Genomic DNA, 72,089 nt, shown 5'->3' on the forward strand with positions numbered 1-72,089 from the left:
AATCTTCAAACATTGAATTATTTAGACTGTAAAATTGAATGAAATATAGATTTTTTTGAAAAACTTTCCTTTACGAAAACCTTTTGTAAACGGATCAAGCCTACAATAAGTGTTTATAGGTTAACGTTTGGAGCAGAGTAGGGGAACTATTTAAAATATTTGATTTTGTGTAAGCATTAATATTTATACCCTACACAACTATGTTGTCAGTGTATTATAGCTTTGTGCAGCCCCACGTGTTTGTAGCGCCGCAAAATATTGATCCTAGACCCACCTTTAAGTATGCCTAGCTGAGTCGATCTAGACATGTGTGTCCGTCCGTCTGTCCATTATAGTTTGTAAACACGATACAGGCCACAGTTATCACGAAATTTTGCATGTAGGATGGGTTCTGGCCAATGAAGACCCGTATTGTTTATGGTAAATATCGGTTAATATTTAGGAGATGAAATGGACCAAATACTTAACTTTTGTCGGTTTTTCTGGTTGCTCCAGAGGCCGCAATTATGGCATACTTATTTTGATAAAGATAGGTCAATATTTAGCGGGTCAAATGGACCCTGAATTTTGTGTGAAAAATTACAAAATGTGTATTCTATGTCGTGTATATTTACTCCTGAAGGACATAGACCCGATAAGTTGATAGTATATCCAAGAGGAGTGGTTGGCCTTTAAATTCATACCAATTATGTCGTCGTATGTACTCGGATGTGGGAATTACACTTTAATATTTACAGGTGCTTACGTATTCATATATTATTTAGTAACCTATTACAAAACTGGAGGGCGGAAATATAGCGCTGATCGCTTTGAAATGTTCCATGAGGTTCCAGTTATGGTCAAGGACAACGTGTAAAATGTTAGGTGATGATCAGATAATAATTGTTCGGATGAAAACTTAATTATTTGTATTTTTCGTGTCGAAAGCCGAACATTTCAACATAACCCACGGCGAAGGGAATCTCAGAATACAGAACCACAGAAAGTTAGATTTACATGGATGTTGTGTAGGGTATCATATGGTCGGCCCCGTTCGACTTTACTGCTCCGCTCACAGGTTTTATTCTATGATTTTCACTTACCTGGAATCAATTCCTGAAATGAAGTCGCCAAAGGTTCTCCAAAAATGTCAGCTACTGCCTTTATTTTATTACACTTTTAAAAATAAATTCTAAGTATTCACCACTCTTTTTCACGTTTGCTGGTCAATCAGTATTCTAGAAAATTTTGCTTTGGTCAAAAAAAATAATTTATATGCGAGTTATTTGTTTTGATTCCATCAAAATTCCAAAGAAAATGTCAAACTGAAATGGAAAAAAAGATGAACAAACCGTAAGGATTTATTAAAGAATTTCGAAAATGGCAACATGAATTTAATAAAGCATTTTCTGTGTCAACGATGGGGTTTTATAAAAGAACGTGTGTGTGTGTGCAAAAAACTGAATTTATAACATGAATGCAAAAAAAACATTGTAAATAATTTAATAGAACATAAGCCGCCTTATAAAGAAAAAAAAAACAACACAACAACAAACATAACACAATTTGTAGTTGTTATTTTTTTTTATTTATGTTAATTCTTACACCGATGATTACCATTCACTTCGATTCCTTTGAACGAATGCGCAAACTATGCGTGAACAACACACGCCTGCGCATTCAATGAAAAAACGAAAACAAATCGCAATGCTTTTTTTCTTGTATGAAAGTGCGAGCGAACATTTAACGATCAATGTACAACAAAGTGCGTTTATTAGCAAAAAATAAAATACGAACGACAACAACAACAATTGTGTTCACAATAAGAGTAGCACAGCAATGTCAAGACATCAACAATCCAAAACATCCAGCTATCCATCCATCCACCGGCTACAACGTCCCATCTTCGTCGTCATCGTCGTCTTCTTCTTCTGCTTCTATAGCAAAACGATTGCTGCTGTTATAAACAAAATTGCAAATGATTGGAATACTAATTGACAGAACGCTTTTACAGCAGTCGAAGCAGAAGAAGAAAAAAAAACGATACGCCAACTAGCATATTGACTAGTACGACCGACGTGTTAGGGTTTTGGCGAGGGAGTGAAATGTTTCTGATGTTAATCGTCATTATCGTCGTTGTGTCTGTCCATATTTTTGTTGTTGTATTGTATTGTAAACTTGTAATCCTCGCATATTTTTATTGCTACTTATTATAGACTGATATCTACACAAAATTTACATATGTATGTATGTATTTATTTACATACGTATGTATGTAGGCATGTATATTTGTGGTATTTAAAGCATGTGCAGAATGACCAGTAGCAAACAAATACAAATAGTTGAGTGAAATGAAGAATAACAGAAATTATTGTTCAAACAATGAAGAATTTTTTCCCAGTCGTTTTTCGATTTGTTTGCAGTCTAGACTCAATAACTAGACGCGGCGTTAAGTTCGACCGGGCCGAACTTTTTATACCATCTACTATATTGTGGGCATTCAAAACAACTAAAATCGATTGGATTCGGATTATTTCATGGTAAATTACTGTCAAGAGCAAATGAAATACCAAACTACAGGCACCAAAGTTGGAAAATTAGACTAGGATTTTGAGCATACCGAAATGTAGAAATATAGACTTATATATCTTCTTTGAAGAAATTTTTTACCCACCAATGTCCCTGAGAATCAAATTACAGTCACTTCGTAATGCTACAATATAGTCACTTCATTTTGGAAATGCTCATTGGTCTGGATACCATTAAATGAGGAACATCATGGACCATCTAAAGATAATGCGGGTGAAATTCTCAAAATACCGAACATTAATCGTTATTTAGAGTATATACCAAAACATCGACCGATATTATTTTTGGTAGGACACATTGACACTCACAGATAACATAAAATATAAAATTCGGTTAAAAAACATATCAAAAATCCCCAACGTGCCGTATAACGGAGGTTCCGTTATATGGGAACTGCCCCGAAACATGAACCCATACCTTTACTGTACGGTAGTGAATAAAAATCTAAAATAAACAATTAACATCAAGCAGTATCGATATCTGATCCATGGTTGGAACTTTTGGTCTTGATATTATCAGGGCATATTTAAGTAAGGTCCTATTTATTTGAAATTAAATTATTACTTTAATATATGGTGTACATCATATTTTGACTTAATATAGGTTTCTATACCCGTCAAAAAATTTAGAAATCCTTTAACTATTAGTTCTAATGGTAGTATATTCGACGATGAAGCTGGGCTCTAACATGTGCTTAACTAGTCCCGAGCCCTTTGGTTTTCGGATCTAGTCTGCCATTTTGGTTTTGACCCCTTAGGAAGCATTCTGCTGGCTTTGATTTATACGCAAATCTCGGATAATGTTTTGGCTTTCTATATAGTTGCAATGAAAATCGGTGCTGACCATATAATGACAATTTGTACCTGCACTTCGGTGTGGGAACGTTACATTGATTGGTGTTTAAATCACCGTGGTGTAAGACCGGAAAGTAAGTACCCGATTACTCGAAACCTCCTGCTTACAATGACTTTTAAAATTTTAATTTTTCTCCATGATTAGAGCAGTAGGTTTATGAAATAAATAATTATCACATATATATGATTGTTTCGGGGACGCTGATTACGATTTTGCAAGAAAAACATAAACATTCAATAGGGTGGATCGAAAATGGCGGTCAATTTTTTTTTTTTTAAGTTGAATAATTGAAATTATTTCGCTTTATACAGCTATGGTCTCTGGTTACTAATATGAAATTAGATTTTGAAAACCAAATACAATAAATCCGAAATGACGGATCCTACTGATGTGAAAAACGCAGCGTACAGGACAACACTGAATACTGTAGCAATACGTAATGCGATGGAGAATTAACAGGAGAAAAGGAGAGAGGAGAAACGTCTTTTCAGAAAAAAGAAGAAAGAACAACAAAAACATGAGCGTGAGTAAATCGAGATGTCCAGGAGTCAGAGTCCGGAAATTTTACCAACAAGTAAAACACCAAACCGAAGTCATTTGGTTCTTGCACATCCTCCTGTATAGATTAAGATGGAAACCTGGTGACAGATACAGACAGCGTTTTGAGAATCTAGAAGGAGTATTTTGCAAAGCTACCACCTAGCCAAGATGATGTCAGAATAGCAATTAATCGGCTGAAGAACAATAACGCAGCAGGTACCGATGGATTACCAGCAAAACTATTTAAGTACGCACCAGCTGATTAGTACAATTTGGTTAGAGGAATGCATGTCCAATGATTGGGACCTCATCATCCTATGCCCCGTGCACAAAAAAGGAGACAAGACGATATGTGCCAGCTATAGAGGAATATCTCCTCCCCATCGCATGTAAAGTGTTATCCAGCGTGCTGTGTGAACGACTAAAGCCAATGGTCAATTACTTTATTGGACTATACTAATACGGCTTCAGGCCTGTCAAATCCACCATTGGCCAGATATTCACTCTGCGCCAGATCATGGAAACGACCCACGAAATCAAAATCGACAGCCCTGTCCGTTCAGAAGCCATGTCTGCGTCCGGCATCCCTCAAAATGAATACGGCTATGCAGGATAACTTTATGTGGCAAAAGGTCAGAAGTTAAAGTCCGAAAGGACCTTTCGGAGCCCTTCAATACCTAACGAGGATTCAGAAAAGGTGACAGTTTGTGGTGTGACCTGTTTAACATCCTGCTGGAAAAGGTCCTACAGAAATGTCACTCTGTACACCAAACAGCATATGTTACTCGTCTACGCCGACGACATCGACATAATTGGTCGAACATTGTGAGCGGTAGCAGCCACCATTGAACTTTGAATTGAAACTAGGACTGGCAGTAAATGGCAAAAAGACTAAGCTAATGGTATGGACTTACATAGGAAAACTTTTGCACATATGTTGTTCACTCCACGAGAACATGCAGTTACAATGATGACACGGACCTCTAAAAAACATTTTCTGTAAAAATTCCGATGCACTGTAAAACGTACCGAATTTTCTCTTTGTTCACTTTCATTTTTAACACCCTGTAACTCACAACTGAATGCAACAAAGAAAAAACCAGTAAGGAAATCGAAAGGTATATGGTGCACCAAGCACCATTTACCTTAAATCGGACGAAACTATATATGGGAGTTATATCTAAATCGGAACCGATTTACTCGAAACTTGGCACACATCATTCTGGATCTAATTCAGTACTCTATGTCAAATTTCGTGCAAATCGAAAGATATATTGTGACTTTGGTGCATCATTTGCCTTAAATCGGACGAAAATATATATGGGAGCTATATCTAAATCTGAACCGATTTTTCCCATTTTCAATAGGGTTCGTTCTTGGGCCAAACAAATGAGCTGTGCCAAATTTCATCCAAATCAGATCATAAATGCGATCTGTACTTTGTTAACAAAAATACATGGACGGACGGACGGACAGACGGACATGTATAAATCGACTCAGAAAGTGATTCTATACATACTCTCAAAAGGAACTATGGGTCTATCTCGATTCCTTTTGCCTGTTACAAACATATGCACAAAGACATAATACCCTGTACCACACTGTGGTGCCACACTGTGACTGCGAAATGTCACCCTTCTAACGAGCATAAATCTGAAATTGTTTGATCAATACTTTACGAGAAATCTATCAGTATAGTCATCTGCCGAAAAAATAATGGATTTCTTTTTCCCCAACCTATTATAATTTCTAACTGCACATCCACAGTGATGTAAGATATCACACAGTCGGCTCCGATTGACTTTGTTATTATTTTTATATTTTTATTTCTCCTTTATCTATAAATACATTTTATACACTCTCTATTTCTAAAAATGTTTATTTTAAAATCTAAATTCGAACTTTTCCCATAAAAAATCATCACATGAATAATGGCACACCCTTTTTTCATCCCCACTGCAACACAAATATTGTATATCTGGTCGTAACATTTTTGTTTTTATTAAATATCCATAATTCTTTGGCCACAAAAGCCATCATATTTATGTGCGCTTTTGACTTTAGCGTTTATGGCTGACTGACTTGGTTGATGTTAATCGACAGCTGACGTAGAATGTCATCTCTGTCAAAATCAGTTTTCAAAACAAAATGGGGAAGAAAGGAAGATATTTATATGAGTGTGTGTATTTTTGTCAGTGTGCACTTTTGACCGTTACAACAAGTTGCTTGAATGGGCATTGGGGGTGGGAGACTTTGGCTATTGCCCCCAATAAAATAGAAACGAGAACAACAGCAACAAGAAGTATAAATGGAAACCACAAAAATTTTCCACATGAAAAGCAAGAACGCGCGGATGAGCAACGCTGACACTTGCAGCAGTGCAGTGCATCAAAGGATTTGGAATGTAAACAATGTTTCGTCTAAACAATAACCACAACACCAACGTCAAATGAATGGCTAGCTGACTGGCTGAAGCCTCAACTCACCTCTGCTGTACAGGAACAGGCCGAATACCATGTTTGGTAGGTAGAATTTATGGCGCCTCCTCTCCTTGATTATTTTTATTTGGAAAAATAACAACATTCAGGCTTTTCACACATTCGCACACACACATACACAGTCACAATATTTCTCTTAGGGATCTTTCAAATCTTTTCTTTTTTGATCGTATTCTGATTACTTTTCACATAAATCTTGCAAAAAATTCCAATAATTTATCTTCTTTTCGATTCGACTAGATTTTCCCTTATTTTTCGCGGCGTCCCGTTTTCCTTAGCCGATAACTAAAACAACAACAACAACCACAAGACACGGGCACGCTTTAGAAAAAATAAATAATGAACAAGAACAACACACAAACGTTGTGTTGTATTAGCGCACGATCCCGTCCAACGTAAACGCGTTGATCAACAACTGTCTTCACGTACACACAAAATTCGAAATGTAAAATGAATTCAGCCCAAAACAGAGCGGCGGCGGCTTCGGCGACGACGCCAGCCACCAAACATCAGCAGCAACAACACAGTGGCAGTAGCAACAAAAACATTCGCATACCAGCACACTCGCGATCAGCAAATACCACCCACCCGTCACCGCCTCATTTACGAGCTGAAAATCCCCCAAAAAAGGTCGATACGAACCGAAACGGCAAAGAGACAAGACGCGAAAACATCCACCGCGCACCCGAGTGATGAGAAGAAACGAAAGCGTCAAATACTCAAAAGAGTGCCTCCGTACAACATACATTTCTCAAACGAATACACACAACAGCATGAACAACAGCAACAACAAGAAGGAAAAAAATCGCGAGCAAATTCATTACAAAAACAGCACACACAGAAAAAATGCTGCTGTTACTGCTCAATAGCTAAATTGAAATTCCTTTCAAATATTTGTGTATTTTATCAATACGAGGGTGGATGGGAATTTTAAGTAATGGCTAGCTTGAACAAATAAAACGGCGTTACGTTTGCTCGATCGGGATAAACTTGGTACGACCCTTCAACATACAATAAATCAACATATATTTTTCCCCAGAATTCCCTATTACAGCCACTTCGAATGAAGTTTGCATCCTGGACCATCATATACCTTAAAGGAAGTGGGACAAATTTGGTGTTGACCCTTCACATATTTCTAATACTAAATTAAAGCTATTTCGGTTGGAAATGCGTCTAAATCCTTTAAGGAACCGAAAATAGTGCGGTAATCGTATATATTTATTTTACTAAAACGTGGACAATTATTGAAAATTGTCTGGGAAAATTTGTATGCAGCCATTTTGTTTGGAAATTGCTGGTACGAACCGTTAACACACCAAAAATTGGACAGCTATGTCAAAACTTGGACTTCTATTGAACTTTTACTGCGAATATATTGTTTAACCTCCAAAATCCCGGTGTGCCAATTACAGAACCTCGATTTGAAAATCCAATACACAAATAACAATCTATATATGAAGCGGTAAAATCCTTCCTCCAGTTGTGAAATACATTATCGAGGGAATTCGAAGAAAAACTGAGAATACTGCTGCTGATGCCCAAAATGTTGACGAAAACCCATGTTGGTCCTGTTAAAACAAGAACTCACTGGAGACGAACATGAACAACATCGTACTGATTGGGGTTATTACTTTTAGTCACTAAGATATTGTGATTTAAAACCTTGTCCGATCCAACCACCAAATTTCAACACCCTACCAACAGGCGTGAGGAGAATTCCAGATATTGGGACAAATTATGTTTATTGATCTCGCTCACGAATATCTGAGAATATTCCTGCTGTATCCCAACGTATTAAAGAAAATTCAAGTATTTCCATTCTTCTTCGTACTTTTGAATTGTATAATCAGCAAACGAAACGGCACCGGAACACTTGAAAAGCAAAGTTTTTGTTTTTCGTACTTTCTCTGGAGTCACGTGAAATATCAAGTCTCAATATCAATTCACAGCCCAGCATCAATTCAAGACCTCAAAGATAGAAATCGAGAACATAGGACAGCCACTATACGATTTGATTACTCATACCATCCTTTTTATACCCTCAACCTTAGTGCTAATGAGGTTATATACTTTGATGCGGCAAAACTATGCCTCATAAAAATATTGGTTTCTTTGGACCAAATCCGTTTGAGGCAATTTGAAGTCGATTTACAACGTCTGTCTGACCGTCTGGTGCACACAATAACTCTTGAAGGGAGTACAAAATTGCATCCAAACAAATCTTAATTTTTCTTCCAAACATAGTTCAAGTTCGATAGGAAGCCAAGATTACTCATACCATCCTTTTTATACCCTCAACCTTAGTGCTAATGAGGGTATATACACTTTGATGCGGCAAAACTATGCCTCATAAAAATATTGGTTTCTTTGGACCAAATCCATCCCTTCTTGTACCTCCCCCACAAAATTGTGCAAAAAAGTTATTTTATAATATTATGCGAACGGTGTATTAGATTTGAACCAAACTTTGTACAACCTATTATCATTAACAAGCCTAGATCAAGTGCGAAGATGGCACCTATTGATTCACTCCTTCTGGCGCCTCCCTTACAATCGGTGAACATTTTCAATATATATAAAGCCAATATCAGGCAAATGGAATGTTCAATTTCAAGCAAAACTTTGCAGAACCTATTAACTTTACCAAGCCTAGATCACGCCCGAAGATGGGACTCATTGGCCCACTCCTTCTGGCACTTCTCTCACAAATTGTCAAAATTTCAAAAATGTATTAATCCAATATAAGGCGAAAAGAATGACCAATTTGAACCGAACTTTGTTCAACTTGTTATCAAACCATAGGCTGAGGGTATATACCGGTCGGCAATACCGACTGACTATTATATGTTATTGTGAAATTTGATCATTTGACTTAAAAAATATCTATATATTTTTTTATTCCCCTCGACATCATTACAATTAACCACATTATTTGACCGCTCTTCGGAGCTCAATGAGGAAATCTTCTCTGCACATCTTTCAGGAGCCATATTCACATAGTTCAGATTTTAGGGGAGAGTCTCGCTCTATTTTACTACATCACCTGTAAGTCGTATTCGCATAGCTTAATTTCAGTTAGACAGTCATCACGCGCGAATGTAGTGTCCGAATTTTGCACATAGTAATAGTTTTAGCATATCAGAATTACATTTGTACTATATAACATATATTCAACAACAATAATAAATATCTTAAATTACAATATTTAATATTCAAATATTTTTTACCAAAATTATTAATCCCAACTCGTAATTGAACATATGATTATGAACTTACTCTCACATAGATGTTTCCTCTACTTTTTGTAGGCCGTTTTGTTGTTGATGTTTCTGAAAGATTTCAAAACAAAACAACAACGGAGAATATTCTCTTTAAACTTCTGAATTCTGCCACAACATCATCTGCCTGAAATGAAATATAAAAGCAATTGTTTATTTTACTTGTTTCTTCTTTTTTTGTTGAGAGGATCATAAATTATTTTAGTGGGTGGTATGAATGCAGATCTCTACCAAACATTAGTAGGTGATTTTTTTTCAATTTTCTACTTTTGCGAGAGTGGAAACAGTGATTTGCTTTTATATGTATCTATGATAGGGAATAGTAGAGGCAATAGGTATGTTCGACTCATAGTGGGGCAAAAATAGTTATATATATTTCTTGATTGAACAAATGAAAGACTTCCAAATACTCTTGGGAAAGAGAGTCGAAATCGGTTCAGTGGCTGCTGAGGAATTATTTTTTCAATACATTCTAACAGCAAAAATATTAATTTGGACATTTCTTAAATATAATTTATGTTTATTCCGTTTGGAAGACTTTGTCCTTTGAGGAATTTGAGAATATTTATGAATTGGATTATAGAATAAAGGGCAGAGCCAAGGCCTATATAAGGTCGGACAGTAAGTACAACTGAGTATTACGTTTGCTGTCAAATCATATTTTGAAACCTATCCATACATACAAAATTATGTCAATAAATTAAAATTGAATTAAATATCTTCTTTGTGAAGCACATTTGGATTATTTTAAGATTTTAAAAACATTTCCAAGTAAATTTTCTTACAAAATATAAATTGTGTTGTGTTTTTTATTTAAAATATAAAAAAGCGAAACAATGAGTTTTCGTCTCGACAAAAAATTTACGTTAAATTTAATGGAAGCAGTTTTTTTCACTACGAATGCGCTCACTGGCAGACCTTATATAGGCCTTGGCCAAAACTTTTGGATACAGTCAATATAAACGGTGTCGTCAGCAGCATAGTGTTGTTTGATCTACAATATTAAAGATATATTTCAATCCCCAACTACTTTTTATACGTTTATTGAATAATTTCTTAAATCCTAAAAGTATGCAACAATTTTATTTCAATTAAAAGAGTATTAAGATATGCGACCTAAAGAAAATTCGTAATGTTTATACAGCAGAAATTAAAGAAAACTAAATTATTCCTTTCAGCGTTCCTTATAAAGAAATGCAATCGATTCAGAATAAAATTAACAATTCATAAAATTTCGGTTGTTATTCATAATATTTAATTTTAATTTCGAAAATGTTTAGAAGCTTTAGTTTAGGTTACCAGAAAAAATATTATATTAATATAACATATATTTATGATAGGGTATAATTAATAATTTGTAGTAAAACACATTAAAAATTCCAATAATGTTCCCACTGTCATATCTACTAAACGTAGAGCCAACCATGAAATGATGTCGAATTGCTCTTCCATCATGGACAACTTCTTCTACATAATATAATAGTGCGTTTACATTTAACCGGATTACATTAACCCAGCGGGTTTCAATTGTCATTTTCTTTGTCAAATAAATCCTTATAAAGCAGGTTAACCGAGTAAAAAGTTCTAATGTATATGCCGTTTAATCCTTGTTCTCCTAAATTAGAAGGTTATACTTGTGAATATTTGATTTCACATAACACTTTATTTTTGACCATATTGTCACTATTCCGTTTAATTGAGGGGAATATGGTCCCAATCTGCTGGTGATTTTAGAAATATTCGTGAAATGATTTTCATATAATAAGTACTACATACCTAATTTTTACAGGAATATTTTTCACTAAATTCGATTCATGTTCAATTTATTTCATTCGAATTTGAATAAAATGATATGAATTAAAAATTAATTATTACTTATTATTATTTAAATTATTATTACTTATTATCATTTAAATGAATTATTATAAAGAATTTCATATGAAAAGTTTAATATTACAAATTAAATGCTGTGAACTACACCTAAAATGTTATAAATTCGAATAGCAATTGAAAAGTTTTGAATTACATTTTTTTAAGAACTATAGGACTTTATTTAAACTGCTTCGGAATGTCCGATGGCCAAATATGCACCGTCTTGTTGTATGATTTGTTGCCATTTTAAAGGTAACTTAATAATGCCTCTCTCATAGAAGTCCTGCTCCCAATTTGGAAAAAATATAGTAGTCGATTTTCATTGTGTATGGCCTAGCGTTGTCCTGGTGGAACACGACACCTCTCCTGTTGTCCAATTCTGGCCGTTTCTGCTCAATTGTAAATGGTTTAAAACAGTTTTATGGTCCATATTACTAACAACATACCGGTCAGCTTCAATCAGGTGCATCTTTACATCAAAAATTCCTGAACAGAATCTACGAAACAAAAATTGCACATTTTTAGCCGTATGGCTTGCATTTTCGCCTTTCCACCGAGCATAAATCTGAAATCGTTTGATCAATACTTTACGAGAAATCATCAGTACAGCTATCTGCCGAAAAAATAATGGATTTTGTGGCGCGATGGGATTGACGATTAAAATAAAGCGGAGTCCGTAAAACTAAGCGTACCTTAAGTTACGAATTTTTCCGATAGAAATGCATTTGTTGCAATTGTTTTTATTTATTTGAAGTAATAGAACATAGGGTAAGTGTACCAATAGTCGGCACTTTAAAAATTTTCGTTGTTCAAAACAAAACGTTGTTGTTCAAAACAAAACAACAACGGAGAATATTCTCTTTAAACTTCTGAATTCTGCCACAACATCATCTGCCTGAAATTGTTTATTTTACTTGTTTCTTCTTTTTTTGTTGAGAGGATCATAAATTATTTTAGTGGGTGGTATGAATGCAGATCTCTACCAAACATTAGTAGGTGATTTTTTTTCAATTTTCTACTTTTGCGAGAGTGGAAACAGTGATTTGCTTTTATATGTATCTATGATAGGGAATAGTAGAGGCAATAGGTATGTTCGACCGCATAGTGGGGCAAAAATAGTTATATATATATTTCTTGATTGAACTAATGAAAGACTTCCAAATACTCTTGGGAAAGAGAGTCGAAATCGGTTCAGTGGCTGCTGAGGAATTATTTTTTCAATACATTTTAACAGCAAAAATATTAATTTGGACATTTCTTAAATATAATTTATGTTTATTCCGTTTGGAAGACTTTGTCCTTTGAGGAATTTGAGAATATTTATGAATTTAATTATAGAATAAAGGACAGAACCAAGGCCTATATAAGGTCGGACAGTAAGTACAACTGAGTATTACGTTTGCTGTCAAATCATATTTTGAAACCTATCCATACATACAAAATTATGTTAGACGTCAAAACGAAAATATTAACATTTTGTCAATAAATTAAAATTGAATTAAATATCTTCTTTGTGAAGCACATTTGGATTATTTTAAGATTTTAAAAACATTTCCAAGTAAATTTTCTTACAAAATATAAATTGTGTTGTGTTTTTTAATAATTTAAATTCTAAATTATTCTCCTCTATGTTATTTACAATTACGAAGAAGATCCTTGTAAAAATATATTATTTTAACATAATTACAAGTCTTTTTGAAATTGGCATGCCCATTTTTTTTTTTAAGAAACATGAATTATAGCTAGTGTTGACAAACCTCATTGACAAAATGCCAAACTTCGACTGAATAAATGTACTTAGATCGATTAAATATTATACAGAGATGGGTTGTAGTGTTATTGAAGATTATAAAAGGTACATTTTCATAATTACTTATATTTTTTTTTTGTTATTTGTTATATAAAACAGTTGCCGACTATTGGTACATGTTGGAATTAGATGCGTTTACCATATTTCCCAAACATTCTCAAAATATAGTCAGATTTTTTAATAATAATTTAAAATAAAAAATGTCAATCAAAATCTTTTTTGTAAACGATATACCACTTCTACTGAACATAGGGTTAACCAATATCAACCCTGACTAAAATTTATAAGTACAAGTGGCAACATAAACAGTTTTTGAATTTACCTAATACGGCAACATCGTCACATTTGTTTATAAAATTAAAAATTTGTTTGGTTATTTCTAATTTTTATTGAAAAACTACAAAAAATCTCAAGATATTTTTTAATATCTACTAATTTATTAAAAATCGTGTTTGTGATTCGAACAAAATTCCAAAATAAATTTAAATAAAACACTGCATTACCCGCAATTTCGTGCCGTTCACATTCCACTTTGTGTGGCTATCCAATAAGATTAGTAGACCATACGTTCGGTTGTTTGTAAACGCCAATACAAAATGTTCGTCGTGCCGTCAGTTGTCGTAAGAAACCTACGCAGTTTGCTGCATTTTCTAACAAAAAATTCAAAATATTCCCATTTCGGGTAGTGAAATGTTATAAAATTGTAAGTTTTATCGTTGCTGGACGCCAAAACAGCCCAGTAAATTTTTACAATAAAAATAACCTCAAAATTCCGAATGTCAATAACCAAAAAATCGAAAACAAAATTTGCCTAGCGAAAATTGTGCTGTGAACCAAAAATTTGTGAAAATAAAAACGTGCTTTTCATAGCGAATGGAGAGCACATGTGATGTAATCGTGCTGTGGGATTTTTGTTGACCCGTTTTGGTGCCGTCTGGGAGTTTGGGCCAGGCGATTGTTTACATAGGCGGTCATTGAAATGTAAATAAATAAATGGTCATAACCTCATTTGGCCATAACCTTAAAGCAAACATTTTTAATGGAAGATGGAGTAAAAATTGCATTTTCTTCATAACTTGGAATTTTTCATGAATATGTGGTTGGTAATGATGTGTACGTGTGTGTGTGATGGTGTTAGTGCTCGGTGATGTCGGCTTTTTATATGTGGGGTTCGTTTGTGTGTGCTTATATGAGAACTGTGTTATCTACCCCCAAAAACATATGATGTCGATAACAGTGTGTATGTGTTTAACTATGAACAAATATATCTTCTAATAGTGTGGAACATAAATAATAACTGCGGAGTTGCCATATCGCCATGAAAAGAAAGTTATGCGACATCTTTACCACCATACACAACATGTGTTTGTGATTTTCCTACATATATACAGCAGCCTTCCACTTCCAAGGGACATTTTTCCCATGTTTTTTTGATTTTTCTAATTTGAGTTTGGGGTATGTTCAGTCAGTGGCAACGACGGTTAGCTGCGCGCCTGCTGTCAGTCACAAGAAGTAAACAAAGCACGGCAAACAATCTCTGCCTATTGCAACAACGTGTTTCGCTAGAGATTCATATTTGCAGGAGGTCGTTCTCCCTTCGTGTGTGTGTGTTGTTGTTATTGTTGTTTTGCTAATAAATTTCAAATTTCTGCTATAAATTTCAGTTTTTTGAGCTTGGAAGAAAGTTGTTAAAGTTAAACTATGGATAGTCAATATGGTGGCATACAATGGATACAACATAGTTCCGTGCATCAGCAGAAACATTCATCGATACACGTTGGTAGTATCCGTGGAGGTGGCGTCACAGGTGATATGAAAACTGCCGGCCAGTTAATTATTGATCCACAGCCACCTTGTGATGAGGAACTTATGGCCAGCACTGCTGGTAATACCACCTCATCCGAATATATGGCCACCGAAGATGATGATGCAACAGATAATATTGATCAAATTGCTGCCGAAAATTTAATTTTTATGGCAAGAGATGGTCAAATGGTTGCCGAAATAATACCCACAAATGGTACAGATAAAAATGGTGCCGTCGTAGTAACGGCCAGTGATGGTGAACAAATAGATTGTGATGCCATAATGCAGCAGGCGGCGTTAATACAACAACACGAGGATTCTGGCGGTGGTGGAGGAGGTGGTGCGGATATTTACTATACCGACAGATCTCCACAAATGGTTACCGAAGAAGTTATAACAGATGATTGGGTACAGCATCAGGGTGAAGAAAGGTAAGGATAATGCTTATTTTTTGGTAATTATGTGAGAGAATTAATTAAAATTTGCACAATGACATATTCATAGATTGGGTGAGGTCAGCATACAAGCTGTTTGCTTTTAAGATATTGTCAATTAACAGAACAGGGCGTACTCCGACTTAGATTATATTAGATCAATGTGGGGAATTAAGACTCTATTATGGACCGAAGGAAAAATCGACTATGCAAACATATTTGTTTTTTCAACAAATGAAAAATTACTATGAAATACCCCAACAATTATATAAATGCTACAAAGAAGTTCAGTTAATGACAATATACTTTATACTTTGGACTGACACGAGGAGAATTTGAGGATAAATATAAATAAAATGTAATATTGGAACAAGTCTAGGATCGTTTTGAAATTTTTATCACATGTAGTCCTTCAGGCTCTGAGCACAACGGTATACTCTTTTTTCGGATATCGGTATCTCCAAAGTTCCGTTGGATCCATTGTATCTTGGGTCTCATGATTTTTTAAAATTCAGGACAGGGAATTTAAGACTTTCTCCTATGGACAGATGACAACTCCGGCTTCGCGACCGAATCTCCTTTTATTTTGATTTGTGTGTGTGTAATCAGGACTTCAAACGCTTTAAAATCATATTGCCTTGATAAATTTTAAAATCAGAACTTTGGTGGCACATATCTCCGGAAATACCGATTCCCGCAAGAAAAGAAGTGTACCGTTGTAATCAGGACCCCAAGGAATACATGTGGAAATACAAAATTTCATAACTCCTCTAAGTAGCCTCTTTAAACCCTATCAAGTATTTTTGCAATGTGTTCCGAATGAGTCTGGATACAATGCCGGTATACTTTGCAGATTGGCTATATCTGCCTATGTTTGGGCATATATCGCCCACCTTTGATTTATTACTTTTGAACGCCGGGTTACTAAAGTCTCTTTGAAGTTTCAACTGTTGTCTGCTATCTGTCTATTTATTCGACTACTGCCGACTTAGGGAAGTTTCGTTTCCTTTTCGTGGTGAAAATTTCGTATATGTCCGTCGGGATGCTTTCCTGACTGAAACTGAGCATTCCTCATTAAGTTCGAGGAATGCTTCGCTCTGTATGTTGATTCATTGAAGTTATTCCCAGCTGCAATTGAAGTCCTTTGCGTTAAGAAGAGTCTGAACCCATATTTTTGTTAAATAGATTTGTTCTTTTGACGTTTGAGACTGAAGGTGCCAAGGCAACCACACCTGTCATTAGAACATTTTGTATGTATTTTTGGTCCTTTTTACTAAATCGATATTGATTAGTGGAAAATACAATATTAGGCGATTGGTATCCCCGATTTGATACAAAACATTGCACATCGTAGTATTTCATTCACACGAAATTCAAAATCAATCCACTCCTGCTGGTACCTTCCCACATAAAGGTGACAATTGTGCTGAAAATGTATTTTATAAAATCTAACGGACGAAATAGGACCCGTTGGACCACTCCTCCTTTGTACCTCTTTCACAAAATAGTCAAGATTTGGCTGAAAATTTTGTATTTGCACTACCTACTTATAATATTGAAATATATGACTTATCGTTATAAATGGACAACATTGAATATGAAGCGATTCGATCATCCAATTTCATTAAATCTTTGGAAGACGTAATATTTTTACCGTGTCCGATTTGTTCCAAACTATGCAAATTGTACTGGTATTACCAAACCTAGATCAAGTCCGAAGATGGGAACCATCGTTCCCACTCTGTTTGGTACTTCCCAATTAAAATTATAAAACCTGTGTGTAATTTCTTATATCTCCGTAGACCATAGACTGAGGGTAACAACACCAAGTAACATTTCGTCTGCAACACCTCCAAACGGAGACTACATTAAGTTTTTTGTTCTTGGGGAGAGTAGAATTAACCATTTAGCATTTCGGTCAGTGTTTCGAAATCACGATAGAGATCACAATGTTTAAGTTTTAGAATTTTCATATAAAAAGTTCGACTCGTTCTCACTTAACGACGTGTTTTGGTTCAATCTCAAATAGTGATAGAAAATCTATAGCTTGTGTTCGTCGACTGACAAATATAAAGCGTAGTAAACGAATCATAAATCTGAAATCTTTATATTTTTGTAAAAAATATATGTCCTTATTATCGTCTGGAAGCGCTTATATTAAATTAATAATGGAAAATGATGATTGAGTTGAAACAAGCGTTCTATGCTTGAAGATCATGTACTCAACACCATAATGTTACGACTTGTATACATGGTCTTGATATTCATCTGATTCCACTATTAAACTGACAAAAATTAAAAAAAAAATATTTATTAAAAATCAGATTATACAAATTGTTTCCTATTGTATTTTTTCAGGGTTGAAATATCAGCCGAACAGATCATCTCCAATTCACAAGTATTAATGGATATTGAAGTTCCCCTGCCCACGGTACAAGATGAATATACTGCTCAGCGACCATATCCTTGTGATTTTTGTAGTCGACGATTTCGCAAGAAGGCCAGCCTTATGAATCACATGGTGGCACATCAAAATGATCGGCCACATTTGTGTAAATTATGTGGTTCACGATTTTTGCGGAGGCAGGATCTAATAAATCACCTGAAGGCGCATGCCGATGAAGCTGCAGCTGAGCCGCAAATGGATGATAGTGATTGTAAGTAATCTAAATAAATTTAATTTTGATAGATATATTCTTATTTATATTTTTTGTTCAATTTCCAGTTATAAATTTTGTTACCGATACCACCTCATCATCACAGCGCACCTCCAATGATCATTATTATGAACAAGATTGGAGTGTGCCTGAAGATTCTGTTACAATACCAATTAAATCTAGTCGTAAACAACATCAATATCAACAACACCAACAACAACAAACTACCTCCAATCAAATAAATTCTACACATGAACAACACTCATTGTTGGATAATAATACATTATCATCATCGTCGTCAACAATAATTACAACTGTAACAGCATCATCCACATCATCGACAACTGCACCGCCTAGAGGTCGTATTAGTCGTCTCAAACCAAAGGAAGATACCTATATTGTAGATGTACCTCATAATAGTAGTTCGATAAATTTAGCAACAACATATAGCATTGTTCAATGTGATGAGTTACCAAATTCAAATACAACAGCAATAGAATTTACTCAGGATACATCAACACAACCCGCCTTACAAAATGTACAACAACACCAACAAGAAATTCAGGATCAGAAACCCATACTACATTTTCCAATTATTGATGATAATAAACCATTCGTTTGCCAACAATGTGGTTTGGCATTCTCCCGAGAAAAGGCCATGTTGGCACATACGAAGGTATGAACATTTTAGAATATATATCGTTTAAAGAGTAGTGGGATATGATAATTGAGCTGAATCTAGTGTTCAATACTAGAGGAATGTGTGCTCAATATGAAAATGTTACGACTGTTACACATTCTTGAAACTAATTTGATCCACAATAAATCAAACAAGTTACAATATTTTTCATTATTTGTTTAATTTAATTTATATTTTATTTTTTTTTTTTTCATTTTTTAGAGTCATCGCAATGATTCACCCTTCGAGTGCCCTCAATGCAATGAATTATTTTGGGATCAAGCCAGTTTATCGGATCATCAAAAAACTCATCAATTTGAGGAAAGCAATTCTGAATATGATCCAAATGAGGGAGAAGATGAAACACAAAGTGAATCCGAGTCCGAACAACAATTATATGGTGAATTTTATTGCAGTGAATGTGGAATGTCGTTTCATCGTCAGGACTTATTGCGCAGACATGCTAAGAGTCATTCGAAACACAATAGCCAATCGAATGAAAATGGTGCTGATATTGGCGTTGGTGGTGGTGCCTCTGGTGATGGCAATAAAGATCAACATTGTTGCAACACATGCGGTGAAACATTTGCCGAAGCTTTGGATTTGTTGGCACATGCTGAAATTCATGCTCGTTACCCGCCTTTCAAGTAAGTTTTTAAAATATAATCTCAGTAAGATAGGAAGTTGCTGGTATACGATATACTTTCATTTTGCAACAATTTGCCTTGACTTCGGGATTACCTAATGATCTTGATCGGACTTGTTTTCCCATTGAATCTCTAATATACTTTTTTTGACTAAAGAATATGAAAAATAGGAGGAAATGAAAAATTTTAGTTTCTATTTATATTCTGACGAGTCATCCACCAACTATTATAACTAGGTCAGTGTTCGTATTGATAGACGATTCAGAATGTTATTTCCATCTCACCACAATCACTGGAAGATGTGTTTACACTAAGTGGTATCCATACTTTATAAAGTTACTGGAGAACCTAATAGCCACCTGACATGACATAGCACCTAAGTCTGAAAAAGTTTTAGTCGAACTGGGGTATTAACATGCAAGATTTTAATAGAAGATCACCTAGGTCCTAAGGAAATTTTTAATTTAGGACGCCTCAACATGACATCACAGGGACACCATAATTTCCTTCCGCTGCTTAGCATAATAAATCTGCAACTAATACTAATTGAGGCAACTGTTTGGCTCAAAGCACTTTGGGTTTTTCAGACAGCTCATTTTTTTGGTCCATTTATTTTTTAAATTATATTTAATCACGTTTTTTATTTCTTTCCAGATGTGTATTATGTGGTGAATCATTTTTTGAAGAGCCCACAATTAAAAAACACTTACAATCTCAGCATGCCAATGAAATGACGGAAAATTCATGTATTTTATGCGGCAAAGAATGTCGTGATCGTAAAGCACTAATCAAGCATGCCTGGGATCATTCACGCGAAAAATGCCATTCATGTTCAAAGTGTGGTAAAAATTTCCATAATAAAGCACGTCTAAAACGTCACATGGCATCGCATCGTGATAAATCGGTACAATGTGATGTCTGTCATGAAGAATTTCCTGATGGACGTACCTTGTCGAATCATCGTCATTCGCATAGTACAACATCGGCTGGGAAATTATTCCCCTGTCATGAATGTGGCAAGACATTTGGGTCACGAAGTTCACAGCAAATTCATGTACGCATACATACGGGTGAAAGGCCATACGGTTGTCGTTTCTGTTGGAAGGCATTTGCCGATGGTGGTACTTTGAGGAAACATGAACGGATACATACGGGTGAGAAGCCTTATGCTTGTTCCGTATGTCCAAGGGCCTTTAATCAGCGAGTGGTTTTGAGGGAGCACATACGTTCACATCATTCGGGTTTGGACACTAAGCGAGGAACCTATTACTGTACAGTGTGTGGAGCTGATTTGTCATCGTCGGGCGATTTGATACAACATCTAATACAGCACAGTGACATGAATACGGCAATGCAAAGGCAACCTGTGGTATGTACCTTTATAAATTTGTGGCATTAGAAAACAATTTGATTTCAACAATATTATCTTTTTTAGACTGGTCCACGTAAATACAAACGCCGCCGTAAATTGAAACCCCATGAACTTGCCCGCCTAAAACGAGAATCCAAACAGAATGGTGATAATTGCAGTGATATTGACCTATCGGATTTCGATATGGATAATGTTGATGATTTATTGGCAATGACTGAGACGAATACATCTACCGAAAATACCACCAGCAATCATGAAGCCCCAACCATAACAAAATCTAAACGTCAAAAGAATAACAACTCCTCTGATCTATTGGATTCTTCTACAAACAGTCGAAATGCTTCAAGCAAAACATCATCTGGCTCTAAAAAGAAATCTCACATTGTACTCGATGCGGATGATTTTGATTTAGATGTGTCAATGGTCGATGGTAGTGACAGTACAAAGAAACCCAGATTCAATTCAACAAGCAGCGATAAGATTTGGTCAACAAAAGCATCCAACGAAGAGACTTATAAATCATTACTCTCTAATTTGGAAACAACATTACAAAGTATCGATACACTGGTGGTGGGACCATCAACAAATAATGCTGTAGACATTAGCAACGCCCCTACAACGACAGCGTCGACAAAACGAAAATCAAAACAAAATGAATCGACTGCCCAGAGAACACAACAAGTTCAAATAGTTCGTAATGATAAGGTGGTTAATGCGTCAATGATCGGCAGCAACACCTCCTCCAATCAAACTAGCTCAAGCACCACGACTAAAGGTCGTAAGAATAAAACCGATAAATCTACGGCTGGAAAGCAAAGCAAGGGTCCCCAAATGATCCGCACTGAAAAGAGTACCGTTTCTTCCGTTGAGGGTGGCAAAAAGAAATCAAAATCAGTTGTGAGTCGTACCCAAACTACCAGTGTTGATATATTACCCAAATCTGTTGGTATAGTGGATGACTATGATATTATTTCACCAGCTTTGCATCCACCTAAACAAATTAGCTGCAGTCCATTGCACATTAAACAGGAACATGACAATCCTCCTCTAATGAGGATTCAAAATGTAATGTCCTCCTCATCATCATCTTCAAATATTAACCATCGAAATCAAATGTCTTCGTCGTCTTCGAATACCCGCCACAACAATGACCTATATGATGCCCATCTATTACTTGAAGCTTCGGGATTACGTAATGACCTCGATGAGATTTTGAGATCACCGCTGAAATCGGAAAAACTGGGTGGATCTCGTCAACGTTTTCCCAGTGAATCGTCAACACAATTCTTGACCGAACAATCCGAAGAAGAACAACATTTAATAAAAATTGAACCTACCTCACCCGATCTAAGGGAAATTGTTAATGGAGTTAGTTCCGTCAACACTTCCGAAGCAGTTAGTTCAGCTGGCATGGAATTGGTCGATGCTTCTTCTCATAATGTGCGCAGAATTTCTAAAACATCACGATCTCAACGGAACATCAATTCAAATAGAAAATATTTTGAATTTGCCAATGACCAATTAAGTGACATGAAATCTAGCGGTAATTCACTCAAACGTTCATCTAACAACCATTTGAGTGGTGTTTCGCAATCCTCCATGAAATCCTCAAAGTCTGCCCGTACAGAACCTGCCAAACCAACAAAATCTTCGTTACCGAGTTCCACAGCGTTTTTGGATTACAGCATGGTGGATAGTTTTAACACGGTCACAAGTTCCTCGCCACACGACAGTCATCATCATCACCATGTCAACTCGTTTTCTTCCATATCGGCAGTGGTATCTGCTGCTGATGCCAATGCTGCAGCCGCTTCGGCAGCAGCTGCCCAACAAAATCCTTCACCTGCCCGTAAACCTCAACGATATTTTGAGTGTGAAATGTGTTCGGCTGTATTCTCGGATCGGGCCCAACTGCTCGATCATGTACCCATACATATTTAAGAAAAATTCAATCATATGCTGCTGCTACCACTACGACGACTACTATTACTTATGAATACCACAGTGCCAATAGTTGTTAAAATCAAATCGTTAGGGTGTTTATTTTTCGTATTCGAAAAACCTTTTTTATGCAAATGAGTTACAGTGTTTCAAGAATTCGTTAAATCCACCACAATCATAACAGAGAAAGAAAATGTCTTCTTTCGTTTGTATATTTCTTTTTAGCTATTTTAAATTTTTATTCTGTTTAGTACTTTTTACTTACCAGTTTTTGTGTGTATGGTACCTTTTGACTAAGGTATTAAATCATCTTGTGTTTGGCAATGGTTGCCAATCCAAATGAAAAGGACAAAAGTGGAACTGAAAAAGGAAAGACAAAGTTTGTTTTTTAGTTTCTGTACAAAATACTATATACTAATTTAATTGCATAGAATTAATGAGTATAAATTAGAAGTTTTGTTGCTTGCAAACATAAAAAAAGAACAAATCTGTTAAACAGTTATGTTAGTTTGTTTTCTCTTTTTATTTTTTTTCTTTTCAAAAAAATTTAAATAATGGAAATAAAACAAACGCTATTTTTTAAAACAATTGTTGTAATTTTATTAAAAACAAAATATGTGGTGAGTGAAATTAATTGTAAAAAAGTTAGGGTTGGGTATTATTAGCTTAATTTGGTAATGTGTTTGTTATAATGGCCTTCTGGAGCAAATGGAAGTTGTCACGTATTACTCCAGGGGGGTTACTCTGTATTGCGATGCGTAAGAAAAATTGTATCGCATCGCGTAATTGGTACTCTCTAATTCGTTTTCGTATCTCCTTTCGCATCTACTTTACGCAAATGTGGCATCACCGCAATCTGTAATACGAAAACGCATGTCAAACTCGTTCGTTAAACGCAAATATCTTGCGTTAACAAAATAGCAAACGCAAATGAAGCGAAACATGTAAATAAGAACGACGCGCCAAAAAATTGTAGAGAAAACTGGATGATGACCTTAATTCAGATGGACCTCCTGTAAGAGATGTCGCTGGTTGGGAAAAAGTAATGTTTTATATTTTATATATAAAATGTGAAACTATGTGTGCATATTTACAGGTTGGTGTTGATAACCACCTTGTCCAAGCAATTTCAACGTCCACTTTTATTGGATTTGGAATTGCTGTAGATCTATATGGAACGACGAGGTCATTTTTAATAGCGTTTATTAAAAACATAAACGCATCTTTATTGAGACGAACATTTTGTATAAATTTATAAAAATTAAATTTTTGAAAACGTTTGACACATTATTCGTACTTCTATTTTCTCTTAAAATTCTTTTTTTTAGTTGGTTCGTCATTTTTGTTTAAAAAAACACTCGTACCACATAAAAATATGTTTTTAAATGTTTAATGTTAAAAAAAAAACACTCGTACCACATAAAAATATGTTTTTATTTACAATTTTTTGACGTTTCCTTTTGTCATTTTTCGTTATTGTTTACTTTGTGGTGCCAGTGTTGCCCTATTTTGGATTTATTTTGCGAATGCGTTTGCGTGAGCGATACAGAGTACCAAATTGCACTCTTAACGCATTTAGCTTTCGCATCGCACTGGCTTTCGCAACGCAATACAGAGTAACCCCCCAGACCACCATACTTGCTGAATTTTTTCTCTGTGTGGTTTTGTTTATCAACCTTTGTAGCTTATCTGGATGCGTATTGGGTACATGGTGACCCTTCCTGGACCCTTCATATGAAGTGATCTGATCAACCCATGAACTGCGTTCATCGTGTTGAAAATTATTTTTACTATTTGATCATCATGTTTCATCTGTCCTTTTAGTTTCTAGTGGAAATTTATGCATCCAAAATTGTGAGGTATCAATTTTGTTTGTAGAGTCCTTACCCGTATCATTTCAATAATTCAGAATCTAGCTCATACAGCCAAGAGCGGTCCCACAATTCATCTATTATCCACTAAATTGAAGTTCGACCGTAAAACATTTCAATTGACTAGTGGGTGATACTTTGATGTTGCCCTTGCCATCTTCCTCAAAGTGAGAAGTGGTATTGCTCCTGGGGGTTTAGAAGACGCCCCTACGTATTTTCTGCCAGATGTGACATGTATGAACTAATTTAACTAATGTTTAAAGGGAATTTTTCTAAGCAATCAGCATTTGGGGAACATTTATGTTTCTTGAAGGGTGAAAGACGTTTTGAAGAAATTTTCAATATAAGTCCATGTCAAAACACCGGCCTCCTTTTAGTTACGTTTATAGTTATAGGGCCATTTTCTAATAGATATGTTGAGGATCTGGAAGGAGAATTTTGAAAAGCTTCTGGCATCAAATAGTAACGGTGAAGAAGATATCCCAGAACCAATAAGAGATGACGGTATAGATTTTATACCACCTAAACAAGCATGGACGCATGCAGGGGGGCGGCCCGGGGGGTTGACCGCTCCCCCCCCCTCCAGAACTGAAATATTTTCGCAGTAAATTTATGTTTGCAACAGCGAATTTTGTAATATCGTGAACGACTAAAGCCAATTTTCAATGACATTATTGGACCATATCAATGCGGCTTCAGGCCTGGCAAATCCACCATTGACCATATTTCAACTCTGCGCCTGATCCTGGAAAAGAACCTCGAAAAACACATCGAAACATTCCACCTATTCGTCGACTATAAAGTAACAATCGACAGCCCTTTCCGTTCAGAGGTGTTTAAAGCCAGATCTGCGTTCGCCATTTATTAGTTAGTTTGTCGTGTGATCTTTTAACATCCTGCTGGAAAAGGTCATACAAGAGGCAAAGGTGAACAGAAATGACACTCTGTACACCAAACAGTATATGTTACTCGACTACGCCGATGACATCGAGATAATTGAGAAGGAATTTGCCAAAGTGGGTCTGGCAGTAAATGGTGAGAAGACCACGTTGATGGTATCAACGCGCAAGATGTCCAGTAGACTCGGACCAACTGTGGAACTTGATAACTACAGCTTCGAGGTAGTCGAAGATTTTATATGTCTTGGAAAATAAGTAAAACATCATAAGTAAGACATCAGTTTTGAAATTCGGAGGAGAATAGTGTTGGCTAACAGATGCTATTATATTCTATGTAAGCAATTCGGAAAAAGGCCACCTCTCGCCATTTTGAGTCTACATTTTGGAGTCTTTTGTTTTGTATTGCAGTGAAATAAACAATAGTATATTTAATAGTATCTGCAGTTTTTTTTAATTGACTATTATTTAATAATGAAAAGAAAATAGTTTTATCTTATCATATTTAATAATTTAACTTTTCAACAATTCCATTAAAAAAAAAAAAACAGTAAAGGGCCCCATACACTATACATCATGGCGTCATGCCGATGAACCCCTTTGTATATGTGTGAGATTGACTAGTCTGTGGCAAACTCTTCAATCATTATTCCAAGAAATATTTTTTTCCAAAAAAGTCGTAAATTCAGTTCCTTTTTATTTCGTCACAATTTTATTATTTGTATACTCAAAATTATTTATTGCTAACTTTGAAAATGAATAAAATTAATTCATTGGATTGAAAGGGTTTCATTTTCAAAATCAAAACTTTAATATGTTTATGCATACGCTATACGTTAAATTTAATTTAATTCGGGCAAGTTTTAAGTCGTTTGCGTACAATGGGACAAATTTATATAAATCGATTTACAGCTGAAACATTTTCTTTCTAAAAAACTAATCAACATTTCGACGAATTTTGAAATTTTCATTATCTGTAAGTGCTGTAGTTTGTTGTTATTATCATTTTGTTTTTAAAATCATCATCAAACTCTGAAGAGCAAAGAAATTTATCAAAAAATACTCACAATATTTTGTTACATACCTACTTATATATTAATCAATTGTTTATAGAAACTACAGAATCATGATTGTAACCAAATATATTCTATAAATGAGTTCGGTTGCATGACATCGTCCATTAGTTTCACAGTTCGCTTTGTCAAGAAAACAACGATATAATTTTTTGAAAGTTTTATAATTTACATTAAACTGAACTAAAATAACAGAAAATGTTTAAAGTGTTCATTTTATTGAGTGTGACTTTGGCATTCGCCTTGGCTGTACCACAAGTTGTAAGTTGGAGTACCCTTTATTAAGGCGATCAGATTTTGAAAATGAAAATAGATGACAAAAAGAAAAAATATATTTTTAATAAAAATAATAATATTTGTATAAATCGTAAAAATATCAAGATTTAACAATTAATTATTTTTTATGGAAATTTGTTACCCAATTAGAACTCAAAATATAAAAGAAGATGTAATTCGGTTGGAAAATTTGTCTAAAAATCCTGAAGGTACCGAAAATACATTATCTAAATATGTCACTGAAATTTTATAAAAAGTATTAATTTATTTTAATTTACAAAAATAAATATTTTAAAAATATAGATGGCAAATATGACTGATTATAGAAATAGAGGACATACATTTTATAGATGACAGCCAGTTAAAATATATGATTGTCTTCCAAAAAAGATGGCTAATCAGGGTATATAATAAAATATCGGTGTTAGAACCCAAGTTTCTTTGAACCAAAACTGGTCCACATAATTTGAGTGTATTTAAAAATATCCGTTGTTCTGTACGGCTAGTTGGAGCGCACGATAATTACCAATATATTTTTTCCAAATTTAGGTGGGAAATATAGATCCACTCCTTCTGGTACCTCATCCGCAAACTCATATTTCTTCTTTGCTGAAAATATATTTAAATATATAATGCGGACGGAGTATCCCATTTGAAACAGAGTTTGCACAAGCTAATATATTAATCAAGCCCTCATACTGTTTAAAGATTATTGCCTCCCCCGCAAAGTGTCAACATTTTCAAAATTTGTAAATCCAATCCAATGGGCATATAACGTGTCCACTTCAATCTAAAATAATATTTTTTATTGTAATTTATCATTCCGGCTTCTTAGTGGGTGATTGGAGAATATTGTCAATGTACGTCCGTTAGTAGCTTAGCCGCCATATGATGGTAAATTTTCGGTATTTTGAAGGTTTTATCCGAATTGACTGAAACTTGACATAAAAAGTTCTTGAAGGACATCGGTATAAATCTTACAATGAAAATTCCTTTGCGATTATGAAAGTTCAGTTCGTCATGTTTTACTCAATTTACCTTTAGCCTTTGCTTAGTGATTTTATTTGTTTGTTTTATAATTTCGTTTCAGCCTGGTGGCGTTTCATCCGTTGAGGACTTGAGTAAGGCCGAAGAGGAACTAAAATCATCTCTTAAGAAATTAGCTGCCGGCGATGGTCCCCATTACAAGTAAGTGTTCATATATATTTTTAAATTTTCTTTTGTAAATCGTTATTTCTTTTTTACCATAGATTGGCTAAAGTATATTCCGCATCAAAACAAGTAGTTGAGGGTATCTTAACGGAAATAGTTGCTGATCTCATCGACGAGGAAGAGAATACGAAAAACTGTAATGTTAGCATTTGGTCTCGTCCATGGTTGGAAAATGGTATTGAAGTTAGTTTTAAATGCGGCACAGAGCCAAAAGTGACCAAGAAACACAGTGCCTAAGAATGTGGCAATGTGTCAAATTTGTTGTAATTAATTTAATTATATTTAAATAAATAAAATAAAAATAAAAAATTATTTCAGGAATAAAACATTGCAATGGAATTTGTAGTGGTTTTATTTGAACTTTTTATATTTTTGTTTATAAATCATTCATAGAGTTTTAATTTCCGGTGTGACCTGTAAAAACAAAACCAACCGTTTCCACCAAGTTTTATCCACGTCCATAGGTATAACTATTACTAAAATCAAAAATTTTCATATATTTTCATAACTATTCAATAAGGTACATTTTTTTTATTTACAAATATTTTATAAATTATTTTATTTGTATACAAAATATATTGATTTTTATTCTGTTTATTCTATCGTGCCCCTGTTATCTCTTAGCATACTAATTATAATTGATATTTGTAGCTCGATTTCTTGAACTTAAGTACATGTGTTTCTAATTAGTAGTCAAAATATGTATTTCTATAATAAACGCGATATCAGTTGCAGGTCAATCCGGAGCCAACCAAAAATTATGTTTATATGCCCATATTAAGAAAATACCATAATAATCTATAAATAATTGTATAATATTTTAGATTCATGAATTTTTTATTTATTCATCCATTGCTTAATAATAAAAATATTGAAACATGCCCGACTTGTATTTGAAACAGATTCTGTTGCGATGCATATATTAGTAAAAAAGGAAAATTTGTAATAAATGTAAGACGGATTTATACCCAACACCTCAATGTGGTACAGGGTATGCTTCTATTGGCGAAAATGTGTTGGAAACAGGGTGCGGAGAATGATTAAAATACGCTCTTTCTCACGAATGCTCACGGCGAGAATTCGAATGTTTTCAATTTATCGCGAATGATAAAGTTACAATGAATGAACAAGCATTTGCAATCTCTCGCGAATGTTCGTATTGTACGAACAATTCACGAATGATAAAATTTTGAAAAACTCAAAAAACAAATGTTCACGAATGCTCTGGAGCGCTGTTAAAAACAACAACAAACAAAAGCAGTAAGGAAAGTAGTAAAGTCGGACGGGGCCGACTATATGATACCCTTCACCACTATGGGTATATTAAACAGGACTATTAACATGAAATTGGATGAAATAAAATATGTGATTTTATCTAAATGTGATCTATCCATAAATTATGTAAATCGACTTCAAACAAATATAAATAGGTCATACGTTGGGCTATGTCTGTAATTCTAGAAAACGCAACTTTGTTATTCCATGCTCAATTTTGTATGTTGTGCAAAATTGTTGTCAATCTGACTAACGTGAGGTGTTTGATGCCCAATTTACTTGAAATCGGGCGAAAATATATATGGAAGATCTATCCAAATATTAAGCGATTTCAAACAAACTTGTCACAGGTTAAGTTATACTAATTTCAGAACGTTTTGTTCCTATTGGTCAATTACTTAAAATCAATTTATAATAAAAGGGAGCTATATCTAAATCTGGACCGATTTTTACGAAACAAGACAGACATAACTCTAGGCTCAATTCAGTTCGTTATGCCAAATTTCGTGCAAACCGAAAGATATATAGCGACTTTGGTGCACCATTTACATGAAATCGGATGAAACTATATGTGGGAGCTATATAGAAATCTGGACCGATTTTCACGAAGCTTGGCAGACATCATTCCAGGCTCAATTCAGTACGTTATGCCAAATATCGTGCAAATCGAAAGATAAATTGGGACTTTGGGGCACCATTTACATGAAATCGGACGAAGCTATATATGGGAGCTATATCTAAATCTTTACCGATTTTCTCGAAACTTGGCAGACATCACTCTAGGCTTAATTCAATACGTTGTGCCAAATTTCGTGCAAATCCAAAGATATATAAAGACTTTGGGGCTCCATTTACATGAAATCGGACGAAACTATATATGGGATCTATATCTAAATCTGGACCGATTTTCACGAAACTTGGCAGACATCATTCCAGGCTCAATTCAGTACGTTATGCCAAATATCGTGCAAATCGAAAGATATATAGGGACTTTGGGGCACCATTTACATGAAATCGGACGAAACTATATATGGGAGCTATATCTAAATCTGGACCGATTTTGTCGAAACTTGGCAGACATCACTCTAGGCTTAATTCAATACGTTATGCCAAATTTCGTGCAAATCGAAAGATATATAAAGACTTTGGGGAACCATTTACATGAAATCGAACGAAACTATATATGGGAGCTATATCTAAATCTGGACCGATTTTGTCGAAACTTGGCAGACATCATTCTAGACCTAAATGATTAGGCTGTACCAAATTTCATGCAAATCGAAAGATATATAGGGACCGTTTACATAAAATCGGTTAAATATATATATGGGAGCTATATTTAAATCTGAACCGATTTTTCTCAATTTCAATAGGGTTCGTCCTTGGGCCAAATAAGTTACCTACGCCAAATTTCATCCAATTCGGATCATAAATGCGACCTGTACTTTGTTTACAATTTAACATGGACAGACGGACGGGCGGACATGCATAAATCGACTTAGAAAGTGATTCTATGCATATTCTCAAAAGGAACCATCTGTCTATCTCGTTTCCTTTTGCCTGTTACAAACATATACACAAAGACATAATACCCTGTACCACAGTGTGGTGCAGGGTATAAAAAGAGTGACATCCAATTCCTAAAATTTCAAAATTTGGTGTTACGGTTTTTGATAGGAAGATTGCTATCTAAAGGCTTGTTGAGAAACGTGCAAAAAACGGGGTACCGTTATATGGGGACTTCACCTAAACCTGTACCAATATAACCCATTCACAATGCCAAGTATCCTAGAAGTACTAGCAATATCTGTGAAAAATTAAGAATCAATAAATAAGTTCCTAAAACTTAAACAAAAAGGTTAAAAACGTATGTAAGTAAACCCTCCGTGAACCCGGAATACCAAATTCAATCATTTGAAAATATTCTGAAGATATGTTTATTACTATACACGAATAAAGTTAAATCTTTTAAAATACTGAATGCAGTTAAAAACGAAAATAAGTCAAATCTCTGATATGGGGTCTATGTGAACCATGAACTTATATCGAAAATATTCTGTAAACATGTTGTACAAGTGTTTAAAATGCGAATTTGTAGCCTTTTGGTAAAAAAACTATGAATATCTTCAATGTAGGACGGATTTATACCCTACACGTCAATGTGGTACAGGGTATGCTTCTATTGACGAAAATGTGTTGGAAACAGGGTGCGGAGAATGATTAAAATATGCTCTTTCTCATGAATGCTCACGGCGAGAATTCGAATGTTTTCAATTTATCGCGAATTATAAAGTTGCAATGAATGAACAATCATTTGCAATCTCTCGCGAATGTTCGCATTGTACGAACAATTCACGAATGATAAAATTTTCGTTCTTTCGCGAGCATTTGTGGCTGAAGAACATTCTTTTGAAAAACTCAAAAAAAAAAAATGGTCAGGAATGCTCGGGAGCGCTGTTGAAAACAACAACAAATAAAAATGTAAACACACAGCGAATTAATGTGTGTGTAGCATGTGTGGAATAACCAAACACATGTCCAAGAACTATTGAGTCCACGAACGTTTGTTGTTATTCTTGCTGCTGTTTTGAGCGTTCGCGAATGTTTGTTTTTCATTCGTGATCAAATGTCAGAAATAATTTCAACCACCACACGAAACGAACGTTCGTCGTGAGCGAACATCCATTTGGTAAAGAATCTATAGCCCAAAACGAAATGAACGTATTTTGAATCATTCGCGAGCGAATTTTTGCGCACCCTTGTTGGAAATAAACTATTTCTGATGGTGTGTGGCTTTGAGATGGAAACGTCCGCCGCTAGAAAATATAGCCTTAAACGTCTAACATTGAGTCGCATATAAATGTGTCCCATCAAATGCCTTTGGGCGAATTTGACTTTTATGACAAAACTGTAAAAATATTTACTTAATACTAATTTATCATACGCTTTTGGTACTAGTTTTTATAATTAAGTATCGAAGTATTATAACCAGCCATAAAGTTTTTATATCTGTTAAATAAGTACTGAGATATAGAGCTCTAAACAAAAAGTGCCGAAGCTACCACAGTCTCCTCTACTGATTTTGATATAGCTCCCATAAATATGTCTATCCGATACCATAATGACACCAATAATCCTCAGTTTGTACGATTGACAAGAAATAGTACACAACGTATCGAATTGAGTATGGAATGATGCAAGGTTTTGTTGAAATCGGTTCATATATAATACAGTTGCTATATCAAAGGTTTGTCCGATTGAGACATAGTACATATATAATTGTCTGTGTTAGGTTTCTTTGAAATCGTTCCACATTCCATTCATAGTCGCAATATTCTACAAAAATGTTGCTATAAGATTTTATATAGAGTTATCAAGACGAGTCATCGGAGGAAAAAGAACCGTTTTCTTTAATTTTTAGCCGGGCATTCAGATAATACAACCGATATTAGTCCGGTTCAATAAATTTAGGACATTTTGATTACTTGCTTTCTTTGGGATCTCTTGTTTTTTATTCTTTTTTTGTGTTGTGTAAAAAATGCTACTCGACAATTTAATATGTTTATTTTATATGACTGGCTGGCTCTTTTCATTTCGAACCTTCTTTTTTTATTCGCGTTACTATTCCATTAAAAAACATATTTTATTATTTTTTTATTATTCAAAGGACATTATTTGAATACGATGATCAACATCGGATTTATCATCTCTTTCTTCATCTGTTTGATGGGTCAATGTTTTGCAAACAAAGGCGGTTGCTATCTGTGAGGTAAGCGGTGTTTTTTGCGGTGCCATGGAATCTGTATGTGTCTATACGTGTAATTATTATTGATATTTTTAGGCATGGGCGAATATTAGACTAAAACGTTAAACATGCTGTGTCTGAAGAGAATTTAAATCTAAATTTCTTGGAAAGTTTTAAAATACCTAGAAATATCTTTTTCAAATAAAATAGCTAAACAGACAAATATACAAATCATTTTTAAAGTTTTACATGTAATAATTAAACTGTAATTATTTGAAATATATTCATATATTCTGTGGCCATTCGAATATTACGATAAGTACGATGTAGAAATATAAATGTATGAAAATGTTTACTTTGACGGGAATGTTTTTTTTTTGTATTTTTTTCTACTTGGTTTCTCACAAGCCGCAAAAGATCTCTTGTTGCAATATTGAAATGTATAAATACATTTAGCATATTGAATTCAGTGATTATTTGCTTTTCAAGCGACAGCCTAAACGAGTGGTCGATAAATTGTGAATTATATACGGAGATTTTATATATTTTTGAAAAAATGTTTCCAACAAAGTGCCTATTGTTTTTGGTATTAGTGCTGGTGGTGACCATGTGTGTGGAATCGCAAATGGTAATAGTTGAAACTAAATTTAATAAAGAATTAAGTAAATTAAATAATCATTTAATTAATTACAGATGACAGGTGGTATACAACCTGTTAAGGATCTAAGTGAAGTTGAGAGGCAATTATCGACATCATTGTCGAGACTGGAGAATGGTGATGGTCCGCATTATAAGTGAGTGCAATTTTTATTTATTAGTGAATAAGTTGCAAAATTGGGGAACATTCAATTGAATGTGCAACAAAAATACAAGTTTACCGTGAAGTAAAATTTTAATGATTACAACATGTTCACAATATAAACAATCCGATGGAGGTTAATTTGGTGGACATATAAAACATTAATATTGCATTCCAGGGAAAGTCAAGAGATATATTATATATGTTTGTCCCACTCAAACATATACCAAAGCTGACTTCAAATGCGATCAACATATTTTTGGCTAGAGTCCGATCTCGATTATAACCCAATTTTGCAAGCAGTACATTTCAAAAATAACTTTTTATATACCCAAAGTGAATGCTAGAGAACAGTATGAATTTTAAATCGGCCTATAAAGGATTCCTAAGCAGTGTATAATCTAAATTAATATAGTGATAGTTGCAAAATATTTTCTATATGTAACCACTATTTGACACAGATAAAAAATCGGTGTTTTATGGTGTCAGTGCTTCTGTTATACAAGGGATATGCAGCCAAATACCGGTTGAAAATGTGGATAGAAACAGGATCGAATATATTACATGTGAAAACATGCATTAGGGTGTGTATAACAGTCGGTGTTGCATACCGATATTTGTCCTCAGCATATGGTTTGCGGAGGCCTACGGAATTACTGTCTAGTGGATAAATTTGTAATTAGGGTGTGTATAAAAGTCGGTGTTGCCTACCGATATTTGTCCTCAGCATATGGTTTGCGGAGGCCTACAGAATTACTGTCTAGTGTATAAATTTATAATTTTTCAATATAGTGACAGTTTATGGGGGAGATACCAGAAATCACGGACCTAAATAATCGATAACTACTACAAATCTTTCATGTTTAGACCATACAGAAATTACTGTTCGATTTATATAATGAGATGACCATCTGTGGGGAGGTACCAGTATAAGTTATCCTATAGACCTCATCTTTGGATTTATTCTAGGTTTGCTAAAATATTAATATTAATTGCACAGCGGATCAAATCGGTTACTTCAAAAGCTTCGTATAAAATTTACAAGTTTTTAAAATTGTGATCCTTAGTTGGGGACCGATGGGCCCCATCTTCGGAATTGATCTAGACTTGGAAAAAGTATTACGTGAAAATTTGAAAGTGTCATCTTCAAACTTTGTACAGGTTCGATTAATATGTTGGTTTGGTTCATTTTGATCATTTGTGGGGGAGATACCAGAAAGAGGTGAAGCGAAATTTCCCCATCTTCTAATTTGATAGAAGATTGGAAAAAAATTTACGATGTGAAGAGTTTGGTTCAAATCGGTTACTCTCATCCAGTAACCAGACAGACCGACGGACTGGCTTTTGTATATCGACTCCAACTTGTCTGATATGGATTCGGTCCAATAAAACTTTAGGCACAAAAATGAGCCTCATCGAAGATATTTTTGTTATAGCAAAATGTATATGCCCCCATTAGCCAACATGGAATAACAATCGATTTTCGAAAACCCAGAAAGAGGGGTTATTTAAAATGTGTTATGCCCTCGCTTTTAACACTTTTAAACGAATTGACGTTGAAATCGTTATACAGGTTGCAATGTTTAAGTAGAGCTTTAAAATTTTTTCACTTAGGTTGGTTAAGGTTTTTGGTTTCAACCGAAGGTGCTGTAATTTGGCATTCTAGGTTTTTTGGACAGTGAATAACATCCAATATAATGCTCCGCCCTAATTTTTATACTTTTATGGAAATCCATACTCCAAATGAAGTGAGAGTTATATGAAAAAAATCTTTTTTTTAGAAATGTTTAAACTCATTTCCACTGTTCCCATATAAAGTCCCGCCCATTGAAGGCATTTTATGCGTTCTGGGTTCATTTCCCAATAAAAGTGACTTTATATTGGTTGTAATTCCGTATTTCGGGTTCTCATTTGGGTCCTTACCAAATATGTTCAATATGGCTATACTTTTTAGAATAGATCCAATATTTCGGTATTTTGGGTGTTTGGGCATGTTTTTAAACCAAATTGGCTTTAATTTAATATTTTAAATTGCTATTGAGTGTCAAATATTCTTACCAAAATTGTCATTATCGGTCTCGTTTTGGTATAGCCCCCAGGATTTCAAACATCGGTTTCCAACCATTACGCGTCATTTTGAATATGTTTAAGGCCCTAGACCAACCATAGTGTCTATTATGGTATTTAATTTTCTATTAGTAGATCCAATTTAGGTATTTTGAATATCCACCGCATGGTGGAGGGTATAAAAAGTTCAGCGGGCCGGATTGTAAAATATTGACCAATGGACATGACGCTTTTACTAGCTCTCGTTACATTTTCCATCCGAATATTTTGTAATTTCACATTCTGTTTTCTTAGTGAATAAACAACTTCTTCGTAGAAATGTGTCAATATAAGTCATTTTTATTACATATCCCCAATATTTCCATATGTTGAAGATTCTTTTCCGACTTAAGAAGACCCCCCCATTCTCGGGGTCAAAATTTGTGTTGGTATAATTCGAATCTACACTGATTAAAGAATGTCTCTACTAAATTTCAAGTGAAAATCTCAAGAACTCTTGAAGATATAGCCGATTTATTGTGTCAGCATCAAGTGACGGCTGAAGGGCTTCTCAAACTTTAAACGCGTTTTTCTCTAAACATTTTTTTTTGCGAATGGCGGGCACGATAACTCAAAAACTAAAAATCCAATCGGTTCCAAATTTTGCAACGTTTCTCTGGGAGTGTATAGCTCTCGTATGAACTAGGATAAAACCAATCGGTCAAGATCTTCCTTATTTTTTAACTTGGTTTTTGGTAAAAAATCGGCGATTTTCCAAAAAATATTTTTTCAAAGGTCCACCATTTTGTTAATTTTAGAGCGAAGTCAATAATCCTAGTTCATACGAGAGCCAGACATGTACTCTTTCTAACACCGTTGGAATTTTCGGATTCCGATGTTCCAGTGAGGAGTTATCATGCCCGCCATCAAAAATAAGGACTTTTCTTTAATTACAAAAAACAACAACAAAACAATAACAAAAATCTTTTGTAAATTATTTTTCTTCTCTTTTATATCTTCAATTATATATGTGCAAATTTACAAACCTTAACAAGCATTTGTATTCATTTGCCAGCCCATTGAAAATCTTGAAAAATTCCCTTAAGTGTCTATAATTTGGTTTTCGTTTTCTTAGAGGACAAACTATCTTCTGTCAGATAATTTTATTAGGTTTATGTTTCGAGTTTGCTACAATAATACGAGTTGCTACAATAATACAAGGGTCGTTGTTAGGTATTTTGAATCTGTTGTTCTTAAAAAGTTATTTTTACTAGTTTTGAATACTTTCCAATATACATCTATCTGGGATATGACGAAAATACAATATATTCTAACATTTCCAGGTTTAATATTAAATTCAAAAAAATCAGTTTAAAACATCTTCACGTACGAATCAAATCTATGTTCTAAATAATATAATTACGTTTTGCTTTTTAATATATCAAATATAGAATTTTCCAACGTATCTGATTCTAATTACTTTGTATTTCATATAAATTATTTCATTTTATTTTATTTATAGATTACGTAAAGTTCACAAAGCCACTAGACAAGTTGTGGCTGGATCATTGACTAGAATCGATGCCGATTTGGAGGATTCGAATGGTAAAGTTAAACCATGTAAGGTTTCGATATGGTCCCGCCCATGGTTGCCTAATGGAATTGAAGTCACTTTTGAATGTGACGGCGAACCCAAAGTGGTTAGAAAACATAATGCCTAAGACGTAAGAATGGAATGCAAATTTTGAAGTGGATAACTTTAAGTTCCTTCTTATAAGTAAAAAAAACTAGAACAGTATATGCATTACATAAAATTAATATAATAAACAATTAAAGTATAATAAAATATAATAATAAATAAATTTATATTGGACTTATTACTTATATATAACGTTATATTTTTGATGGTGTCATAATATGTTGTGTCCCAAGAATGTGTAAAACCATGATTTATTTTTTCTGAAATCGATAGATTTAAGACAATAACAAAATTACACCTTTCCGTGACAGTACCAACATATTATACGGATCTAATAAGCAAATTGTGCTTTAATGTAAAATTGTTATTATGCTAAACTACTTTCGGCTGCTTTGAATATTACTTCTTTAAAAAATATATTTTTATAAAGACAAGTAGTTTAATTAAGAACAGTCATAACAACGAAGTTGATTGAAATAAATTCAATTTGCCCCATCAATTATACTATTTTCAAAATGACAAAGTCTGTGACATCATAATATATGTATGTTTATTTTATTGTATGCTATGACAAATCAAGCAAATAAAATTTACATATTCTTTAAGATATCGAAAAGAATTCTCCTACAAAGAGATTTGTTTTATAGTTTTGAATTTTAGCGATGACCACAGAGATGATGGAAGTAGGTATTTTCTATTCATTTAAAAATTTTAACATTTATTTTTTATTATAAATTTGATTGTTTTAACGGAAATACAATCAATACAATAATAATGAAATAGTAATAAATAATTTGTTTTTAATGGTTCTATAATTTAGTACAAACACAAATAAGAATCTGACACATATTACGTTATATATTCTATCATGTGTAAGGGCAAAAAGTCACAAACGAATTAATACCCCTTAACAATATTTTTGCAACTAATCAAACACAAACCTTTAAATATCTCAACATAAGAGCAAATTGACTTAAACATATTTCAAAATAAACGTTTCAATAATAAAATAGGGTTTCACCTGTACCGCTTCTTTGAAAGTTTACGTCGAAATATAATATTAGTATCACCCCTTTTGGAACATGTTTGTAAATAGTCTTCAGTATTGATAAAACCCAGTTGAAACGATATTGAAACAATTAAAAATATACGGTATTCGTCACCCAAAATATCACCTAAATTTTAAGTCCTAGATTCGATACGACATTGAATACGTTAGAAGATATGATATGTCGGTATGAATTATTATTACAAAATTATTTAAAATTAGGAACATTTTAAATTTATGATGTCAATGGTCATATTTAATAAGTCCAAATATAAGTTTGGTCCACGGTGTATTAAGAGATGTGGTCATTGTAATGACGTGGTTACAATTGATCATTTGGGGTGTTAGAAAATTAAAGATCTACTTACATATATTTGTCAATATACATCTCTGAATTGATAAATAAATTGATAAACATTTCCAACATAATGCCATGTACAGACGAGCGTTGTTCGCTCTCTCATTCGTTGTTCGATATTATATATCGATTTCCTATACAAGCTCAGGAATAGTTCAGACAAGGTTCTTAAGGGGGTTTATTTCCGTTTTTTCAATATTGATTAATCGTTAGGTATAGCCCCCACATTTTGGTATCTTGGGGAGTTGGGGCACATTTTTCAACAAAATTGGCTTAATTTTTATATTTCGGAGTTTCTGCGGAGTCGTAAACACCTGAGTTGCTGTCTTGTATATAATCCACGAACATTTTTTTGAGGATGTCTACGGAATTACTGTCTAGTGGAGCATTTTTTTATTAAATTTATAATATTTCAAAATTGTGACATTTTGTGGGGAGGTACCAGAGAAGATGAACCTGAATAAACGATAATTGCAATAAATCTGTCATTTTTAGATCATACAGGAATTACTTTTCGATTGACTTTATTATACATGGTAGAAAATAAATACTCCATTACATGAATTTAATTGAGGTCTGAAGATCTCTATTTTTATTTTTTCGCAAAAATGTACCATTCATTTTTTATTTGTTTTAAATCTTTGACTCTTGCGTGGAACTTCTTGTTGGTATGCAGTGATTGCACCTATCTTGCAAGCTTAATGAAGCGCATCGAATATGTTCATAATGCAATAAACGCTTTGTTTTGATTTTCAATTATCAGCATTCATTTAATTACAAAATTCGAATGACTCATATGTCATTCTCCTGGACTCTTTGTGAGATTAAAAATATTCCATAAGTTTTGAATAAAGTAAATAAACAGTAATATTATTACAATTTCATTGTTTACGATAAAATAAAATATTCAGATCAACTAGCAATGGTTGTCAAAGTCATATCCTTATCGTAAATGCAATTTATTGAGGAAATAGGGAATTATAGAAAGGAAAAAATATGAAGTTATTTTAAAGATGTTAATAACACAACTATTTGTGCTAATAACACTAAATTTATTTCAAACCGGTTCAGCAATCGAAATGGATTCCACATACACTGGTGGCCAAAACTAAAGCAACTGAAATTGCAAAGTGAATAAATGAAAAATATTCTATGGGGAACTAATTGACCCAATTTTTGCTTGGTCAAAACTAAACAACTTTTTGATTTTTTTTCTTACAAATAAGAAAATTTTGCTAGTAATCGACAACAGACATTGAATTAATAAAACGTTCAATTTGATCCTTAGATGTAATGTTCCTCGCATTCTGAACCTTTGGGAAGAGGTTATGTTTGTTTATGTATGCATTTTGATTTTGCCAGCTATCAGGCATGTCCAGAAATGAATTCCGCTCGGAAGTGAAATTAATTGCCTATTTAGCTTCTTCAGAAAACTGAAGGGAACCACTTTTGATTTTGAAAGTGGAATTGCATTTATTTGAGAACTTGTCACTTTTAAATACTCTGAAATTACTTTAAAATAATAAAAATATTGTTTTTAATAATAAATTCACATTTTTTGGGCTTTTTATTTCAAAATTTTTGTTATCAATAGTTATTTATCAATAAATGAAACCACTTTTTAACAAAGTGTTGCCACATGTTTTGTCTTTAAAACAACCACCCTTTTTCTTTAATAATTTGAAGGAATTTTACAATCTGGCACTACGAATGATATACTAAAGCAAAAATCGAAAAAAGAAAAACAAATTTTGTACAAAATGTAAATATTTTAAAATGTAAATTAACTATTTGGTCATTAAGGGGAAAACACAGAAGTTCGGCGCAAGAAAAATTTTTTTATAGATTTTATGGAAGCATCTTTTAAATTTCTAAGGCGTACTTTTGCAATACCCCGTTGATTAATTTGAGCCTCAATCACAGAAACAATAGAAACTCCCGGCATTTTTTTAAACAAATATTGTGTTTTCCACTGGGATTTCATGGTATAAGAATAGATGGTAACAGCAAGTGTTGCTGTACAACAAACGATACAACAACTACGTGGAAATTTGTTTTTGTAAGTAATACTAGTGTCAACGTCATTTGACTGAAAATTGTAAACAAACATACAAATTATCAAAAAAATGTATTTATTTGAAAAATGTAATATTTTCGAATTTTTCAAATAAAATTGAAAAACATGAATGAAAATCTATCAAATTTATATTTCTCTCGCTTCCACATCTTTCCTAATTGAGCCATTGCAACTTATATGAGTAACACATATGAAAATGCTGGGAATTGCGAGTTATTCCATGAAGAAAGATTTGCTTCCTCAAACTTTCCCAGCAGGCAGTTTGAGTAAATTGAATACCGGAGAGCATTAATAAAGAACAATTTCGAATTTTATGCTACCCAATTTTCCTGTTGGGTCATTTTTAAAAACATAATTTGTCAAATTCATATTGACACTAGTATAACGTTGGAATCAAATCAGCTGGGATTTGCTGTTACCTTTTATAATTGTACCATGCTGGGATTTAAAGAAATAAGATTACTTTAAAATGCAACATTTTTTCCCGATTCTCTTTTACGTTGTTTTTAATCATATGATTTTTTTTTTATTATAGCAATGTTGCCATATTTCAATTAAGCAAAGCGATTCGTTCAGTTTTCGGAATTCATAAAATCGATCGGAATCTAAAGAAGCTAAAAGTACATTTACATATACGATTTTAAATCGACTCGATTAACGAAATCCAGAAATACACCCTAATTGTTTACACATACCTTTAATCATGATCTAAATACGGATCAGCTGATGTATGTTAGTATACATACAAAATTATAAATTTGCTGCAAAAATATTTGTTTCCAATTTCAACATGAAACGAAGAATTACAACAATGGAAATGTTTTTGCAATGGTGCGATCGTTTCGAAATTAAAAAAGAAAACAAAGAAAGACACAAAAATTCTATAAATAATTGTTATTTAATTTTTGTATTTGGTAACCGTTAAATTTAAAAACAAACAACATGTGAAAACAGTTGCAAATTTTGGTACATTGTTAGAGAGTTGTATTTTTTCGCACAAAAACCGCGTTGCATCTCAGCAGTATCATGATTTCGATCATGATTTAAAATAAACCATGCCGCACGATGATTTAATTTTGTATGGTAAATCATGGTAAATTTAGCCTGATTAAGGAAATAAACCCTGATTCAGCCTTTAATCATGATTAGATGTCATATGTAAATCCGCTTTAAAACAAAAACGATCGAAATGCAATTACGGAATTGAAACCATTCCAATCGGAATCTGTGACATGCCTGTATAATGTTTCAAAAGGGTGAAATTCTGATGATTGTACTGGCCTTTATAAATCCCTGAATCCAGTAACCAATCTTTGACATGTTTCGGTGTATGTTTGAGGTTAGCGTCCAGTTGAAACACCCAGCGAAGGGAACTATACCATTCTCAACACATTTGTATGGACAATCCGATCCATTACTTCATAAATCTCGTAGATTGTTCGATCTCCATTAAAAGAAGAACATCCCAATACCATTATTGATCCAAATTAATTTCATTAATACAAATACGATATTTCTGGGATTATTTGCATTTGTTAAATATAAAAATCCTCACATTGACATCCCTAATGACTTGCTATAATACAAAACATATATGCGCGAACATTTGTTTTCTTTAAATTTATAACAGCCGTGAACTGGACTGTTCGTTCAGTCGTTTAAAGCTTTTCGATACGGCAGTGTGGACGCTTCGGTAGAAAGTTGACGATAAACGCAAACATAAAACGAAATATTTATTTTCAACGCACAAAAGGTGATTCCATTTTTGTTGTTATTGTTGTTGATATTCAACGACCGATAATAAAGACACGGCATATACAAATCAACGCACATACATATATAAATTAAAATACTCATTTATTGTTTATAAACAATTTTTGTTTTTGTTTTGCTTTTGGTCAGATGGCAGATGAGTCAATACCTATTTGCGGTGGCATTTCACCGGTGTCCGATTTTAACGATGTTGAGAAGGCCCTAAATAATTCTTTGTCTAAATTGGCTGGTGGTGATGGACCCAATTACAAGTAAGTCATGATACATTTGTAATGTTAGTATAGTTTTTTAATATGATTTTCTTTGTTTTCAGATTGGTGAAAATTTACTCAGCATCGAAGCAAGTTGTTTCGGGTACACTAACCCGAATCGAGGCAGATCTTATGGATGAAAATGGCCAGATAAAAAGATTTAAAATTTCAATTTGGTCGCAACCATGGTTGAAAAATGGCATAAAAGTAACATTCGAATGTGATGGCGAACCAGCTGTAGTCAGAAGTCATGATCCCTGAGGGAACATTTAGATTTGTTGTTTTTTTTATTATTATCAACAATATTTTTCAGTCTGGTTGCTTTTATAAATTTATGATATTATATTTATATCTGTGATACTATAAAAATGTAAATTTCAAAAATATTTATTCATTTAAGTTTAATTTTCATTGAATTTGGTTGAATATTAAAGATTATGTAGCCCAAAATAGTAAAAGACCCTTTGTATGGGAGGTATATCAAATGTTGGACCGATCTATCCAGTTTTTGGTCAGTTGCTTTATAGGCCTAAGTAAATGTAAATTGCCAATTTTCATTGAATTTGGTTGTATATTAAAGATTTTATAGGCCAAAAAGGGTGACATTCTAAAGACCCATTATATGGGAGGTATACCAAATCTTGGTCCGATCTATCCAATATTTTGTCTTTCTATTTTTGGCCGCTGTTTATTATTGTTCGTCTAATCAAACTACATGTTCTCACAAAATTTTAGGCATCTAACGTCAAAAACAGCGATCTTATTAAAGAAATTCAAACGGACGTAACTACAATAGTATGTTTTTATTAACGCAAACAGACGTAACTACACTCCTCTAAAAAACTGAAGCTCGCAATATTGAAGATAGAAATTCTGAACTTAATATTAATGTTATATATATATATATCTATCAGTCAATTGTTTACAGTCGGTATCCCAAAATTCGCTGTTTTAAGTCTTTTCTTCATTTTTTTAACTTATCAGCTATAATTAGGTATTTGTGTTTCCCACTGGGTGTAAAAGTACCCTGTGCAAAGTTATATTGCTATCGGAGAAATATTTAATGCCGTTATTGCCACATTTACAAAAAATCGGTCGAAACTGATATGTAAATCTAAACCGATTTCAACAAAACTTAACACACATCACTCCGGACTCAATTTGGTACGCTGTACAAATTTTAGTCTCAAAAGGACGTAACTGACATAAAACCTATATAAACAAAAAAAAAAAAAAAAAATAATAATAATAATAATAATTTTTTTTTTCAAAAAATAAATTCGGCTCCATGCTCCATTTTTATAGATTTTATAACGTTTTTTGCTTCTCCTATAAAATGTCTATTTACACCCACCATGTGGATTGTTTTCAAAATTATTAAAATTGATTGGAACCTTTATATGGTACGGATTGTTAAAATACAGCCGGTGGGGATATGAGGCTAAAACCTTTAAAATATTAAAAATGTCAAAACATGTACGTATATGTATCACTTTCCAAAAACCTATCCCAAATTAAATCCAACATATTTTGGATTCAAAATCCCGGAAGGGCAGCCAATTTGGTACATTGACGAATAAATGGGAACTATACCAAAACGTGGACCAGTATTTCCGATTTGCCATATCAAACATACTAGAAGCAATATCAATATACAAAATTCCAATGTCTTATCTCGAATTTTGCTACCTCTATAGTAATTTTAACGGAATGACATATTGAATATAGACACCATCTTATGGCGGAGGATATACAATTTGGAAATGAATCATAAAAAAATCATCTTAGTCAGATAATATCTGTAACCTATACTATATTACGAAAATACATAGATAGACGGATCGATAAATCGATTAAGAAGATGATGATCCTCAAAAAACGAAATATGTGCCACTCTTCTTTCCTTCCGCATGTTACAAACAAATGAACAAATGTATAATATCATATATAACTGCGTGGTAATAGAGTACAAATATAACTTAATTTTCGATAGCCACCAGGTGGATGTATTATTATCGTGTATATTGCACAAAAACGAATCATATTGTAATTGTCTATCTATCCAGGGCAGTGCAATTTATAATAACGAATCGTGTAATGGAAAATATTAAATGTGTCACAACATTGATAAAATCTATATTATTTTTTTACTATGAAATACATTCAACACTCATGGTTGGGCAAGGGATAAGATATTGATAGTTGGACTAAATATGAAATGTGACAGAATAACGCAAACAAAGGCAATCAGTGTGGATGACATTTGAAGTGCAGTTGAAATCTATTAAATTTTGATTGCTTCACTTTAGTATGTCAATGTGTGCTAATACATACATTCGAATATTATTTTATTTGAATCGGAAAAAAGTAAAAACTTAAATTTATTTAATTAAAATATTTTTGAACACGTTTTGTAGAAAAATGCTCACAGAAATTTGGGGGAATATTATATGGGGACTAACCCAAATAGTGGACTAAAATTTACCATTTTTGGTAAGAATATGTGCTACACAGTACCAACCCAAATTATTTTCAATTTGGTTGAAGATGAGACTAATATCTGCCAATTCTATCATCAGCATGCTAAATTTTAATTTGTTATTAAAATTTTGCAGATTTCAACGACTATTTTTATATTATCGGTTTCGGAGGATAAAATACCATCTGAAAGAAAATGACATTGCAGTTCTACTTAATTTAAGGTAATTTGATGGTCCGTACCGACTTTTCAATCTGAATTTTACAATTTTATATTTTAGTTTCTGGATGATAAACCTCCTGGAATAAATAGTTAATGTAGGTTTATGTTTTCATATAGTCCACATATATAGACCTTGTCCAGGTATTCTGAAGGTCCTAGCGGCATACTTTAAGATAATACAATGTTTCCTTGCAGATTTTTTTTTGATATATGTTTAAAGGTCCTCCCAGAAATATAAGGCACTATGCCACATAAATCCAATTTAATGTAGGTAGGAAAAATTTAAAACAGAGATTTTATGTCCGCTGTTTTAAGGTGCCCCTCTCCCAACTTCTCAACCGAATTGGCTCTAATTTGATATTTCAGATTCCATTCGTACTTGATATAGATTTGTTAAAAGTATTACAATGTGCAAATTCTGTATTCAATGTGAAGCTCAATTTGATTTTAAAAATTTTTGAAAAATTGACACATTGTGGGGAAGGTACCAAAGGGATATACCGATAACATATTACGATGTGCCTCAATACGAGATATACTTTTTTATTCCGAGCCTGGACAATATTTCGTGAAAGTTGCACCACCTTTCCCGGTTAGAGGTCAACAGCACTTCTTCATTACGCTGACTAATATTCAGTGCAGTCCTTCTAATTACTTGTCCATATTACCTTCACCGTGGGTTGTGTTGTTCGGCTTATAATTGTGGCCTATAGATCGAATCGAAAAAAAAACACTTCATCTCAAAATTATTATCTGATCACCACCGAATAATATAATTGGTATCAATTAAAAGACCAACAACTCCTCTTGGAGACTATGTCCTTCAGGATTAAATATTTACGCTATAGAATACAAATTTTGTCATTTTTCACACTAAATTCGTTATGTTTGCGCTATAATTGCGGCCTATGGAGCGACCAGAAAACCCGATAAAAAAATCAATCCTACATGCAAAATTTCGTGAAAATTGGTTCATAACTGTGGCCTGTATCGTGTTTATAGCCTATAATGGATAGATGGACGGACGGACACACATGTATAGATCGACTCAGCTAGTCGATATATGACGATCGGTATACTTGAAGGTCTAGAACAAATATTTCGCGGCGTTACAAACTGTTGGGGCTGCGCAAAGCTATAATACCCTGACAACATAGTTGTGTAGGGTATAAATATCAATATGGGCCCACATTTTGGTAAACCCAAACGGAACCCCAAATTTTTGGTATTTTTGAGGATTTCAAACACGTTTGTCAACGGATGGTCCTAGGAGAACTTTGCAACCGAAGTGACTATATTTTGGCATTCCAGGAACTTATTGACTGAACATTTTCAATATATGAAGAAACAGGGACTTACCCTGTTTCTTCATAGTCCCCATAGGAATAACACGTATTATTTTCGGTATGTCCAAGGTGCTAGTTCAATTTTAGAAACAGTGTGTTTGCAGTTTTGTATTTTGTTTAATCCTGGCAGATATTTAAATAGATATTAAAACATCCGATCGTAAAAGTTCGGCCCAGCCGACCGAAAAGTAAGAAAGGATCGATCTTTACCGCCATATGTTTATATTTTGATGAAATGGGGTTCTCCTTTTGAATTAACGCGCGCAACACCTAACAAGACCGTCAAAACTGATCGCCTCTAAGTGAACTGAAACTGATTACGTCCAAACAACTATTTTTGGGCTTACACTGTAATCAACTACGTCCGGTTCTATTTCTTCATCAGATGCCTGCTTTAATATGGTCCACAACGTTTAGTGGCAATGACGTTAATATTTTTTCTGGAAACTTACAGCTAAGCTACTTGGCTCAGACATAGATATAAACATGCTTTGCAGATGATACCAATGCGTAAGTGAAACCACACACATACGTACTAAACTAATTGACTGGAAACAATGTCTCATTGTGCAAAGATTTTAAAGTGTAAATTGTTTAAGCAAACAATCAAAATGTTTATTCTGATTTTTGACGACATTTCGAGGCTAAATTTATCTTACAAAATTGGTTAGCTTCTTCGGTTAGTATTATTCCGACACTCAAGATAAAAACACGCAGCCATTGGAAACACAATGTACAAATTTGTTGCAGTTTTATATTTTGGATTAATTTTGATTACATCGATTGATGGCCAATTTTTGGATAATTGTGAATTGGTAGGTTATTCTACATTTAATATTGGTAGTTGAATTAAGAAATAATTTTAATTTTGAAATAGAGCGGTTATCGTAGAAGTGGCAGACGTGAATTGGCGACAATTGAATTAATGAGCGCCGAGCATGAATTGCGTTCAGTTCTAATAAAACTGGCGGAAACTGATGACGGTCCTTTTTATAGGTATGTAACCGATATCTTTAAATTCGTTTAGTTGTCGTAACAAATATCAACTTCTTTTACAGAATTGGTGCAGTCTTTGGAGGTAGTGAACAGGCGGTTGCCGGCTCTTTAAAAACGTTGGATGTCCAATTGCTGGATTTAAATAATTTCAAGCATAATTGCGAAGTTGATTTATGGACTAGACCATGGAAAACGGATGGCATTGAAGTTGCCTTAAGATGTGAATGTATGCGTACTATATATAAACATCTTGATTACTAATGTTTGTATATGTTGAGTGGTGATTTTTTCTAATTTTTTAAAGACTGATATAACTACAATAAATGTTTTGTTTTGACGAGTAAATAAAATATTGATAACAAATATTGTTTTTATTTTAATGACATTATTTTTATACCCTTCGCTATAAGATGGAATGTATATTAGATTCGTCGTCATCCCGGTCATAATAATTTTTTCCTAGAGGATAGGCGTTCTTATCTACCAAAACCGGTTGATATGAATCTACAATGCTCTCAATAGAGTTCTTTCATTATTACATTGTCAAGTTTTTTACATCGGTCCAAGGTCCCACAAGTTAAAACCTTGATTCACATTCCGCCTTTGAATTAGTTTTCATTAGCAATTATGCTAATCGTTGGATTGAAAACGGTTGAACTTTTGGGATTGTTGAAAAAGTTTTGCCCTGTACCCTGTACCGATCGTCATATCTCGACATGACATGTTAGTCCGTCCATCCGTCTGTCCATTTTAATTTGTAAAAAGGATACAGGCCACAGTTATGGACCACAAAAATGTTCATGTAGGATGGGTTTTGGCCAATGAAGACCCCTATTGTTTTTGGTAAAGATCGGTTAATATTTAGGGGTAAAAAAATTAATATATAGGGGTAAATAATAGACCAAATACTTATTTTTTGTCGTTTTTTCCAAACACGAAATTTTTCCAAATGCGAAATTTTACATGGAGAAGGGGATCGGGCCAAAGAATCAGCATGTCTGTTTTGATAAAGATCGGTCATTATTTAGCGGGTCAAATGGACTCTGACTTTTCTGTGAAAAATTACAAAATTTGTATTCTATGGCGTATATATTTACTACTGAAGGACATAGACCCGAGAAGTTGACAGTACATCCAAGAGGAGTGGTTGACCTTTAAATTGATACCAATTATGTTGTCGTATGTACTCGAAAGTGGGAGTTAAACTTATAGGTTAGGGTTAGGGAATTTGGACAAGTAATTAAAAGGGCTGTACTGAATATTGGGAATATTCGAAAATATGCCAGTATAAGGATGAGGTGCTGTTTACCTCTAATCGGTCAAGAGGGTGCAAATATCACGAATTTTAGGTTTCCAGCTCTCTCCATCCACCCAAATCCAAATTGTACCAAATCTAGTGCCGTTTAGTACTTTTCGTACATATAAATACGAATTTCCAAAGCTGTCCTATAGTTCAATACACAACAGTAATCTAAATTCCAAATGTCAGGTTTCCTGATCTATACGTTCATCCAAAATCCAAATTGCACTAAATTTAGTACCATTTAGTACTTTTCATGCCCATAAGTACGAATTTCCTAAAATTTCTCAATCCTACACTCCAACAGTCATTTTAATTCCCAATTTCAAGAATCCAACTCTGTCTCTTCACCTAAATCCAACATGCACCAAATTAAGTACCATTTAGTACTGTTTGTACACATATGGTCGATTTTTTAAGGCTAACTCAATCCTGTACTCCAAACGTAATCTTAATTTCGATTTTCAGAATTCCATCTCTATACGCTCAACTAAATCCATATTGTACCAAATTTAGTACCATTTAATATATTTCGTATCGACATGTACACATTTCTAAAACCATTTCCATACATCAACACCACTTCCCATAATTAGAACTAATTTTAGTAAAGTTTAGTACACTTCTAGTTCGAATTTTCAAAAACCCAACTTATCTCAAGCTTACACACGGACAACAACCCACACTCAAACTTTTAAGCTTCAGCCGTTTCGTCTAGGCGATGATCTGTCAGTCACTCACAGAACACTAAGCTCTTTTATATATTAAGATGAAAAATTATTTATATTTGCGTTTACTTTTGAAACCATGAAAGAGATAACCCTGTACAGATTTCATATCGATAGTCTATCATAAAAATCCATTGATATTCTGCACACATTCCCTCAGTACTGCCATCATGGCCTGGAACAGTTCGTACTCTCTTTTAGCAGTTGTGGTTGGTCAGTATCAATTGTTATTGTTACACATTTGTAATATGTACCTACTACCTTGTTTTTATTGTTTTACATGTATTTATTATAATTAACATTAAAATAAAAATAATTCACACATTTAACAAAGTGTGGGATAGGTATGAATAACACCTGCTGTCATATATTGAATTGTATTGTATTTTGGTGATTCTTCTGCTTTTCATAATACAATGAAGCGAATTCAAAAATACTAAATTTGGTATGAAGTCTGATAAATAATTGAGAGAAATATAATCTGGCGCATATAGTTCCCTATATTTAGTAGATATACCATTTATATGATTAAAAAGAAACAAAATTTGTTAAATATTTTATTTGTTTTGCTATGAAGAAAATTTGATTCAGATTTGATATATATATCATTTCATCGGAATTTATGATAATTAGTAATTTACGATTTGTACTAAATTATGCACTTAGTGTCATGTTTAATTTAAATTTTTTATATAACTCTAATATATAAATTTGTCCGACTTCATGTAAATAATGCACGCCACTTATGCAAGAGTATGTGTTAAGTTCGAGTTTTAATATACATGAAAAGTGCACATCCTTCACATCAAAATTATGTAGGGTATCATATTAACGGCTCGCCCGACTTTAGTCCTTTCTTTGTCGGTTTTTATTTTTAACAATTGAACACATTTTGTTACCAAACTTCAAGTTCTCTCAGCTGGAACAATTAAAATTGTATATACGATATCATCCCACCACGATACGTACAAGTACAGCTTCAATTGTGCTATGAGCTAATATACCACAACACTGAATGAATGAGTTAGCGGTGCATTGCAACAACATGCCTCTCTTCCGGCCGGGCGGTCAGTAGAGAAGATATGAAAGTAAAAAATTTCTGTTTGATATTCTGTTACGTGTTTCTGATTTAGAACAATTCATATTTCAGATGCATAAATTTGTTGCTTTGTTCAAACAATAACGGATGAGAGAAAGTGTATTTATTTTAATGCTTGTTTTTGGTTTTCTCATATCCGTTGTTTGTTTTCATATTTTGAATCAGTTTTGAAACTATTCTAGCTGTGTTAACACTTTGTGATGAACAATAAATTGAAAATAACGAAAATAAAATAATTTTTTTGTTAGAAAACAAATAACATGTTCTCAAAGATAAAAAGTTTGTTGTTAATTGTCACAATGGTTGGTGTTGCATTGACGGGCGTTGTAAGTGATTCAAGGAGAAAACCACTTAAATTGAGGAAGATATAACTTTTATAAAACTTGTTTTTATAATTTTTAGAGAGCCTTGTGTATCTACTCAGTGCCAACATCGTGTCTAACTGAAGTAAGTAAATAAATTGTTGATTGTATGAAATTTTGTGAATTTAATTGTACACAAATAATTAAAAATAAGTTTATGACTAATGAAACCAATATTGTTTATAAAAAAATTGTGAAACCGATAGTTTGTTATAAGTAGTTGATTACACTGTGGTACAAAACGGAGCTCATGTTCTAGGGTGGACAATTCTTTATGGAGAACCCAGAAGAACAAATGTGCTATATGCCAAGTTTTTGATTTCAAAATCTGGTGTCAAATTGTCATTTTTCTTTTGTATTTTCCATTATTTTCTTCAAATTCACACCAACACTTATTATATTTTCCATAATTTTATTTATAAAATTATCAAAGTATTTCAATTAAAATATTTCATTGAAAATTTATGCATGAAACTTAAAAATCGGACGAAACTATATATGGGAGCTATATCAAAATCTACACCTAATTCCTTATGCTGTACCAAATTTCGTGTAAATCGAAAGATATATAAGGACTTTGATGGACCATTTACTTAAAGTCCGACGAAAATATATATGGGAGCTATATTTAAATCTGAACCGATTTTCACAAAACTTAAGACACATAATTCTAGTCTCAGTTCCATACGCTATGCCAAATTTCGTGCAAATCGAAAGACATATAGGGACTTTGAGGCACGATTTTCATAAAATCGGACGAAAATATATATGAGAACTACATTTAAATCTGAACCAAATTTCCACAGTTTCAATAGGGTTCGTCCTTGGGCCAAACAAATGAACTGCACCAAATTTCATCCAGATCGGATTATAAATGCAACCTGTACTTTGTTTACAATTTAACACCAACAGAGGAAAGATGGACGGACGGAACCATGGGTCTAACTCGTTTCCTTTTGCATGTTACAAACATATGCACAAAGACCCTGTACCACAGTGTGGTGAAGGATATAATTAATACCACTTAACAATATTTTTGAAACAAATTGAACCCAAACATTGAAATATCACAATATAAGAAAAAATGGACTTAAACCAATTTCAAAATTAACGACTCATATAACGTTCCGCCCATTATTCAGTATTAGGTTGCGTTTTTAACCGAATTGCCTTTAATTTTGGGTGTCAAATCTTCCTACCAAACATTTACGAAGGACACGAATGATTTCAGGCAAATGGATATCCATTTCGTTCAAAAGAATGGAACTTACAAATATTCTAAGGCCTGTGAATTTTCGCGATATTTGCACCCACTTGACTGACTAGAGGTCAACAAATATTACTAATATTCAGTACAGTCCATCTAATTACTTGTCCAGATTCCCTTCACCGTGGCTTGTGTTGTGATGTTCGGCTTTCAATTGTAGCCTATAGATAGAATAAAAAAACACACACACAAAAATTAAGTTTTCGGTTCACTTCATCCCATATAGGCATGTCCTTGACCATAATTATAGCCATGTCCTTGACCATAACGGGAACCTCACGGAACATTTCTAAGCGATCAGCGGTATATTTCGCCCTCTAGTGTGGTAATGGGTTACTAAATAATATCTGAGTACGTAAGCACCTGTAAATATTTAAGTGTAACTCCCACATCAGAGTACACACGACAATAAAATTTATATCAATTTAAAGGTCAACAACTCCTCTTGGGTATACTATCAACTTCTCAGATCGATGCCCTTCAGGTGTAAATCTATACACTATAGGATACAAATTTTGTAATTTTTCACACAAAAGTCAGGGTCCATTTGATCCGCTAAATATTGACCGATCAAAACTGGCATGCTTATTCTTTGGCGTGATCCCCTTCTTCATGCAAAAATTCGCGGAGTTTGGGTCATAATTGCGGCCTCTGGAGCGACCAGAAAAACCGACAAAAATAAAATTTTTGGTCCATTTCATCCCCTAAATATTAACCGATCTTTTCCAAAAACAATAGGGGTCTTCATTGGGCAGAACCCATCCTACAAGCAAATTTTCATGAAGATTGGTCCATAACTGTGGCCTGTATCGTGTTTATATTATAATTATAATAGACATACGGACACACATGTCTAGATCGACTCAGCTAGTCGAGATATGACGATCGGTATACTTAAAGGTGGGTCTAGGACCAATATTTCGCGGCGTTACAAACTTTTGGGGCTGCACAAAGCTATAATACCCTGACAACATAGTTGTGTAGGGTATAATTAGATATCTAAATTTGACATACAGATTTCCCTGAAAAACGTGATCAAAATCCCAAAAATCGAATATGAATTATTGACTTTGACTTCATTCCATTTGTAAACCGTGATCCAAAATTATATCAAATTTAACTGAAGTAAAGCTCAAAGTCTGCAGATTTGAAATAAATAAGGTTGTACCTCCCTTTCTGAAATTGACTTTTTGCCAAAAAATGGAGTTCCTGACCCATTGTTAGACGGGTGGATCAAATTGCTCAGACATACTTGCGGCCTAAAGTCATTATTTATTAATTGATGATTCCGATATTATTAAAGTAGAAAATGTTCACAAATTTTCAAAATTCAAATACAAAATTAGCATTATCAAAATATACAAATGTATTGAATTTTATTTACAAAGCAATTTAAAATATATAATTTTCTTAAAATAACCTTCTCAAGTATTTCATATAGATAAAAAACACTTGACAATTAATTTCCGCAACTGAAGCTATAAAATATAATTTACTTTCAACGATTCCTTTAGTATTAATAATTTAGTTCTATAGCAAATTTCGTAGCTAATAATTTAGAAAAAATGTCAAAAATAATATTAACTCTCCTAATATTGGGAGTCACTCTCAATGCATCCAGCGGTGATGTACTAAATAATCTAATGAATTTGGATCAAGTCGATTTGAGTGCCTTTGAAATATTGGGAATTCTTCTGAAACCCGATGAACCATTGGAATTGAAAGTGGGAGAAATCATATTGAATCGTTTATTGCATAACATGAGTAAACGTGGTGATAATTTGAATATGAAGTGAGTGCATGCGAAATAATTACAGTCGAAAGCGATTATAACGGCGGTCAATGAAACGCCGAAATTTTCGCTATACTCTATATTTTGTAGACTTAGAATCTTTTCCGGGTCTTTCGGACACCATTAGTATAACTGATATGTCGTGATAAACGATTTCGACTGTAAAATGATTTCTTGATTTTGCATGTTATGTTTCATTTTTATTACAGAGCTGACTCGGCCACATCCTTGGATTTGGTACAAGTACTGACCATCGATGCTCAATTATCACCATCATCCAATTCTGTAGGTACTGCAGAATCATCGGAGACTAAAGAACAAACTCAAAAGTGTAAAGTTACAATTACACTTCATTTATTGAATAAAAATACCAGTGTAACATTTGCCTGTGAAGGTCAACCCACCATTGAGAAAGAAATCCCTTGGGGTAAATGAATCATATTTATAAAAGACATACAACTGGGAAGCAGGAATGAAATATAATAAAATACAAATACCAGATTTAATAATAAAAATTTTCATAATATTGGGCAAAATTTGCACTTATTTTTTAGAAATATATTCACAAGTCTAGGACCAATATTTCGCGGCGTTACAAACTTTTGGGGCTGCACAAAGCTATAATACCCTGACAACATAGTTGTGTAGGGTATAATTAGATATCTAAATTTGACATACAGATTTCCCTGAAAAACGTGATCAAAATCCCAAAAATCGAATATGAATTATTGACTTTGACTTCATTCCATTTGTAAACCGTGATCCAAAATTATATCAAATTTAACTGAAGTAAAGCTCAAAGTCTGCAGATTTGAAATAAATAAGGTTGTACCTCCCTTTCTGAAATTGACTTTTTGCCAAAAAATGGAGTTCCTGACCCATTGTTAGACGGGTGGATCAAATTGCTCAGACATACTTGCGGCCTAAAGTCATTATTTATTAATTGATGATTCCGATATTATTAAAGTAGAAAATGTTCACAAATTTTCAAAATTCAAATACAAAATTAGCATTATCAAAATATACAAATGTATTGAATTTTATTTACAAAGCAATTTAAAATATATAATTTTCTTAAAATAACCTTCTCAAGTATTTCATATAGATAAAAAACACTTGACAATTAATTTCCGCAACTGAAGCTATAAAATATAATTTACTTTCATCGATTCCTTTAGTATTAATAATTTAGTTCTATAGCAAATTTCGTAGCTAATAATTTAGAAAAAATGTCAAAAATTATATTAACTCTCCTAATATTGGGAGTCACTCTCAATGCATCCAGCGGTGATGTACTAAATAATCTAATGAATTTGGATCAAGTCGATTTGAGTGCCTTTGAAATATTGGGAATTCTTCTGAAACCCGATGAACCATTGGAATTGAAAGTGGGAGAAATCATATTGAATCGTTTATTGCATAACATGAGTAAACGTGGTGATAATTTGAATATGAAGTGAGTGCATGCGAAATAATTACAGTCGAAAGCGATTATAACGGCGGTCAATGAAACGCCGAAATTTTCGCTATAATCTATATTTTGTAGACTTAGAATCTTTTCCGGGTCTTTCGGACACCATTAGTATAACTGATATGTCGTGATAAACGATTTCGACTGTAAAATGATTTCTTGATTTTGCATGTTATGTTTCATTTTTATTACAGAGCTGACTCGGCCACATCCTTGGATTTGGTACAAGTACTGACCATCGATGCTCAATTATCACCATCATCCAATTCTGTAGGTACTGCAGAATCATCGGAGACTAAAGAACAAACTCAAAAGTGTAAAGTTACAATTACACTTCATTTATTGAATAAAAATACCAGTGTAACATTTGCCTGTGAAGGTCAACCCACCATTGAGAAAGAAATCCCTTGGGGTAAATGAATCATATTTATAAAAGACATACAACTGGGAAGCAGGAATGAAATATAATAAAATACAAATACCAGATTTAATAATAAAAATTTTCATAATATTGGGCAAAATTTGCACTTATTTTTTAGAAATATATTCACAATCTTCGAATTTGATATTTTTTTAGAAAAGCATTCATGAAATCACACGTTATTACGATCTTTAAATTAGGATAAAATCGGTTACTGTCTTCAAGAAGTATGGCACCAGTCAGACGTAAGGGAGAGTGGGGGAACTTCGACATTGGGATACCTTTAGCAATGACGCTGTCGATATGAAACTTTTATTAGGTTGGGAAAAAATAAATACATTACGCCGGCCGTCGAAAATGTCGATAAAATCGGAGAAATTATGAAAGTTGACCGGCATGTTAGCAATCGTACTCGTAGCATCGGCCAGGAGCTAAAAAATCGACCATAAAACTGTTTTAAACCATTTACATAAAGAAGCTCGAAGTTTTGGGTGCCACACCAATTAAGAGAGAAAATGGGATGGATCGAATTTCCATCTGCGAAGCCTTGGCCAAACGGAATGAGATTGACCAATTTCTTAAACGAATGGTGGCTGGAGATGAGAAATGGATCACATACGATAAGCCTGTGCAAAAATGAATGCGGTCAAAGAGTGATGAAGCACCTCAAATGGTAGCCAAGCCAGGACTAACGGCCTATTCCGATTTTCCCCAAACTTGGCAGACATCACTCTAGGCTCAATTCAGTACGTTATGCCAAATTTCGTGCAAATTGAAGTATATATAGGGACTTTGGTGCACCATTTACATGAAATCGGACGAAACTATATATGGGAGCTATATGTAATTCTGGACCGATTTTCACCAACTTGGCAGACATAATTCTAGACCTAAATGATTAGGCTGCCGCAAATTTCGTGCAAATCAAAAGATATATAGGGACCGTTTACATTAAATCGGTTAAATATATATATGGGAGCTATATCTAAATCTGAACCGATTTTTCCCAATTTCAATAGGGTTCGTCCTTGGGCCGAATAAGTGACCTATGCTAAATTTCATCCAATTCGGATCATAAATGCGGCAGACAGACGGACGCACAGACATGCGTAAATCGACTAAGAAAGTGATTCTATGCATATTCTCAAAAGGAACCATGGGTCTATCTCGGTTATTTTTGCCTGTTACAAACATATGCACAAAGACATAATACCCTGTACCACACTGTGGTGAAGGGTATAATGAAGTCCTATAGTTCATATAAAATTAATGGATTTCTTCTTCCCCAACCTAATATTAATTCAAATGAATGATTTTTTAATGCAAAGTAAGACTGTCGTCTATCTATGGTATAATATCGATGAAGTTAAAGCTACACAATTATTTTAACTTTAGAACGAAATGTTCACTTAAGGGAACCTCACCCATTCTCGATTTTAATTTTTTAAGATTTTCAATGGACTGGTAAATCAATACCAATGCTTGTTAAGGTTTGTAACTTTGCACATATATATTTGAAGATTTAAAAGCGAAGAAAAATAATTTACAAAAAAATTTGTTATTGTTTTGTTGTTGTTTTTTGTAATTAAAGAAAAGTCCTTATTTTTGATGGCGGGCATGATAACTCCTCACTGGATCGTCGGAATCCGAAAATTCCAACGGTGTTAGAAAGAGTACATGTCTGGCTCTTGTATGAACTGGGATTATTGACTTCGCTCTAAAATTAACAAAATGGTAGACCTTTGAAAAAATATTTTTGGAAAATCGCCAATTTTTGACCAAAAACCAAGTTAAAAAATAAGGAAGATCTTCACCGATTGGCTTTATCCTAGTTCATACTATAGCTATACACACACAGAGAAACGTGTAAAAATTTGGAATCGATTGGGTTATTAGTTTTTGAGTTATCGTGCCCGCCATTCGCAAAAGAGAAAAACGCGTTTAAAGTTTGAGAAGCCCTTTAGCCGTCACTTGACCCTTTGACCCCGATAGTGGGGGGTTCCCCTTAAGTTTACATTCTCTGTTCAGAATCATATGTCTCTGTTCAGAATCATATGTTTAACAGGATCTTGAGTTGAGATCTCTTAACACCACCCGAAGGCGTTTTATCCTTTATTTAGTGTATTATATTTCTTATAGTTGGCATTTAATATGTCAAGCATTTGGAGAGGAAACATAAAATGTCAACGACAATTTATATTACAAAACCAGTAAGGAAAGATCAAAAGTCGGACGTGGCCGACTATATGATACCCTTCACCACTTTGCATAGCATTCGCTATGCAAAATTTTTCTCAATCAGACAAATATTGGGAGTTTGGTGTATAATTCACAAACAAATCGGACGAAACTATATGTAGGAGCTATATCTAGATCTGAACCGATTTTAACAAAACTTTGCATATATCTGTCTGGACCTAATTAAGAACTCTGTGGAAAATTTTGTGCCAATCGGACAAATTTTGGGAGTTTGGTGCATCATTCACATAAAATCGGACGACTATATATATGGGATGTATATCTAAATCTGAACAAATATTGGGAGTTTGGTGCATAATTTACATAAAATCGGACGAAACTATATATATGGGAGTTATATCTAAATCTGAACCGATTTTCTCCAATTTCAATAGGATTCGTCCTTGGGCCAAATAAGTGAACTGTGCCAAATTTCATCCAAATCGGATCATAAATGCGGCAGACAGACGGACGCACAGACATGCGTAAATCGACTAAGAAAGTGATTCTATGCATATTCTCAAAAGGAATCATGGGTCTAACTCGATTCCTTTTGCCTGTTACAAACATATGCACAAAGACATAATACCTTGTACCACAGTGTGGTGAAGGGTGTAATTAGATTTTATTACATTAACGCACATATTCAGCGATGTGGTTAATTCCCGTTTCAAAGTAATGTAAAATTAAGCAAAATGCGGTAATTTTTATACCCTACACAACTATGTTGTCAGGGTATTATAGCTTTGTGCAGCCCCAAAAGTTTTTTAACGCCGCGAAATATTGGTTCTAGACCCACCTTTAAGTATACCGATCGTCATATCTCGACCAGCTGAGTCGATCTAGACATGTGTGTCCGTCCGTCCGTCTGTCCATTATAATTTGTAAACACGATACAGGCCACAGTTATGGACCAATTTTCACGAAATTTTGCATATAGGATGGGTTCTGGCCAATGAAGACCCCTATTGTTTTTGGGAAAGATCGGTTAATATTTAGGGGATGAAATGGACCAAATACTATTTTTTTCGGTTTTTCTGGTCGCTCCAGAGGCCGTAATAATGGCCCGAACGTGAAATTTTGCATGGAGAAGGGGATCGGGCCAAAGAATAAGCATGCCTGTTTTGATAAAGATCGGTCAATATTTAGCGGGTCAAATGGACCCTGAGTTTTGTGTGAAAAAGTACAAAATTTGTATTCTATAGCATATATATTTACCACTGAAGGACATAGACCCGAGAAGTTGATATTATATCCAAGAGGAGTGGTTGGCCTTTAAATTAAGACCAATTATATTGTTGCATGTGCTCGGATGTGGGAGTTACAACTAAATATTTATAGGTATCTCCGTATTCGTATATTATTTAGTAACCCATTATCACTCTAGAGAGCGGAACTATAACGCTGATGGTCAAGAATGGTCAAGAACAACGCCTATCATTTTCGGTGATGATCTGATAATAATTTTGGAATGAAGTGGACCGAAAACTAAATTTTTTGTGTTATTTTCGAGTCGATCTATAGACCACAAATGAAAGCCGAACATCACAATGCAACCCACGGTGAAGAAAATCTGGACAATAGCTGTATTGAATACTCGTAATATTCGGAAAATATGTCAGTTTAAGGAAGAGGTGCTGTTTACCTCTAATCGGGTGCAAATATCACGAAATATTGTCCAGGCTCGGAATAAACATCCGCAGAAAATTTGAGTTCCGTGGTAGTTGTGTAGGGTATCGTATGGTCGGCCCCGTCCGACTATACTGCTCCGCTCACTGTTTTTTTTATTTTTAATTTTTTTATTTCATTTATTTTTTCAAATTCGAATTAAATCTAATAACTATGCTTTCTAGATAATTCCTGTTCCTGGGGACAGTTAAAGGTAATCTCTACATCGGTGAATTGAATAATTCGAATATCACAAGTTTTGGTTTGATTATTTTCATCAATTAAATCGGCATTAATTCGGAATAGGTGACCGCGAATGACCTGTGATGAGGCACTGTTAACTTTTACAAGTCTGGAAAATTAAAAACAAATCAAATTTATATTTCAATTCTAAACTTCTTCTTTTAAATGTACTTACTTATATGTTGGTCCTTCGCCGGCAGCCAATTTCTTCAACGAATTATTAAGGGCAGTTGTGGCTCTTTCAATACCCTGGTCGTCGGTCAAATTTGTTACACAACCAGCACAGATTTCATTAGCCTTTGCAATGGCCAATACTGACAAGAATGCAATAATGAAAAATTTCATTTTTTATTTTCCTTCTGATCTGTTCGATGTTCCAACGACAACTGGTGCTTGTGAGCTCTTCTATTGAACTATTTATACTATTTCGTTACATTTCTCCTTATCTGTGCGTGATGATCAAGAACAGATCAACAGATGAAATACAAATGTGTGTGCCATATTTTCTTTGTTATTGTAATTTGTTTTCACAGATTATATTAGTTTTAAATATTCTCACTAAGTGGTGCGTTCTTGAGTAGGGTGCTGATAAGCCATAAACGGATTTAAAAATATAATTTTTCTTTGTGTATTTTCCAGACGGCGAGCGGTTTCCTATAATCTCTCTTGCACATGGAAGGTTTTGTAAATCTACCTGTTCCATATGTGTATGTATTTTTAGTGATAATTTGATTTTCCAAAATGCTAAATAGTTTATATGAGAGAATTAAGAACTTTGTGAAGAGGAGATATTAACAAAGACGAAATAAATGTGTCCATGCGGGAACATCATATGGGGGGCTATTAAAAAACATATTCCTACATTGAGCATTGTCTGGGAAGAAGTATACAATTTACCAGAAATCTGGAAATACGAGTAAAACTTTCAAATTCAAATTTAAGGCGATTATTTTTAATACCTTCAACCTTATGACTTATTTGGGTACATACACATTGCTACTGCAAAAATGTTTCATTGCATTTGGAGTAAATTTAAAATGATCACTCCCTTTGTTTGCCAGCTAATGAAATATTAATAATTATTTTTGCAGTAAAACTCTAAATAAAATAGAAGGTTACTTACGAAATTGACAGTAAACTAAGGAAATTAATATGTATTAGAGCTTGGAATATATCTATGTTTTAAACTAAAATGGGATAGACTTCCCGGAAATGAGAAAGTATTTAGATGTTCCTATATATGATGTATTGTGTACAATCGATATTGAAGAATCGATCCCAGTTTTGAGCTACTGGTATGGCCACACCGGCAACTATTTAAACAAACATTTTGGGAAAATACTTCCTATTTCTTCACAAATCCAATTTTCTAACATTAGAATTCTGCACTTCAAATTTGGTGAAGGTAGCTTGTCGGAATATATTTTATGTCGCTAAAATCGCTATTTTAGCCATAGTGAATTGATTTCTCATCGTAATATCGCCTTAAAATAATCCGATATTGGGGTCAACAAGCAACTTCTTCTGGTGCCTTCCCACAGATTGTCAAATCTTCAATAAAAAAAATACCTTATATACAGCGAATTGAAAATCCTATCTTGTCTAACATGGCAGATCGTAACATTTATGCTAAATAACGACTAAACGACTAATACTAAATAGCAAATTCTGGCTATATAGACGCAATATCTTTGGTATCTCCCCCAGAATTTGTAAAAATTTTGATAAATTAACCAGTAAGTAAAGATCAAAAATTGGACGGGACCGACTATATTATACCCTTCACCACTTTGGGTACATACAAGATATGCTAATATATACAATATCCTGTAGATAGAACAGACATGTCATCATTAGATGACTTTTGAAATGGAATCGGGCGAAATTAAATGTGTGATTTTCATAGATATTTTAACCTATTAAAAACCCCATACAAATAGCATTCTGAAATCTATGAAAAATTCCATGTCAATCGGGGGACTATAATTCTTTGATTTACCATTTGTATGAAACCTACCAAAATTATGTATGAAAATATGGACCTAATTGAGCAGCCGTGGCATATACCATTTGGTATGCTGCAGCATAGTGATCCAGTTACATAAAATCAGACGAACATTTATATTGGAGATACATCTAAATCTAAACTAATTTTCGCAATTTTAATACACTCATTCTAAACTCACCTCTTCCAAATTTCTGTACGATATGCAAAATGTTGTCTCAATCTGACAAATATTGGGAGATAGGTGCACACTTTACATAAAATCGGTCAAAACTATGTATGGAAGCTATATCTAAATGTGAACCTATTTCCACAAAACTTCGCATACAATAATACGGTCCTATTTCAGTACGCTGTTCAAAATGTTGTCTCAATCGAAAAAATATTGGAATTTTAGTGCATCATTTATCTAAAATCGGAAGAAACTATATATGAGAGCTATATCTGAATCTGATCCGATTTCAACAAAACTTCGTAAATATCAAACAGGACCTAGTTCAGTAGGCTGTGCAAAATTTGGTATCAATTTGACAAATATAGGGAGTTTGTGAAATTATATATAGGACCTATATACAATTCTGAACCGATTTCAACAGATCTTCGGATACATCAATCTGGATCTAATTATGTAAATCTGAACCGATTTTCCCCAATTCTCTCTCCATTAGGATTCTTCGTCATTGGACGAAATAAGTAACCTGTGCCAAATTTCATCCAATTGGGATCATAAATGTGACCTATACATCGTTTACAATTTAATATGGACAGATGGACGCATCCTGACGGACATACATAAATCGACTCAGAAAGTGATTCTATGCATATTCTCAAAGGAAGGTACTGAAGATCTATAGACAGTTGTCTTTCTGTATAATGTGTTCCCATAAACGGCCTCAGACCAGAGGTCAAATTATGTGATTCGATATCGAATGTATTCTATCGACACTATCAATCTTGGGATGACCGCATCGGATATCGAATGCCTAATATCGTTATTTCCGATAAAACTATCGTATGAATGTTCGATGCCAAATCAGCTATCGACATCAAGCGGGATTCCTGTATGGAATAGAGCACGATGACCCAATTTACCAGAATCTCCTTAAACAAGATTTACATTTTATAAATATTTTATAAAAATTCTTTAGTTTTTAAAATGTACCTAATATCCAACATTTCTATAATTTATGTTGTATAAATGGTCAAATAAACGTCTTTCTTTCGAATGTTTCCAAACAAATGTATCATAGGCAGCTCCTCCAAATTTGGAACATATCGCCAATAATTTGTATTCGTGATCGCAGATCTATGAGATGTTAAATGTAATAATGTTTTAAATCTTAATATTGTATATGTAAAGGGTGATTTTTTTGAGGTTAGGATTTTCAAGCATTAGTATTTGACAGATCACGTGGGATTTCAGACAAGGTGTCAAAGAGAAAGATGCTCAGTATGCTTTGACATTTCATCATGAATAGACTTACCAGCGAGCAACGCTTGCAAATCATTGAATTTTATTACCAAAATCAGTGTTCGGTTCGAAATGTGTTTTGCGCTTTACGTCCGATTTATGGTCTACATAATCGACCAAGTGAGCAAACAATTAATGCGATTGTGACCAAGTTTCGCACTCAGTTTACTTTATTGGACATTAAACCAACCACATTAACATTAATCTGTTTCTGAGAGTGTTGCTGAAGACCGTGAAATGTCGATTCGTCGCCGTTCGCAGCAATTGGGTTTGTGTTATTCGACCACATGGAAGATTTTACGCAAAGATCTTGGTGTAAAACCGTATAAAATACAGCTCGTGCAAGAACTGAAGCCGAACGATCTGCCACAACGTCGAATTTTCAGTGAATGGGCCCTAGAAAAGTTGACAGAAAATCCGCTTTTTTTATCGACAAATTTTGTTCAGCGGTGAGGCTCATTTCTGGTTGAATGGCTACGTAAATAAGCAAAATTGCCGCATTTGGAGTGAAGAGCAACCAGAAGCCGTTCAAGAACTGCCCATGCATCCCGAAAAATGCACTGTTTGGTGTGGTTTGTACGCTGGTGGAATCATTGGACCGTATTTTTTCAAAGATGCTGTTGGACGCAACGTTACGATGAATGGCGATCGCTATCGTTCGATGCTAACAAACTTTTTGTTGCCAAAAATGGAAGAACTGAACTTGGTTGACATGTGGTTTCAACAAGATGGCGCTACATGCCACACAGCTCGCGATTCTATTGCCATTTTGAGGGAAAACTTCGGAGAACAATTCATCTCAAGATCATGCGATTTGACGCCTTTAGACTATTTTTGTGGGGCTACGTCAAGTCTAAAGTCTACAGAAATAAGCCAGCAACTATTCCAGCTTTGGAAGACAACATTTCCGAAGAAATTCGGGCTATTCCGGCCGAAATGCTCGAAAAAGTTGCCCAAAATTGGACTTTCCGAATGGACCACCTAAGACGCAGCCGCGGTCAACATTTAAATGAAATTATCTTCAAAAAGTAAATGTCATGGACCAATCTAACGTTTCAAATAAAGAACCGATGAGATTTTGCAAATTTTATGCGTTTTTTTTTTAAAGTTATCAAGCTCATAACAAATCACTCTTTACGACGCTGATTGATATAGGGAAAAACGTATATGATCTGTCAAAAGCTTTGCTCCTTTTTCCTTGCAACAATTTTTGATGTTGCGCTTCGACTCAAACCCAATACGAAGTCATTTTTGCTAACTGGATGGACAGATGTAGCGGTTTGTCCCGAAAAATCCAATTTCCACCAAAAAAATATGTGATGTATCTACTTAATAAACACACCACCACAGAAAATTAAGGTTTTTGACATATCGATCACCGGTTACTTTCGAAAAAATCGATAACTTTTCCGCTCGGATGGTGTCGAATCAATCGATATCGAAACTCATAAGTTGACTCCAGTATGTATGTAAAAGTTCGTGAATATTTTTAGTTTCAGAATTTCTAAAAGTGAATTTAGCGAAAAAAAACTACCATCCCATCTCCAACCCGGAGTTATTTTAAAATGTAAAATTTTCAGATTGTACGACGTCTGTTTAAGTCAACGTTTTATTTAAGGAAGGGAAAGATCCTTCTTATACCCTCCACTATAAGGTGGAGTGTATATTAAATTTGTCATTCCGTTTGCAACACATCTTTATCAGAATAAAATTCTATGTCGCTTTACGCATTTACGTCTGTCTTTCCATCTATTGAAATCAGGATAGAGATAGCAATATTTAAGATAGAGCTCTGAAATTTTGCACTGACATTGCTAGTGCTAGGACACGTTTTCCAACCGAACTGGATGTTTGGCACTTTGGTACTCATTGAAAAGTACAACATATCCCTACAAAAAATATTAATATTGAATCAAATGTCCCCTGAAATCCCATAGAAATTTAATAATTTAAAACATAATATTTATATTTAAACAGTCTTTTTTATTTTATTTATTAATTACAATCATCATTGACTTATGGGTTATACGTCTTGGTAACGGTCTGTTCACCGGAACACTTGAAAGTAACGGTGACATCTTTGAAACTAATAATTTCAATATCACAGGTTTTGGTGTGGTTGTTTTGGTCGACTAAATCGGCATTGATTTTATACAGGTGGCCACGAATAACTTGAGTGGTGGCCTTGTGGATTTTACCAATTCTAAAAAAACAAGATTAACACAATTATTAATAAAATATATATTATTTATTACAGTAATAATACTTACGTGTAAAAAGGTCCTTCACCGGCAGCGAATTTCTTTAAAGAATCTTTAAGAGCCTCGGTGGCATCATGGGTACCCTTTTCGTCACCAACTGGAGATGTACAGCCCAAACAGGGTGGACTATTAGCTTGGACAATAGCTAATGTGGCCAATAATACAACAACGAATAGTTTCATTTTTTTAGTTTTTTTTTTGGAAATGTGTTCTGTTCTATGCTCCAGTGGTGACTGATGTTCTTGCTTCGATCTTCTAGGGTATTTATACATATGTTCTTCGGCAAATTGTGTACGCATTGTTTTTATATGTTACCATATGTTGTAGTTTTTTTTTCAAATAGATAAGATTTTATGTTTCGGTCTGTGATTCACTATGGGAAATATGTTTTTTCACATTATATTTGTTGTTGTGTTTTGGGTACGCACTAAGTCCATTGTGTGATAAGCGGTGTGATGACCTACCCTACATAAAAAAACTACACACCGCTTATCAAGAGTTCTTTGAAAACAAACGAACAAAAATACAATCAGTGTTTTTTATAGTTAATTGTTTTATGTGGAAAATAGAAAATTACCTAGGGGTTTCTATGATCAATATCATTTTACTTATAGCTATTTACTTAAAAACAGGTAGGAAAATATCAAATAAATACCTGCACTAACAGATGTAATTTAACATAGGGATAGATGGAAAAGAGAATAGTCTCTTTTACCCATCAAATGCTGTTGGTTTGTTTCAATTACCCGGTTTTTATAATAATCCGGTATTAAAATACCAAGCATAAATTCAGTTTTTTGAAACATTTAGAAATAGGTTCTGCATCCATATCATCATGTTCAGCAAATCATCTGCTTAGAAATTGTTCTTTATGCAGAAGTTGTTTTGGTACGATGTTCTACTAGTATTGACATTTGAAAAATCAACGCATTCACTGATGTTGACGTGTAAGCACTTTATTTAAATGGGGTTTATTATTTGAAAAGCCATTCCAAATCTATCTTTGCCGCGAATAAATGTTTAGTACAATGATGGTAAATATTTCAGATCAATCTGGCAAAATTTGTTAGTGGACGTAGATATACGATTTTCTGAGCACGTATCGGGTAAACATGGAAAATGACTATGAAAACATACAATATACTTAGCTGGTTTGTGATAGAAATTTGTTCCATAAGCCGAGCTTAAAAAAGATTACCAGACGCGTCTGTTTTGTGCGCAGCTCTTCCAAATTGAAATACCAAAATGTAGTCTTCCAATTGATCTTTCCTTCGAATGCGCGGTTTTCCCCTTCTGCGTGAACCATAATTTGGCTCGCTTTTGTATGCCTTTTGAGCTGGGGCATTCTCATTCATTCTCACAACATGACCTAGCCAACGTAGTCGCTGCAGCTCGATACGTCAGGCTATATCGATGTCCGAGAATAGATGACACAGCTCATGGTTTGTAGATGGTTTGTAGGTCTATAGATCTTCCGGAGAATTTTCCCATGCGTTCTCAGCGTCTTGTAGAGTGTGAGTTTGGCGAGAAGTGGCCTTGTTCTTAAATTGCTTTCTTAGACCATAGTAGCATTCTCCGCATTTCAAAGCTTATGTTATTAGTTTTGTTTATAGCGGTTCCGAAGTATATAAAATCGTTCACCAACTCGAAGCTGTAGTTTTCAGGTTCCACAGGTGGTCCGAGTCTACTGGACGTCTTGTGCGTTAATACCATCAGCTTGGTCTTCTCGCCATTTACTGCCAGTCCAACTTTGGCAGACTCCTGTGGCTGTTACTGATCGCAATGTTCGACAGAGTGCCATTTCTGTTGTACAGAGTGCCATTTCTGTTCACATTTGCAGCTCGTATGACCTTTTCTAGCTGGATGTTAAAAAGGTCACACGTCCGAGTCCTCGTTCGGTATTGAAGGGCTCCGAGAGGTTACCCAAAAAATGGGTATAAAATCATTAACTGCCGAACCACTTGACATAGGCAGCCAAAATTTTGCATACATGTTTCTAATGTCAAAGCAAATATAGAAATCCAACATGGGGTACCTGGGTCCAAGTTTTGATATAGCCCCCATATAACCGTATCTCCCGATTTAAGGTATCGGGAGATACGGTTTGACATTAGAAATATGTGTGCAAAATTTTGGCTCCCTATGTCAAGTGGTTACGCAGTTAATGAGTTTATATCCAATTTTTGAGTAAATACTCAAAATAGGGATACCTTTGTATGGGGGCTACCATTAAACGTGGACCTACATACATAAAATTTTGCATAGACATTTGGTACCCAAAAAGAACACTCCGTACCAATTTACAGCCAATTTAATTGTAAAATGTGTCTAATAGACAAAAAATACCTTAAATCGGGAGATACGGTTATATGGGGGCTATATCAAAACTTGGACCCAGGGACCCCATGTTGGATTTCTATATTTGCTTGGAAACATGTGTGCAAAATTTTGGCTGCCTATGTCAAGTGGTTCGGCAGTTAATGAGTTTATACCCAATTTTTGGGTAAAAACTCGGGTATTTACCCAAGTATTTACCCACGTCTTTAAAGTATCGTAAAACTATCTATTCTAAATCGATTTGATAACAGAAACCCGGAAATAGGGTGTAAGATGTTGTACTACCGATTCAATATAGTAAATACCCAAATAAATACCCGCAAATGGGTATTTACCCGGTATTTACCCACCCCTTGGGTATTTACCCGGTAAATATCATCTCTAGGAATGTGTCGATGTGTACGGTACATATCGTCTTGTCTTGTCCCTTTTGCGCGGGGCACAGAATGATGAGCCAAATTGTACTAATCAGTTGGTGCTTGCTCTTGATCAGCGCCTGACCACCGGCCATGAATAGTTCGGCTGGTTATCCATCCGCACCTGCTGCTTTTTTATTCTTCAGCCGATTAATTGCTTTTCTGACCTCATCTTGGCTAGGTGGTATACAATCTATACTGTCATCTCTAATTGGCTCTGCAGTGCTTTCTTCACCGTTACTATTTTATACCAGAAGCTTTGCAAAATGCTCCTTCCAGATCCTCAACACGCTCTCTGTATATGTTACCAGATTTTATTTTTCCATCGGGACCTGCTGCTTTATTATTCTTCAGCCGATGAATTGATATTCTGATCTCATCTTGGCTAGGTGGTATACAATCTATACCGTCATCTCTTATTGGTTCTGGGGTACCGTCAATATTTGATACCAGAATCTTTACAGAATGCTCCTTCCAGATCTTCAACACGATGTTTATACCTTAACCAGGTTTCCTTTTTCATCTCTACAGGAGGATGTGCCAGCACCAAAGCCTTCGGTTTGGTGTTTTATCAAACTGTAATAAAAACCGACATTTTATACCCTTACTTATTATCCGACAACAAATTGAGTTATGAGAACAAAATTTTCTTTAAATTTCATTTTTTTTCTCCTATGGACAAGTGGAAAATTGGGCTACGCGAGCAGAATTCTCTTTTAATTTCAATTTTTTCTGAATAGCCGGCCTTCGGCCGGGTATTTAAGACATTATCCTATGGACAGGTGGAAAATTCTCTTTTAATTTCAATTTCTTTTTTAAAAGGTTTACATGATTGAATAAAATTAAAAGCATATTTAATAAGCTTCATTACTAAATCCCCGGCCCCAGCATATTTTTTCCAAACCCCATTTCTCAAGAAGTATGGACTTCCTCCCATATAGTAACATATTTATGTAATCAGGTAAATTATACATACCTCTGCTGATCCAGAACAAAAGGACTATGTGCTGTAAAAAAATTAAACGTTTCGGAGTGGCATTCTTAAATATGTTTAATAAAAAGTGGGGGTATTTTTTTTAACTTTGGAACCCCATATCTCGGGAAGTACTGATTTTCCCCCGAAAAAAAACGTATGTTGCTGTAATCAGCAACCTATGATAAAAACTTCAAAATGATCTGAGAAGTGTCCGTAAAGTGCAATTAAGCCAATTTGACACCCAAAGATAATCCCAAGAAAACTAATTCCCTAACGTTATATGGGGACTAAAACCCATGAGAAATCAAAATATTAAATACAGGTAATCCGATTGAAAAACTTGACCAAAAATGCCCGAATATTGGGAGTATCGTTATATGTGTGCTACTTCGAAACCAGAGAAAATGTTGATAATTTTTGTAGGTCGATTTGATCGGTTTTAGCGACATTTTTTTGTTTCCGGTGATTATTTCGAGGCATTGCAAACGGAATGACAAATTTAATATACTGTCAACCCAGTGGTGAGGAACATAAAATAAAATATCAATATTCACAGTAAAATGTTATATGTTTTTTTTTTATAAAATAAAAAAATAAAACAATTCAAAAACGGACCGAATAAATTTTATTAGATGTCACCCCCCCTGATAAGCTGAACAACAAATTAATGTGAGAACTAGTTTGCAAATTTTATCAGCATTGTTTATAGTTTTGTATAAATAATAAATTAAGTTTAAATAATTAATTAAGCCTAACGCCAACAACCACAGATCAGAAATTTATGTTTAAAATATAATAATGCAAAATATGTATAATCTGTTGTTTAGAAAATAAAATTTGAATATAAAAGTTTCACATTCAAATGGGGGGTTTAGCTGCTTATCATTTCAGGAAATTTGCAAAGATTATTTATTTACATTGTTCACAGGTTATTTAAATATATTTATTATATATACGGGCAAAATTAATTCGACCTAGTTTTCTACCACATTAAAATATTTAGCAAATCAGAATATCAGAAATTAGTGTACCGAACATAGAAAGTAACCAAAGCAAATAATTGATGCTACATAACGGGTTATATTAGGTTGATGTTTTTAATTTGATAGTTCGGGTTTAAATTGAATTAACCTCTTTATTCCATTTCATACAGATATATGACGTTTACAACGATCCTCCCTGATTAAGACTAGTATTACTACTGCACTATATGTAAAATAAAAAAGTGATCCATGGGTTTTACGTGTTTTTTTTTCTGAGAAAAATAATTTTTATGCACTTTTTTACAAATTTATTTTACAATTTTCTTGCATACTTTTAGGCATAAATGAATTAATTAAGAAATCGAATTAGAATTGGGAAAAATTATAGACATCACGAATTATTAGTTTTTGATTCACTTTTAAGGATTACGATCAACGTATCACAATGTACTAAGTCGTCTGTTTCCCATTTAAACTATAAATTGTTTCAGAGGTTATATAAATTCATAGGCTATAAAAACATCAAATTCTTAAACCAGTTGGGACCCCCAAAATCATAACCAATGATGACAGAAGAAAGAAAGACTAGCTAAGTTTTGAACTATTATGTAAAGGTCTCCTTAAATTGGTTCTAAAATGTTTCAATTGG

At 34.0% G+C, this 72,089-nt stretch overlaps 5 protein-coding genes across 5 annotated transcripts; 4 read left to right on the top strand and 1 right to left on the bottom strand.

Annotated features, from left to right (window-relative positions):
- The first annotated feature begins 15,125 nt into the window (after positions 1 to 15,125).
- Positions 15,126 to 22,979, top strand: LOC133330828 (uncharacterized). The gene is made up of 9 exons (XM_061539235.1): positions 15,126 to 15,661; positions 18,023 to 18,321; positions 18,390 to 18,519; positions 18,637 to 18,997; positions 19,223 to 19,647; positions 20,302 to 21,016; positions 21,083 to 21,350; positions 21,432 to 21,727; positions 21,803 to 22,979. Exons 1-9 carry the CDS (start codon positions 15,126 to 15,128, stop codon positions 22,958 to 22,960), a joined length of 4,188 nt encoding a protein of 1,395 aa, XP_061395219.1. The 3' UTR covers positions 22,961 to 22,979.
- A 2,814-nt stretch (positions 22,980 to 25,793) lies between these two features.
- LOC133330829 (sarcocystatin-A-like) lies at positions 25,794 to 28,525 on the top strand. The gene is made up of 3 exons (XM_061539236.1): positions 25,794 to 25,859; positions 28,167 to 28,264; positions 28,327 to 28,525. The coding sequence occupies exons 1-3, from the start codon at positions 25,794 to 25,796 to the stop codon at positions 28,523 to 28,525; spliced, it is 363 nt and encodes a 120-aa protein (XP_061395220.1).
- A 5,339-nt stretch (positions 28,526 to 33,864) lies between these two features.
- LOC133330837 (sarcocystatin-A-like) lies at positions 33,865 to 37,884 on the top strand. Its single transcript, XM_061539243.1, has 3 exons — positions 33,865 to 33,936; positions 34,002 to 34,102; positions 37,676 to 37,884. The coding sequence occupies exons 1-3, from the start codon at positions 33,865 to 33,867 to the stop codon at positions 37,872 to 37,874; spliced, it is 372 nt and encodes a 123-aa protein (XP_061395227.1). The 3' UTR covers positions 37,875 to 37,884.
- A 5,353-nt stretch (positions 37,885 to 43,237) lies between these two features.
- Positions 43,238 to 43,620, top strand: LOC133330838 (sarcocystatin-A-like). Its single transcript, XM_061539245.1, has 2 exons — positions 43,238 to 43,359; positions 43,422 to 43,620. The coding sequence occupies exons 1-2, from the start codon at positions 43,238 to 43,240 to the stop codon at positions 43,618 to 43,620; spliced, it is 321 nt and encodes a 106-aa protein (XP_061395229.1).
- Positions 43,621 to 66,483: 22,863 nt separating this feature from the next.
- On the bottom strand, positions 66,484 to 66,910 carry LOC133330826 (sarcocystatin-A-like). The gene is made up of 2 exons (XM_061539231.1): positions 66,738 to 66,910; positions 66,484 to 66,670 (listed from the first exon to the last, which is right to left on the bottom strand). The coding sequence occupies exons 1-2, from the start codon at positions 66,908 to 66,910 to the stop codon at positions 66,484 to 66,486; spliced, it is 360 nt and encodes a 119-aa protein (XP_061395215.1).
- Positions 66,911 to 72,089: the final 5,179 nt, after the last annotated feature.

The sequence above is a fragment of the Musca vetustissima genome, unplaced genomic scaffold (assembly GCF_032173495.1).
Source record: "Musca vetustissima isolate MV318-11 ecotype Yass unplaced genomic scaffold, APGP_CSIRO_Mvet_v1 utg16389, whole genome shotgun sequence".
Lineage (NCBI taxonomy): Eukaryota > Metazoa > Arthropoda > Insecta > Diptera > Muscidae > Musca > Musca vetustissima.

Coding starts and splice junctions, on each gene's coding strand:
- LOC133330826 (XM_061539231.1), bottom strand. CDS start 66,910: ATGAAACTATTCGTTGTTGTATTATTGGCCACATTAGCTATTGTCCAA. Junction 66,671..66,737: donor GGTGAAGGACCTTTTTACAC/GTAAGTATTATT, acceptor TTGTTTTTTTAG/AATTGGTAAAATCCACAAGG.
- LOC133330828 (XM_061539235.1), top strand. CDS start 15,126: ATGGATAGTCAATATGGTGGCATACAATGGATACAACATAGTTCCGTG. Junction 18,322..18,389: donor GCAAATGGATGATAGTGATT/GTAAGTAATCTA, acceptor TTCAATTTCCAG/TTATAAATTTTGTTACCGAT. Junction 18,998..19,222: donor CCATGTTGGCACATACGAAG/GTATGAACATTT, acceptor TTCATTTTTTAG/AGTCATCGCAATGATTCACC.
- LOC133330829 (XM_061539236.1), top strand. CDS start 25,794: ATGTTACTCGACTACGCCGATGACATCGAGATAATTGAGAAGGAATTT. Junction 25,860..28,166: donor TTGCCAAAGTGGGTCTGGCA/GTAAATGGTGAG, acceptor ATTTCGTTTCAG/CCTGGTGGCGTTTCATCCGT. Junction 28,265..28,326: donor GGCGATGGTCCCCATTACAA/GTAAGTGTTCAT, acceptor TTTTTACCATAG/ATTGGCTAAAGTATATTCCG.
- LOC133330837 (XM_061539243.1), top strand. CDS start 33,865: ATGTTTCCAACAAAGTGCCTATTGTTTTTGGTATTAGTGCTGGTGGTG. Junction 33,937..34,001: donor TGTGTGTGGAATCGCAAATG/GTAATAGTTGAA, acceptor AATTAATTACAG/ATGACAGGTGGTATACAACC. Junction 34,103..37,675: donor GGTGATGGTCCGCATTATAA/GTGAGTGCAATT, acceptor TTTTATTTATAG/ATTACGTAAAGTTCACAAAG.
- LOC133330838 (XM_061539245.1), top strand. CDS start 43,238: ATGGCAGATGAGTCAATACCTATTTGCGGTGGCATTTCACCGGTGTCC. Junction 43,360..43,421: donor GGTGATGGACCCAATTACAA/GTAAGTCATGAT, acceptor CTTTGTTTTCAG/ATTGGTGAAAATTTACTCAG.